We start from the raw sequence: 72,089 nt of genomic DNA on the forward strand, positions 1-72,089 counted from the left end.
TTCCAATAAATCTTTTACAGCCTAAAACAGTTATCCAAATAGTGGTTCTTAGATTTCGTCAAGCCATGATAGGCCAACGATGATCGATGAAGACCACTGAGGCATGATCAATGGTCCAAAAGAAGTTTTTCCTTACTTAGTCATTATGAGCCAAGAATTTATAAGGTTGTCGCCACCTAGGGTGGGCAGTCCTCTATTTTAGATATGATGGACATGGGTGATGTAATTTATATACTCGGATGTACGATCCTTAGGGATTGGTTTGGGAGAATTCATGTTTTGTCTTCGATGACTTACATAAGGAATATCCTAGAACGATTCTAGATGCAAAATTGCAAACCCATTGACTTACCTATCGGTAAAAGCCAGAGCCTTAGCTATTGAGTGAATCCTCGGATTGTCTTTGGGAGAAACAGATGACCTATATTCCTTGATCTTTTCTTTGTTGTGGGAGCCTAAAGTACGCTATGTGGGCGTATTCGGCATGATAAGTGTTATCTTTGGTAAATGGTCAACTGAGTTGTTTAGACATTGACCTTGCTCATTAGACTGTGGATAAAATGCTTTACTAGTAGTATATTAATTTGCTCCTTGTAAGATTCAATGTGCTAGTTGGGTGCATATGCGCTAGTTGGGCGTATCAAGAATGAACGCAAATTGGTCACCAAAATATCTTTAGAGAGGTTATTGTGCAAGAGGTAGTGATCTTAAATCACTTCATGTGAGGCGCACATGGTGGATTCCGTTGTATATACTTATCGCAAGAGGTGCTGATAAGGTCTATGTTTGGAATCTAGAATTGTGATCTTGAATCACTTCATGTGAGATGCACATAGTGGATTCCGTTGTATATACTTATCGCAAGAGGTGCTGATAAGGCTTATGTTTGGAATCTAGAATTGCGCAAGCTATGGTCAAATTTTTTTTTAATCGATCACTTATTTTGAGATGATTAGATGTTGACATTATTATGGCTTGTGTCAGAATGATTAGCAGATGATGATGTCAGCAGGCAAGATTGGCTGACTCACACGAGCAATCGCGCTTGAGAGCGAGCAAGGATGGGACTAGTGGTTTATTTTTATTTAGAGCCAAGAGAGGCTTAAATAATCCACTATATATGTCGCCTTGGTTACAACCAAGATAAGGTCGTGTTAAGGATCAAACATGGATATTAGTACGCACTTTCCATGTTGTGCCTGTTATGATTAGCCAGATGCGAGATCTTATTTGGCGCCTAGAAGGCGAGCAAATAGAGAATTCGGGTTAGGCGCTAGAAAGCGACTAGACTTATATCTGTACAGTGTATCGAGGATGACATCACTCTTTTGGAAGAGTTACTCCACCGTAACATGTATTCATACTATATGTGCTTGGCGACTGAGTAATGAGGTGAGAGAATGGATCCCTGTTTCCTCACCGTGTGAGTCTTACGTGTCATTATTGATATGACTTTCATTTATGTACCCTTTCGTGACTTTTGACTATGTCATAAGGTAAGGGGTTGATGTTCTGCTACTTTGGTATGTTGCCTGCGGTCATGTATGATTCGGCCTTAAGGGACATCACTGGGAAAGCGGTCAATCCTAAACTGAATGGCATGAGGGCAAAGGGAAGATTATCTAGTATTACACCACTGTTATATATTCACTACCGGCAACTCACATCGCTCTGTATGAGAAGCAGATTGAGTGTGAATATATTGCAAGAATTGAGAGGGTCAAACATGCTCTTTTGAGGGATTAGAGATGTTTTTTGGACCGGTGTAATTAGATGGGCCTAGGGTATATGAGCACTATTTATGTTCTTTTTGGGTTGATGTCTCTATGCTGGCTCATTTTGAGTTTCTAGTATAGAGCTCTCACATGCAAGTGTTCTCAGCAGTCGCACGGTGCAGTGGCTGGTATGAGATTGTTTATTTTTTGGGGAGATTGAGATAGAGATGTGGCAGTGTCATGCCAACTCATGTCCGAGTGGGAGATGTTAGAAATTGGGTGCCCATATGGCATGACCCTTAGAACCTTTTGAACCTGAACCTTTTGAACCTTATCCATGTAAGTTTGAATTTGAATTCAAAACTTATTTGGATAACCATTCAGGATATCTATATCTATCATATCAATAGATGTGGATAGATGGATATATCATATTATATGGTTAATCTAAAGATATACGTATATCAGATATACGTTATGTGGTTTTCACCCATAACCTTTTTTTTCCCAGACTCTCTCTCTCTGACTCTCTTCCAGAAAACAACGATCAAGCCATTTTTAATAAAAAGCACTTACTACACTATTTATTTTTAATATTTATTTTCATCAAACTCATTTTGTAGTATCACTTCACTGCTGGGTTCGTTGACTGATCAGATTTTGAAAGCACGTGATTTATCCACGAGGTTGTGTCATTAAGGTATGATCTGAATTATTTTTATCCGCTGCGTTAATTTATAATGCTTTATGATTTACACTGTGCAATATATTTTAAAATCTAAAACATAAAAAATAGAAAATTACCATGTTCTGCTTTAAACTAATAGTGTAGTAGAAAATTTTCCAAATAAAAAATGTTCCTAAACAATTCGATAGTTGAGTGATAATAATTTTTCAAAGAATAATATTACGAATTCCTAGAAATTATCCAAAATTTTTATTTTATGATTTAGATTTATTCTACATGTAAAGACACCCAATTATAGCGATCCCGGATTTACCCTTGTTGTATAGTGATCCGGACATGTGTCCGTGGATGTTGGTAGTTGTTCATTATCTTGTTTACATCCTTTCTTTCGTTGTATTTGAGTTATAGGATGTGTTGAGCGGGTTTGTTACAGGTTGGTTGAGTTTAGAAACCAAAACTAGTTGCCCAGATTTTTGGCCTGTACGCTCGAGCGGAGGTGTTGGCGCTCGAGCGTAGATTACGTCCATCCAGTATCTTGTTGTGCAGTGTTGTGAGCTCGAGCGTAGGGTTGGGAGCTCGAGCGGAGTCCTGGTTCTGCAAAAGTGCTGGGCGAGTGCATTCTGCGCTCGAGCGGGAGGTTGGCCGCTCGAGCGGACGTCTGTGAGTGGACGCTCGAGCGGGGTGTTTTACGCTCGAGCGGAAGACTGGGTTTAAGTCCCGAAATTGTGACTTTTCAAATCACTTTTTGCTTTCTCTTCTCTCTCTTACTTTTCCAAAATCACCATTGTTGAGCCTCTCACTCTAGATACTACCTTCTCTCTAGGTTTTGATCTAGTAGGAGTGATTTACTCACCTTTGGCCTTTACAAAAAGGTTGTTGATCGTCGAGGGCTTCTTTTTAATCTGAAAATCTCGGGTTTTGGAGCACGTTGGGTTTTGTCGTCTTCTCCTTTGGGACTCCGAATTTGAGGTAGGGATATCCTACTCCTCTCTATGGGTTTTGTCTTTAAATTTTGGTATTTTGAGATGTTGGGCTTGGTGTGGTAATTTTGTGAAAGTTTGGGGCTTTTGTGCAATTATCCAAAAGTTGGGGTTTCATTCATAATAAACCTAGATGCATGTTTGGCATAGAAAAATGGAATGATTGTTGAATCATTGATGAAAATGGGACCTAAGGGTTGAAATAGTAATTATGGAAAATGGCCTAATTACATTGTTTAATTAATTGGGATAATTAATTGGTGAGAAATGAGGAAATGAAATGTTGATTGAATATCCATTTGTGCATTTATTTTCTGTTTTAGAAATAACTGCTTTGGGCTATCGGTGGAGGATAGTCGTGATTGTTGTAGACAATGTATGTTGATTAGGCAAACTGAAACTAATCAATGGAATGTGTTATGGAACTTGACAGTTGCTAGAATACATTAATTGTTTGTATTGTGTGATTGTATATAGAACCAATGTGTTTATATACGTTATGTGTAGAGGAGGAGATAGGGGATGTACTCCGCGGTTTAGGGGAAGATAGGGGATGTACCTCTAAACCGGATAGGTATTTGGAGGAGATAGGGGATGTACTCCGTAGACAGAGCTCATATGCTTGTCTAGAGAAGTGAAGATAGAGCTCATATGCTTATCTTTGTGAAGTGAAGTGTGGATACAGCTTGTATGCTTATCTGTGGATATTGTTGATATACATATCTGTTGAGATTGTGGATATAGCTTTTATGCTTATCTGAATGTGAGATATAGTTTTTATACATATCTGTGGAAATGATGATAGAGCTAGCATGCTTATCTGTTGAAAAAGGGAAAATGAAGAGTAATTGGGACTTGTAAGTCGTTGACATAAATATGTAATTTATGTGATTGTATCAGTGTTGACCAACTATCAATTGCTAATGTTTTAGTCATTGTCCATGGTTGGTTTAGTGTATTTCTACTGGGCTGTGGCTCACCCTATATGGGAATATCATTTTCAGGTACAGGAAGCATGCCACCTCCAAGGACATAACTGGGAGGCTAGTGGCGGGCATAGTTTTGTCGTTTTACTTTTGATGTATTATATGTAATTTCAAGCCAAGGGCTTAATGTGTAACGAGTTAGAACTCTTTGTTGTAACCAAGTGTTAACTTGGAAAGCTGTAAGCCCGTAGGGCATTTTGTTATGATGTTAACATGTAATACTTATGTCTTGGAATTCTAATGAATGAAAGGAATGAGGTTAGTTTATATGAAGATGCGTGTCTTATCTGATGGGTTTAATGTTATTATTTTGAGGGCGTTACAACTTGGTATCAGAGCGTACCGGGTTCGAATACTTTGGGTACGTGGGAAGTGATTTAGTATCACAATGGGTTTGTCTCGCTTGGTAGAGACTTAGATGTAATATCATATGCTATGTGCTTAAATGCTAACATGCTTATGTGACTATGTGGGTATGGGATTTAATTTCTGGGATATTGATTGGATCCTTGAGTTTCTGGGAGTCTTGTTGGAAAAGAACTTGATCAACGCTGTTTCTAACCGGAACTCTAGTAACGTCTCGGGACTATTATTATCCGGAAATGAAGTTCGTAAGTGCTTATGTGTTTATGTGCTTATGTGGAGTGAATTACACTTGTCCATGCATTAGGACGTGAGTGTTTAGTTTCGGCACATTTATGAATGTGCTAACGTTCTGTGTTGCCTTTATTAGGATGTCAGGACGAGGAAGAGGTGCTAGGCGTGGTAGACCTGCGAGGCAGGAAGTACCGTTACAGGGTGAGATTCCGGCAGTGCAGGAGGGAGTTGGGCAGGCCAATGTGGCTGAGCCAGTAGGTCAGCAGGCTATGGGTGCCTTGGCCAGAGAGATAGCAGGAGCTTTAGGTATTCTTAGAGCTGGGAATCAGGCAGCTGAGACAGGGCCTTCCTTCTTGAAGAGGGAGTTCTTCCGGTGTAATCCGGACGAGTTTATCGGGGATCCTAAAGAGCCGCTTAAGGCAGATGAATGGCTCGAACAGACAACGAAGACGTTTGAGATGCTTGGCATCGAGGACGGAGCACTGAAAGTGACCTTGGCATCTTTCCAACTGAAGGGAGATGCGGGTCAATGGTGGAAATACGAGAAAGCTCGTGTTGGTGGTACTTGGGAGGCGTTTGTGAATGCTTTTCAGGAGAGGTTTTTATCAGCAGCAGCTAGGGAGAAGCTGAGGGATCAGTTTAGCCGGCTTAATCAGCAGGGCTTGTCAGTGGCCGAGTTTGAGGCTACTTTTACCAGTCTGTCCAGGTTTGCACCTGAACTGGTGGCGTCTGAGGAACGCCGTTGTTATGAGTTTGAGCGGAAGTTGAGGCGGGGCCTCAAGTTGAGAATTGGTGGGTCTTACATTCGAGAGTATAGACACCTAGTGGATGCTGCAGCTCATATGGAGCTTATGATGCAGGAGGAGGATGAGGGTCAGAGAGGCTCCAAGAGGAGCCAGGATAGTCAGAGTGATGGCAGGAGGCAGAGGGGTTATAACCCTCAGCAGTCTCAGGGTGCAGTCTCTAGATCGACCTTTCCAGTGCCTAGTGTAGGCTCGGGGAGAGGCAGTCAGGGAGAATTCACTTGTTACAAGTGTGGCCAGCTGGGTCACAAGGTTTCGGTTTGCCCGCAGAAGGGTGGGAGTCAGAAAGCTGCTTCTTCTTCAGCTAGACCGCCGAGTCAGAGTTTGGGCAGGGGGCAGCTCTTGACTTGTTATCAGTGTGGACAACCTGGGCACATGAAGAGGTTTTGCCCACAGTTGAGTGCCACTTCGGGAGCGTCTGGTTCTAGGCAGACGCAGGGTTTTCAGCCAGCTCAGTCTGTGCAGGCCTCGAGGGCCAATCCGGGAGCTTCGTCATCCCAGTCTGTGCAGCAGTCTTTTGCTCCGAGAGGTGAGCAGGTAGACCAGGGGCCTACGGGGCGCGTGTATGCTGTTACCGCGCAGGATTTAGTACCGGCTCCATCAGTAGTGAGAGGTACTTTTCTGTTTTGCAACTCAGTTGCTAATGTGTTGATAGACACGGGTGCATCTCATTCTTTTGTATCTGCTGCATTTGCATCTGTTTTGGAATTGGAGTTAGCACAGTTAGCATCTCCTATTTGTGTGGTATCACCTTTGGGTGGTGAGTTGATTCTGAAACAGGGTGTTAGAGGATGTGATATAGAGGTCGCCGACTATAGGCTTCCTTTTCCGTTTGTTGTCATGCCCATGAAGGGTTTTGATGTTATTTTGGGTATGGACTGGTTATCGTCATACCGGGCTGTTATTGATTGCTACCGCCAGAGGGTTACATTGTGTACCTTGAGCGGGGAGTGGTTCCATTTCTTGGGAGACCGGGTTGGTAGTGTTTTGCCACCGGGGTATGATTCGCGAGGGCGAAGTGAGCTTAGTAGTCTACTTGCTAGCTTTGAGAGTGGTGAGAGTGGTGAGACCCAGCATGTATTGCCGAGGGTGGTTTGTGAGTATTCGGATGTCTTTCCCGAAGATCTTGTTAGTTTGCCACCTCACCGAGAGATAGAGTTCTCTATTGATTTAGTGCCTGGTACGGCGCCGATTTCTATGGCACCTTACCGTTTTGCTCCAGCAGAGTTGGTTGAGTTGAAAGTTCAGCTCCAGGAATTGCTAGATAAGGGCTTTGTTCGCCCTAGTGTTTCACCGTGGGGAGCACCGGCCCTCTTTGTTAAAAAGAAAGATGGTGCCTTGAGATTGTGTATTGACTACCGGAAGTTGAATCGGGCTACGGTTAAGAATAAGTATCCTATGCCCCGTATAGATGATTTGTTTGACCAGTTGAAGGGTTCCCGTTGTTTCTCTAAGATAGACTTGAGATCGGGTTACCATCAGTTGAGGGTCAGGGAGGAAGATATTCCGAAGACGGCATTCCGTACGCGGTATGGCCATTATGAGTTTCTGGTGATGCCATTTGGGCTTACCAATGCACCGGCAGTCTTTATGGACTTGATGAACCGGATTTTCCGGGAGTTCTTAGACCGCTTTGTGGTTGTTTTTGTGGACGATATCCTTATCTATTCGTCATCTAAGGAGGAGCACGAGGAACACTTGAGAGTGGTGCTTGAGTTACTTAGAGCCCATAGGCTGTATGCCAAGTTTGGGAAGTGTGAGTTCTGGCTGGGGGAAGTCAAGTTCTTAGGCCATGTGGTATCCGGGGAAGGGGTGTCTGTTGATACATCCAAGGTTGAGGCAGTGCAAGATTGGGCACAGCCTAAGAGTGTGTTTGAGATCCGCAGTTTTCTGGGATTAGCTGGGTATTACCGTCGGTTTGTGAAGGATTTCTCCAGGTTAGCGTCACCGTTGACTAGGCTGACTCAGAAGGGAGTCAAGTTTGTGTGGAGTAAGACTTGTGAAAAGTCGTTCCAAGAGTTGAAAGTTAGATTGACCACCGCTCCGGTGTTGATTATTCCGGAGAGAGGGTTGGGTTATGCGGTTTATTGTGATGCCTCACGAGAGGGTTTGGGTTGTGTGTTGATGCAAGAGGGGAAAGTGGTAGCTTATGGCTCACGTCAGTTGAAAATACACGAGAAGAATTACCCCACACATGACCTAGAGTTAGCAGCTGTAATCTTTGCCTTGAAAATCTGGAGGCACTACCTTTATGGTGAGAGGTTCGAGGTATTCTCGGATCATAAGAGTTTGAAGTATCTGTTTACACAGAGAGACTTGAATCTGAGGCAGAGGAGGTGGATGGAGTTCATCGAGGATTATGATTTTGAGTTGCATTATCATCCGGGAAAGGCCAATGTTGTGGCCGATGCCCTTAGTAGGAAGACCATTAGTGATGTAGCTTGTATAGCCATCCGGGAATGGGTGATGTTGGGAGCACTTGGCGAGTTTGATTTGCTACTGGGCGAATCTGTCGAGGCTGCGGCCTTGTTTTCTGTTGTTGCGCAGCCTACACTTATGATTAGAGTGTTAGAGGCACAGAGAGGTGACCTTGAGGTAGAATCCCTCCGAGAGAAGATCTCCAGTGGGAAAGTTGAGAAGGGTCTGACGGTGTATCCCGACCTGAGTGTGAGATACCGAGACCGTTTGTTTGTACCGGAGGCTTGCCGTGAGGAAGTACTCCGAGAGTTTCACCATTCGCGCCTTGCGGTGCATCCGGGAGGTACTAAGATGTATCAGGATTTGGGTCGCCAGTTTTGGTGGCGGGGTATGAAAAGAGATGTGGCTGTTTTCGTATCGAAGTGCCTTACTTGCCAGCAAGTGAAGGCCGAGCATCAGAGGCCAGCGGGTTTGTTGCAACCCTTGCCTATTGCCGAGTGGAAGTGGGAGCATGTCACTATGGACTTCGCTGTAGATCTTCCGAGGACTCAGCGGGGTAGTGATGCTATTTGGGTGGTTGTAGACCGGTTGACTAAGTCGGCGCACTTTATTCCTATGCGCGTGAGAGATTCGGTAGATCATCTTGCTGATTTGTATATTCGGGACGTAGTGAGATTGCACGGGGTCCCAATGACGATTGTCTCAGATAGAGATCCTCGTTTTACTGCTAGGTTGTGGCAGAGTTTGCAGAGTGCCTTGGGCACTAAGTTGACCTTTAGTACGGCTTATCATCCTCAGACTGACGGGCAGTCCGAGCGTACTATTCAGATCCTCGAGGATATGCTTCGGGGTTGTGTCCTGGACTTCAGTGGGACGTGGGAGAGGCACTTACCCTTGGTAGAGTTTGCCTACAACAACAGTTTTCAGTCTAGCATCGGTTTGGCACCGTTTGAGGCCTTGTATGGCCGACCGTGTAGGTCTCCAGTTTGTTGGGCCGAGGTGGGTGATGCACCTTTGTGGGGTCCGGAGTTGGTTAGGGAGACGACGGAGAAAGTTGAGCTTATCCGTAGGAGACTTGTTACAGCCCAGAGTCGACAAAAGAGTTATGCCGACCGTAGGAGGAGGCCTTTGGCGTTTGAGGTAGGTGATCATGTCTTTCTGAAGATATCACCTAGGCGAGGCCTGATGAGGTTTGGGAAGAGTGGGAAGTTGTCCCCTCGGTTTATTGGTCCTTTTGAGATCCTTGAGAGGATAGGTGAGGTTGCTTATCGGTTAGCCTTACCGCCGCAGTTGTCCGGGGTGCATGACGTGTTTCATGTGAGTATGCTTCGGAAGTATGAGCCAGATCCATCACATGTGCTGGATTGGAGCGATTTAGAGGTAGATAAGGATGCCTCGTATGAGGAGAGACCGGTTCGGGTCTTGGATAGGCGGGATCAGGTCCTGCGTGGCAAGACCATTCCTTTGGTGAAAGTCTTGTGGAAACATCACGGAGTGGAGGAAGCCACTTGGGAACGTGAGTTGGAAGTCCGTGAGAAATATCCGGACTTGTTTATTGATATGTAATCTTGTATTTGAATTTTACATTTTGTTGAACTTAAGAGCTTTTATATATGTCTTAAGTTGTGAAACATTGAGAATGTTTGGTTTATTGAAAGTATGTTTTGGAACTTGCCTCATATGGAAGTTGAATGTAACATTATATCTGTTGAATATATTGTTGAAATTGGAAGGATAGTGCATAATGTTGATGCATGTTGAAAGTACATATGTTGTTTACATATTGTGATATGTCTCTTGTTAAAGGGATGGGATGACCGGTAATGGGTCGAATTGTTGAATGTTAAAATATAACATTGCTTAAAATGGAGGAAAACTTGTTTTTGAAAACTTGTGTTTAATTTCGGGGACGAAATTCTTTAAGGGGGGGAGGTTATAGCGATCCCGGATTTACCCTTGTTGTATAGTGATCCGGACATGTGTCCGTGGATGTTGGTAGTTGTTCATTATCTTGTTTACATCCTTTCTTTCGTTGTATTTGAGTTATAGGATGTGTTGAGCGGGTTTGTTACAGGTTGGTTGAGTTTAGAAACCAAAACTAGTTGCCCAGATTTTTGGCCTGTACGCTCGAGCGGAGGTGTTGGCGCTCGAGCGTAGATTACGTCCATCCAGTATCTTGTTGTGCAGTGTTGTGAGCTCGAGCGTAGGGTTGGGAGCTCGAGCGGAGTCCTGGTTCTGCAAAAGTGCTGGGCGAGTGCATTCTGCGCTCGAGCGGGAGGTTGGCCGCTCGAGCGGACGTCTGTGAGTGGACGCTCGAGCGGGGTGTTTTACGCTCGAGCGGAAGACTGGGTTTAAGTCCCGAAATTGTGACTTTTCAAATCACTTTTTGCTTTCTCTTCTCTCTCTTACTTTTCCAAAATCACCATTGTTGAGCCTCTCACTCTAGATACTACCTTCTCTCTAGGTTTTGATCTAGTAGGAGTGATTTACTCACCTTTGGCCTTTACAAAAAGGTTGTTGATCGTCGAGGGCTTCTTTTTAATCTGAAAATCTCGGGTTTTGGAGCACGTTGGGTTTTGTCGTCTTCTCCTTTGGGACTCCGAATTTGAGGTAGGGATATCCTACTCCTCTCTATGGGTTTTGTCTTTAAATTTTGGTATTTTGAGATGTTGGGCTTGGTGTGGTAATTTTGTGAAAGTTTGGGGCTTTTGTGCAATTATCCAAAAGTTGGGGTTTCATTCATAATAAACCTAGATGCATGTTTGGCATAGAAAAATGGAATGATTGTTGAATCATTGATGAAAATGGGACCTAAGGGTTGAAATAGTAATTATGGAAAATGGCCTAATTACATTGTTTAATTAATTGGGATAATTAATTGGTGAGAAATGAGGAAATGAAATGTTGATTGAATATCCATTTGTGCATTTATTTTCTGTTTTAGAAATAACTGCTTTGGGCTATCGGTGGAGGATAGTCGTGATTGTTGTAGACAATGTATGTTGATTAGGCAAACTGAAACTAATCAATGGAATGTGTTATGGAACTTGACAGTTGCTAGAATACATTAATTGTTTGTATTGTGTGATTGTATATAGAACCAATGTGTTTATATACGTTATGTGTAGAGGAGGAGATAGGGGATGTACTCCGCGGTTTAGGGGAAGATAGGGGATGTACCTCTAAACCGGATAGGTATTTGGAGGAGATAGGGGATGTACTCCGTAGACAGAGCTCATATGCTTGTCTAGAGAAGTGAAGATAGAGCTCATATGCTTATCTTTGTGAAGTGAAGTGTGGATACAGCTTGTATGCTTATCTGTGGATATTGTTGATATACATATCTGTTGAGATTGTGGATATAGCTTTTATGCTTATCTGAATGTGAGATATAGTTTTTATACATATCTGTGGAAATGATGATAGAGCTAGCATGCTTATCTGTTGAAAAAGGGAAAATGAAGAGTAATTGGGACTTGTAAGTCGTTGACATAAATATGTAATTTATGTGATTGTATCAGTGTTGACCAACTATCAATTGCTAATGTTTTAGTCATTGTCCATGGTTGGTTTAGTGTATTTCTACTGGGCTGTGGCTCACCCTATATGGGAATATCATTTTCAGGTACAGGAAGCATGCCACCTCCAAGGACATAACTGGGAGGCTAGTGGCGGGCATAGTTTTGTCGTTTTACTTTTGATGTATTATATGTAATTTCAAGCCAAGGGCTTAATGTGTAACGAGTTAGAACTCTTTGTTGTAACCAAGTGTTAACTTGGAAAGCTGTAAGCCCGTAGGGCATTTTGTTATGATGTTAACATGTAATACTTATGTCTTGGAATTCTAATGAATGAAAGGAATGAGGTTAGTTTATATGAAGATGCGTGTCTTATCTGATGGGTTTAATGTTATTATTTTGAGGGCGTTACACAATACTCCTATCTGATAATGTGGAAGTAAGTTTATGGGATGTATAAGTAACTTTGGGAAAATGGTATATAAGACTAACAACTAAGAGACGTATGGCATTAGGTATTCCATTACATAACACATCTGATTATTTATTTTTATTTATTTATTTATTTATTTTAAATTTAAATATTTCGATTACACGCATAATTGTCAATAAAAAGAAATGGAAAATATGGAAACAGATGAAGAGAGTCGAATATCCATCCTATCAAGAATGTGCAGTTCTATTGGCAACCATTAGTCACACATTCGATTAGGGATAGACTCAGTCTTAATTCCTGGTGATTTGGATATACCAAACAATAGATTTGATTCCTTTACCCTATCCTCTCTCCCTCTCTAATATTTCAAGTTACACTAGTGACAAATTAACCTAATAAATAATTGAATGTGAAGATTATTAGACAATTAACCTAATAATTGAATGTGAACAGTAGCAGAATCAGGAATTTAATATAGGGTACACCTTTTAATTATAATCTCAAAATTTTTCTTCTCCAATCAATAACAATAACATAATAATAATTTTTCGAACTAATATTAAATATTAAAAATTAATATTCATAAACAAAATGCTGCATGTTTTGCTATGCTATACTCTAACTAATTAGGAAATTCACTAAACCAAGTCTGATTAAATCGTTAAAGTTTTTGTCCAAATAATTTTTGTGAAAAATTATGATCACGAGATTGACAAGAATCCTTCTGTAGATTTACCTTACGAATTTGGTCTTGATAATTAGCATTATAGTCCATAATCCGAGGTTGTAGTCCTAGATCTACAGGAAGGTCTACTAAGTTGATTTCTATGCGACTTTGTTTTGCAAAAGAATAATTATCATCTTCTTCTTGAGGAAGAGATGATTCTAACTTTGATTTTCTTTCGAAATATTTCTCCATGACTGTTTGAAAAAACTAAAAGTCAAAATCAAAATTCATAATCAAAATCACAAACCCCCACAAATCAAAATCTCCAATTTTAATACAAATCAAAAAATTTAAATTTAACATAAATCACAACAAATCAAATTTTCTGATTTTAGCACAAATTATAACTAATCAAAATCCCTAATTTAAATATTAATCACTGAAAATTAATATTTTTAATTTTAGCACAAATCATATCCCTAATTTTAGCACAAACAATAACAAACCAAAATCCCTAATTTAATATAAATCAGTACCAATTAAGATTCATAATTTTAGCATATCAAAATCTCTTATTTTAACATAAATAAATAAAACAATTTTACAAATCAAAATTTAACAAGTAACTATAAATTAATACTCATAATTTTTATTTAAAAGTAAAAAAAATTAAATAAAGTTACCTCTAAACCACGAAGAGATGATACCAAGATTGTAGCATGGTCCCTGTTGAGTATACCTCCTTATTGGAGTGTGGGACCCAATTGATTTACTAAAAGAGTTTTAATTTGGTTTGATTTAGGTATAATATATTTTTATATATTATATCTAATTTTGTGGAGACCTAATCTAATTTAGAAACAACTAAAGTTTGATTAAAAACCCTAGATTCACAATACATATTTTAGCATTGTTTTCCCAAGAAAAAAAAGTAGAAGACAGCCGTTTGGCTTTGGTGAAAAAGCAACACATGTTTTTGATAATCTTTGGAGACAGTGCATTGATAATTCAATTTGTGGAATCATAGTGGCGGTGCGTATTCACTTTTTGGTGGCTAAGATTGGTTCGAGGTTCTTGACCGATTTGGATTCGTTATTTTGGATCCTCTTCAACTCTAGTTCTGAAGATTTTGATTCTTCTATTTGGTGAGGTCTTTCCTCTTTATTTATTTGTGATTATTTGGAATTCACCTAAGGGTGGTTTTGTGAGACCATTAGTGTCTCTTTTGTAATCGTTTGGAATTATTTGGTTGATAGTGGAATCGGATTTCGATCCCGTGGACGTACCTCACATTGAGGGAACCACGTAAAAATTCTTGTGTTGCCTTTGATTTAATTTTTCCGCATTAGTTTTTATTCCCATTGATTGATTTACTTGTGGGGAATCACATATTTTTCCCTAACAACTGGTATCAGAGCTTACGGTTTATTTGGGTTTATATATTTGTGTAAATCAATGGAGGGGAATGTGGGTCGTATGTCTACCTTTAATGGAAGTAATTGGGTAACTTGGAAAATTAAAATGGAGGACCTATTATTTTGTAAAGATTTGTATAGACCCATTGAGGGTGATAGTGGTAAACCCGAGGGTATGAAAGATGATGAATGGAATAGGCTTAATCGAAAAGCCGTTGGTGTTATCCGTCAATGGATTGATGACAGTGTGTTTCATCATGTTGCTACTGAAACTTCAGCACATGATTTATGGAAAAAATTAGAGAGCCTTTATGATAGAAAATCAGCCACAAATAAAGTCTTTCTGTTTCGTAAGTTGGTTAATTTAAAATATAAGGAGGGCAGCCCTATTCCGGAACATCTGAATGAAATAAAGAGTATTGTTAACCAACTTGCTTCTATGAAAATTATTTTTGATGATGAGTTGCAGCCTTTGATGCTACTTAGTTCTTTGCCCGAAAGTTGGGAGACTTTGGTTGTGACCGTCAGTAATTCAGCGCCCGATGGAGTTGTCATAATGGGCCAAGTCAGCAGTAGCCTGTTGAATGAAGAAACTAGAAGAAAATCAGCAGGTTCCTCTCATTCGGAAGCATTCGTTGTGAGAGGCCGAAGCAAAACAAAAGGGAGGAGTAAAACTCCTCATGGTCGTGATCAAAGCCGTGATAAATCAAAAGATGGTTCTTTTTCAAAGAAAGACATTGAGTGTTATTATTGCCATGAGAAAGGGCACATGAAGCGAGAATACCGAAAGCTCAAGAATAAGGAGAAAAGACGTGACAAAAGTGTGGACAAGAAGCAAGAAGACACAACAGCAATTACTACCAATGGTGATCTCATGGTCGTTTGTGAAGATGATTGTATCAATTTTGTGGGCCAAGAGAGCAATTGAGTGATTGATTCCGGTGCTTCTTTTAATGTGACTTCTCGAGTTGATTTCTTCACTACCTACACCGAAGGAGATTATGGTTCTATTCAAATAGGTAATGAAGGTTTGTCCAAGATTATTGGTATGGGTGATGTTTGCTTGGAAACAAATTTGGGCTGCAAGTTGTTGCTTAAAGATGTGAGGCATGTTCCCGACATTCGCCTCAATTTGATCTCTACTGGGAAGCTAGATGATGAAGGCTTCAACAACAAATTTGGTGATGGAATATGGAAGCTCACAAAGGGTTCTTTGGTGGTGGCTAAGTGTAAGAAGACTCATACACTTTATTCGATGCAAGAAAAAATTTGTAAAGGTGTTGTCAATGCACTTCAAGATGATACCTCTACCGAATTGTGGCACAAGCGGCTTGGCCACATGAGTGAAAAGGGGCTGCAAGTTTTGTTCAAGAAAGAGCTTCTACCCGGTTTGAAAGGTACACATCTTAAAACTTGTGTTCATTGTTTGGCGGGTGAACAACATAGAGTTTCTTTTCATAAAAATGTTGCTTCTAGAAAAGAAAATGTTTTGGAGTTGATTCACTCGGATGTTTGTGGTCCTTTAAAAGTTAGAACACATAGTGGTGCACTTTATTTTGTCACTTTTATTGATGATTATTCAAGGAAAGTTTGGGCTTTTCTATCAAAAACTAAAGATCAAGTTCTAGAAGTATTTAAGCATTTTTAAGCCATGGTTGAAAGAGAAACAGGGCAGAAATTGAAGTGCATCCGATCAGACAATGGTGGTGAATACATTTGGCCATTTGATGAGTATTGTCGCAGCCAAGGTATTCGGCATCAAAAGACAGTTAAGAAGACTCCTCAACAAAATGGAGTTGCCGAGAGGATGAACCGCACCATTGTGGAAAGAACAAGGTGTTTGCTTTCACAAGCTAAATTGCCAAGATCCTTTTGGGGTGAGGCATTGAAGATAGCGGTGGATGTGAACAATTTGTCTCCTTCCTATCCTTTGAATGGTGATGTTCCAGAAAGAGTTTGGACCGGAAAAGATGTGTCTTATGAGCACTTGAGAGTGTTTGGTTGCCGAGCTTTTGTTCACATTCCAAAAGATGAGAGGTCCAAGCTTGATAGCAAGTCAAGACAATGTATTTTTCTTGGCTATGGGCGTGATGAATTTGGTTATAGATTGTGGGATCCGGTCGACAAGAAAGTCATTCGAAGTCGTGATGTTGTGTTTCTTGAAGACCAAACAATTAAAGACTTTGGCAAAGGTGATCAACCGGAGCCAAAAACTAGTGATCTCATTGACATGGATCCATCTCCTTCATCTTCAGTTGATGATGAAAATAGGGGAGATGTACAGCCACTTATTGAAGATATAGAGGATGATGCTAATTCTAATGAAGTTAAGCCAGAAATTGAGAAAGAGCATCCAACTCAAGAACCACCACCACAACTTGAGTTGAGGAAATCTACAAGGGACCGACAACCTTCAAGAAAGTATCCTCCTAATGAATTTGTGTTGATTTCTGATCAAGGGGAGCCTGAGAGCTACCAAGAAGCAATTGAGCATGTAAAGAAAGGTGATTGGAAAAAGGCCATGAACGAGGAGATGAATTCCTTGCTTGAAAACCAGACTTATGATTTAGTGAAGTTGCCTAAAGGGAGGAAAATTTTGAAAAATAAGTGGGTTTTCAAATTGAAGAATGATGGCAAGAATCTGAGGTACAAGGCACATCTTGTTGTGAAAGGTTTTGGGCAAAAGAAAAGCATTGACTTTGACGAGATTTTCTCACCTGTTGTAAAGATGTCTTCTATTCGGGTTGTACTTGGCATGGCTGCAAGTATGAATCTTGAAGTTGAGCAACTTGATGTGAAGACTGCATTTCTTTATGGTGACCTTGAAGAAGAAATTTACATGGAGCAGCCGGAAGGTTTTGTAGAGAAAGGGAAAGAGAAATTTATTTGCAAATTGAAGAAAAGCTTGTATGGCCTCAAGCAAGCCCCGCGGCAGTGGTACAAAAAATTTGACTCTTTCATGATGAATAATGGTTTTTCTAAAACCACTTCGGACCATTGTGTGTTTGTGAAAAATTTTTCGGATGGCAAATTTATTATTCTTTTGCTTTATGTTGATGACATGTTAATTATGGGACAAGATTCTACCATGATAAACAGGTTGAAATTGGAGTTGAGCAAGTCTTTTGCTATGAAAGATTTGGGGCTGGCAAAGCAAATTCTTGGTATGAAAATTGTTCGTGATCGCAAAGAGAGGCTGATTTGGTTGTCTCAAGAAAGCTACATTGAGAAAGTTCTTGAGAGGTTCAACATAAATAAAGCAAAGCCGGTTGGTTGTCCACTTGCGGGTCACTTCAAACTTAGTTCGAATCAATGTCCTACAAGTGAGAAAGACAAAGAAGAGATGTTGAAAGTTCCTTATGCTTCAGCAGTTGGTTCTTTGATGTACGCCATGGTTTGTACAAGGCCGGATATTGCTCACGCCGTTGGTGTGGTGAGTCGTTTTCTCTCTAATCCGGGTAAAGAACATTGGGCAGCGGTAAAATAGATTCTAAGGTATCTTCGAGGGACTTCGAAGGTGTGTTTGTGTTTTGGGGATGGTAAACCGATGCTTGATGGGTTCACAGATTCTGACATGGCTGGTGATATTGATTCTAGGAAATCTACTTCGGGGTATTTGATGACTTTTGCAGGGGGAGCTGTGGCATGGCAATCTAAATTACAAAAATGTGTTGCTCTCTCAACTACCAAAGCTAAATTTATTGCCATTATGGAAGCTTGCAAAGAAGAGTTATGGTTGAAGAAATTTTTGCAAGAGTTGGGTTTGAAGTAAGAAAAGTATGTGCTTTATTGTGATAGTCAAAGTGCTATTCATTTGAGCAAAAATTTCACTTTTCATTCAAGATCGAAACACATTGATGTGAGATACCATTGGATTCGTGATGTGTTAGATTCGAAATTGTTACAACTCGAAAAGGTTCACACAGATGATAATATTTCGGATATGTTGACTAAGACTTTGTCGAGGGACAAACATTTGAAGTGTCGAACTTTGGCGGGTATGGTTGATTTCTCCACCTAAGTCGGTAGGGGGAGAATTGTTGAGTATACCTCCTTATTGGAGTGTGGGACCCAATTGATTTACTAAAAGAGTTTTAATTTGGTTTGATTTAGGTATAATATATTTTTATATATTATATCTAATTTTGTGGAGACCTAATCTAATTTGGAAACAATTAAGATTTGATTAAAAACCCTAGATTCACAATACATATTTTAGCATTGTTTTCCCAAGAAAAAAAAGTAGAAGACAGCCGTTTGGCTTTGGTGAAAAAGCAACACATGTTTTTGATAATCTTTGGAGACAGTGCATTGATAATTCAATTTGTGGAGTCATAGTGGCGGTGTGTATTCACTTTTTGGTGGCTAAGATTGGTCCGAGGTTCTTGACCGATTTGGATTCGTTATTTTGGGTCTTCTTCAACTCTAGTTCTGAAGATTTTGATTCTTCTATTTGGTGAGGTCTTTCCTCTTTGTTTATTTGTGATTATTTGGAATTCACCTAAGGGTGGTTTTGTGAGACCATTACACTACAGGAAATGTGTGATATAGTGGCATTTTTTTAACGGCGTTTTTTTAAACGCCACATTTTCTAATATTTAACGACGTTTTATAAACGTCGCAATTTAATTTAATAAAACGGTACCGTTTAACCCATTTAAAAACGCCTTTGAATGTATCTCACATATTAATTTAATAAAACGGTACCGTTTAACCCGTTTGGAAACGCCTTCGAATGTATCCCACTCTCACGCGCTCTCTTTCCCTATTCAAACCCTCATTCTAATCTGAGAAACCCTTCTTCTCACTTTCACTCTCTCAAATCTGAGAAACAACAGTGTATGAATCTCGCTCGCTCGCTCTCTTTAAACCCTTAAAGTGATTTCGATATCGAAGTTCAGTGACCCAATCTCAGAGTGATTTCGATTTCGTAGAGCAAAATAGATTTCGTAGAGCAGAATCGATTTCAATATCGATTTGGAAGATACAATTCAACCTTCTTCAGCTCGGTGATTTCGATTTCGAAGTTCTCTCTCTTTCTCTCTCTCTCTCGATTTCGAAGCTCCACCACCACCACCACCACCACCATCTGCATCGTCTACTAAGGTCAGCACTACTGTCTACAATCTCGATTTCGATGTCGAAGTTCTCTCTCTTTCTCTCAAAATCTTCATTCCGCTGATTCTTCTCCTAGGGTTTACAGTCTTGAATCTCCTCCTAGGGTTTGGATGTGAGGTCAGATTGTGTGTCATATCATCATTTCTATCGCAACTTTACTTTTTGTTGTGCTTAAATATCTCAATTGTTTAAATGTTGTTTTGATTACATTTCAGTCCCTTTGTTTGCGATTTGATAGGTTAACAGTGGCTTAATGCATTTCAGAGGCGCAAGTTAATAAGGTTTAAGGCTGATTTGCATCTGTTATTTGTCGAACAAATGGAACCTCCTCTTATCTGGAGATTTGGAATTTTCAAACTTTGCATAATTAAATGATAATGAGGTCTTAACAAGGAAGGAGGAATTTGGGTAGAAGTATCTATTCAATTCAAAGTAAAATTGGTAAATACCGCCAAATGTGAAATGGCTACCTGATAATCAAACCTACCTTTTTTTTTCAAGCAGCTTCCATGGAATAAAACCACCACTGGCCTATCTGTCAATCAAACCAACCTTGTTTTTGTTTTTGTTTTTGTTTATCAAATTCCTAAATAGGGACCCAATGCAAAGCAGAGCCACTAATTTTATTATACCCTTTGGATAATAGATATATAGGTTCTCTTCTCTTGTTCTAGTTTCAAAATTTTTGTATGTTCTTCAAAACAAGCCACCATAGACTCGTAGTTTCCAAAAACAGAACACATTTGGGAGTGTTTTTGAAATGGGTTTGATGGGTGAGAACCTAACACAGATTGTGATACCTGTGGCTGCTTTAGTGGGGATTGTGTTTGCTTTGTTTCAGTGGTTTTTGGTGTCAAAGGTGAGGGTAATTGGGTCTGGTTTGGATGGATATAAGGACAGGTTGATCGAAGAAGATGAACCAGAGGAGGGTATTGACTCTGAGGAGGCTGTTACCAAGTGTGCTGAGATTCAAAATGCCATTTCTGTTGGTCAGCTCTGTCTCTCTCCATAAGTTCTTGTGCCTTGTTGCATTGTGATTAATGGAATTCAGCATGATTGATTTTTGGTCCATTTGTGTTGTTGAAGTTGGGGCATTTAGTTTCAGTATGATTACTTCAATTTCTGTTTAAAAACTTTCAATTTGGTTCTTTATTATTCTGCTGTGATCATTTTACTTGTTTTTGTGTTTTAATCTTAGGGTATGCGTATTAAGTCTTTCAATCCTCCTTTCCATTGACAGATCAAGTATCCAAATTATGTCATTTTTTATTTTATTATTTTTTTTTTGTTTTGAAACAGAATTTGCTTCTTTTTTCAACAATGATTGTTTTCCTATATATGTTTTGTTTTAGTGTTCTTGGTTTTACATGTTTCCTTTCCCCCACCTTTTCAATTGCTATACAGATATGTGTTTGAACAACTAGATCTCCATATTCATAGATAAATTATATTCCTCTAGTAAGGTTAACATTGTAGTGTCTTTCTCCATTAGGCACAGAACTTTTAGATTAAAAGAACATAAAGTTTTGTGGCTTCAAAAATATTTCCAACAGTTTCTAAACTTCTAATTCAATCCTTAAATTTGTCAGAATGGTTTGTAAGGTCAAAAGTGGATTGGTGTCACAAATGTAGTACATTTTTCAGGTTATTACAGATAATGTGGGTGACAATGTAGGAGACATTGCTGGGATGGGTTCAGACCTTTTTGGCTCATATGCTGAATCATCATGTGTCGCGCTCTTCGTTGCATCAATATCATCGATCGGTATCAGTCATAATTACACGGCTATGTCTTATCCTCTGATTATAAGCTCGATGGGGATTGTGGTTTGCTTGATAACTACAATATTTGCAACTGACATTTTGAAAATTAAGAATGTGAGTGAGATCGAACCATCCTTGAAGCGACAACTTCTTATCTCAACGGTCCTGATGACTGCTGGAAATGCCATAGTTACCTTTATAGCTTTACCATTAGAGTTCACCCTCTATGACTTTGGAACCGAGAAGCTCTTAAAGAACTGGTATGCTCTTCCCTTGAGTAACACTATACAAACTAACAAATTTAAATTTTTTTTTTGTAAAATTTGTTAGTTGTATAGCATTTTGCTTCTCGATTTTTCCTTCTTTGAGTGTTTCTTTCCCCATGGAATTACATGATGTTGGCTTAAATATTACTCTAATGCATTTTCCTTCTCGGTTTTTCCTTCTTTCAGTCCTTTGTAGTTGCTGAAATCTTATCCATGATTTAGATTTACGCAAGATTGATTTGAATGAGATGATGGACTTGATCTCCAATCAAAAGATTTAGATCTACAGGACCTGAAGCTGATCTTCTGAAGCATCTCTGAAATTTGAAGCGGTTGACTTTGTTGATTACTCACGTTCACTAACAAGAAACAGAGGTGATGATTTATATATATATGCATACTCACGTTCACCAACGAGAAACTGAGATGATGATTTATATATATGCATTTATCAGTGTTCATATTTGTTTGTGTGCGAATATATATCAATTTATGTTACTAAAAATTGTAGATTTTATTATTTTCAAATGATTTGACTTAGGTACAGTGAATTCATTTCCTCCTTCTGTTGCCTTGGTTCCTCTCACTGTGAGTTGTTTTTTAACTCTTCGATCTTTTGAGAATTCTTCAAAGTCATTTTCGTAATTTTGAGAGAAATCCAACATCAAGCTTGAAATGGTCATTTGTGCAACAAGTGCTTTACGAGGGGGCACGGCAGTCATTTCACCTATTTGGCATATCAAAAAAAAACAAAAAAATTCACCTATTTGAAACTGTGTTCATTCCAATGCCCGCCATTTCGATTAAGTTATCAAGGATTTGGAGAGCCTCTGAGCTTTGCAGCGTTTGGTCCATTTGCTACGACTGCTTTTTACTTGCCACAGAGCAACACAAGGTTGTAGCTAATATTGATTTCTTGATAATCTTGGATTTCACTTCACATGCCTTATATGAGTATTGATTTTGGGTGGTTAATACAGTGAACTTCCTATAACTGGCACAATCATTTCCGCATTGCTCCTAGTTGGCTTCACAACAACTCTAATCCTCTTTTGTAGTCACTTCCATTAGGTAAAATTTTCTTCTCTTGTTTTCTCTCCCCTTGATATTTCCACATCTCCCTATTCAGGGTATCCCTGTATCAGGTAACATGAATAGTGTGCAACTCAGGTAAACGGAGATAGAGCTGTCGGAAAAATGTCCCCTCTGATAAGTACCCTAACATTAAAACTTCAAAATTCATGGAAAATTGAACAATCGATTCACGTGTATTTATTTATTTATTTATTTTGGGTTTGATATCTTTGTTTAGGCTAGGCTTGGCACGGAAACAGGGTCAAAGGTGGTGAAAATGGCTATATTCACACTATTCTAAATCTAATCATAGCTTTATTTCAGTTTCTCTGTGCCCTAACCTTGCCCGTTGGAAAACTAGTCGTCAACTACATTGAGCAGAACCACAAGGTGAGTAGTAACATTTTAAGCTTCAATTTTACTATAGAATTACAGATTGGATGGTTATGAACCCTAGTTGTTACTCTTTTTATTGCTGAATTGGATTAGTTCTCTATTGTGGTATTGAGACTTCATTCTTATAGGACAAAATGAAGATCTTTATGGCAAAGTATTATTATGTGAGATTGCATGCTTTATTCGGTGCTGCTTTGGCAGCTGGACTGGTAGCAACCAGAACTATCGCTGGAAAATATGTTGACATGATGGTTTTTCTCTGATTTTCCATTCCATAGATTTCAAAATTTGCCTGGTGAGCATACATTTTTGAATTCTTGCTATTATGAGTATTCTGTGAAAGCAATTTTGGATATACATCAAACACACATGTTAGTTTAGCATAATCACATTGGACTCTCTTAAGGTTTTAATTCACATAGCACTGAGCCTCATTTTCATAAGAAATTTGTTAGTCACGTAGATGGAAAAATGATGATGTCATATCTTTTACAATGAAATGTATATTTTTTCCTTATTTATCTTTGTGTCTTCACACCATCTTCATTTGTTCCGGTCCCTTTAACCTCTCTAAAAGGGAGGTCACTGTAATTTTTTCAAAGTTGTGGAGTTTGCTGGGAGATCAGTGTAATATACCCTAAATTAAATGACATGTTAGAATCTTGCTAAAGCTTGGATTCCCTCTGACATCTGTCCTCTTCCAGACAGTAGTTGATTTTGCTTGTGACTTGCTGGAAAGATTCAAAACTCTAGCAAGTTTTTTGTTCACTAATTTCTTATGCTAAGTTTAGATGTTCCACTTCTAGCTGGTGATCACTTAAATTTAGATAGTCATGTTTGGTTTAAATATGTACAATAATAACCATTATAGAATATTGACTTCCATTCTTGGCCATCGCAGGTGGGCAGTCGTCATTAGCTGACTATTGCACTTATTATGTAGCTTATTCTGATGGATCATGCAATCATGTACAGACATGAACAGTGCTCGAGCACCTGACAGAATGTTGGGTGAGGTAAGAGGACATAGCTCAAGGTGAGATATGCTTATGGAACTTTTTTCAGATTCTCACATTTGAATTCTGCATTGGCATAACTTCTGTTCATTCTTGTAGGTGTATGGCCTCATCATTAGTACGGACTGGGTTTGTAAGGGGTTCCATGACCCAAGGAAATGGTTGTTATCAGCACAGGTGTATGGCCTCATCACTCTGTTGCTAACCTCATGTTTAGTAAGGTGGATTCGGGTGGAATAGATCTCCTCACTGCAGTGTCATCCAAAGAGGAAGCTAAGGGAACAACCAAGCAGTGCAACTACAGCTTGAATCAGCCACAACAACCTCATTAGCATCACCACACAAGAAGTTCAACCAGTGATGCCGAAGTTCCAATCTTCGGTTAAATGAAGCCACACTTGCTGCTGCAGCAAATAGATCCATGCAAATTTCTCAAGCACTGTATTGTAAGCGCTATGTAGTCGGTACATGTTGTCTCAACTAAATAGAGATGCACATTTCAGATTTCATGGAGTACGTGGACCTCTTTAAATGTGTATGTATATATATATCAAAGTGGTTTGTATTTGTTAACAGGATGTGAATTCTATAATTGTACATGTATCACATCTTATTGCATTGTTTTTTATTTTTAATTTTGTTTTCAAACTTAGTTTATTTATTATTTTAATAAACATCAATTATTAGTTCTTAATAATTGTTTATGACAGTTATTTTTTTCAACCATATAAAATTAGCACAACTTCAAAAATAAAAAAGAATAAAAATAAAAATAAAGGCTATGGCGGCGTTTTTTGAACGTCACTATATCCCTATCCCAACGGTTAGATTTTTAAATGTATAAATGTCTTTGACGGCATTTTCAAAACGTCGCTAAATGTCATAGTGACGTCACAGTACAGTTAGGGTAGGACATTTGGCGGCGTTTTTAAAAACGCCGCCTATACTAATATACTGACGTTTTCCAAACGCCATGAAGCTATAGCGACGGCCGCGTCTTCGGCGTTTGGTACTAAACGTCGCAAAAAGAATTAGCGACATTTTCAATACCTATAGCGGCGTTTTTAAAACGCCGCTAAAAGTCAATTTTCCAGCAGTGTTAGTGTCTCTTTTGTAATCGTTTGAAATTATTTGGTTGATAGTGGAATCGGATTTCGATCCCGTGGACGTACCTCACATTGAGGGAACCACGTAAAAATTCTTGTGTTGCCTTTGATTTAATTTTTCCACATTAATTTTTATTCCCATTGATTGATTTACTTGTGGGGAATCACATATTTTTCCCAAACAGTCCCACATCCGTGTTGTGTTATCCTAATATGATAAATCGTGAGTCGGTAAATTACAAAGCAACAAAGGGAGATAATGAAGACAAAAAAAAAATATGAAGATACTTAACAAGTACTGTGAATAAATAAAAAAATAAAAAATCTCATACACTATTAAAATTTTAGCCTTGTCGTAATTGGAGTTACATGTACTCATCCAAAAAAAAAATTTGTGTGTCCGTGTTTGGTTGGGATTGAGATTAAAAAAAAAAAAAAAAAAAGGTCATGGGGCCGTGTGGTGTCAGTGTGTTTGGGATGCATTTGGAAGGACTGTGTAGCAGGCACACTCTAAACAAGACCAAACTCAAATCCAAACAAAAAATAAAATAAAATAAATTAAAAAATCATGGGACGCGTGACCCCCTCGCCCCCAACGTCCTTCCGCCACTGAATGTGAAGATTATTAGACAATTATTGAATGGAGAGATTATTAGACAAGTAACCAAATAATTGGACGTGAAGATTATTTTAAGATTACATGAAGATTTAGCCAGGCTGCTCGCGGGTCGGTTTTGGCCGGGTGCGGGTCAAACCCGACATGACCCGCACTTATGCGGTTGGGGAAAAATGGACCCGCAACCGCCTGCGATGCGGTTCGCGGTTTGTGCGGGCGGGTGCGGTTCGGTTTGCGGTTTAGTTTTTTTTTTTTTTTTTTTAACTTAAGCAAATTTGACATTTTTTGTTACTTTCTAAACACTTTTTTTTTTTTTTAGAAGAGTTATAAATTAAATTACAAGATATACAATTCATGATCATAATAAATAGTCCACATGTTTGATAAGATGATATGGAACCATGCTTGAGGATAGTAATTAATTTTCATCCTTAGCTTGCAAAAACAAACCCTTAAAAGTCAAACTAGTAACACTAATTTAAATATGCAAAAACAAACCTTTAAAAGTCAAACTAGTAACACTAATTTTAATAGTGGATTAATTTTCACTGTTTAGTTTTTAATATGCAATAATGTGATAATAGAATGACAATTCAAAATATCATATTTAACTGTGTCTACTAGACTAATGGAATATAATGATTTTTTTTATATATATAAATAAAAGTTAAACTAGTAACACTAATTTAAATATCATTAGATCATGATAATGTATATAGGTGCCCATATAATAAATTTTACTTTCATCCAAAATGTAAAAATAAAAATAATAACTAGTTATCTCCATCCATCCAAAATGCAAAAAATAATAATAATAACTAGTTGTTTTTTCTTTTTTTAAAAAAAAAAAAAAAGATGCGAGTTGCGGGCGGGTCGGGTTCGACCCGAACCCGATCTTTTGCCAATTTCTTGACCCGCACCCGCCCGCCTATCTACATGAAAACCGCCTAAAGCACTGCGGGTAGGATAGGATCGGGCGGTTTGTGCAGGCGGGTGGGTTTGTTGCCCAGCCCTAGATTTAGCAAATCTAAAGTCTATTGTTTGAAGAGTAAAGGACAAATTTCCGGTCTTTGCATATTGTTTGTGACATCAACATCAATGACAAGTAAGCGCAAAGTAACACAGGACTTTCTCGATGTAAAGTTTTGAAAAGTCACTTTTTAAGTTATTTTTTTATTAAAATATAAGATCAATAAAATTATATTGTTTGGAAATAATTTTTAAAATTTTTAAAAAAATATATATAGATAATAAAAATAATTTTTAACTTTTTTTATATAACTTCTGATTTTTTTTATTTTTTATTATCAAAACTCTCTCATCCCAAACAAACTCTAAAAGCATTAATCTTTATTTTACTTTTTATAGATAAGATTTCTTTGAATTATTGTTCATAATGTGACAAATATGCATTTTTACAACTAATGTATGAATATATCAGTTCCATCACAATTTACACACGCGATGTGGTAGAAACGTGCAATCGAAATGTGTAATAGATAAATTAAAGATAACACGACTTTCAGTCCTTCAATTTGAACTAATCCATTTGTTTGGGTTGAAAAATGGTTTTGTATTTGTTGGTGTATGGAAAACATTTTCTATGGTCAGAAAATAAGTTTAATATTTGAAAATATAGAAAATATTTTTTAAATTAAAATCTTAGTAATGGCACTATGCTATCACGATCACACACACCTCCACCACCACACCACCCTCACCATGGCCGCCTCCACCGCCCCACTATCATGCCACCATCACCATCACCATCACCATCACCAGCTCCATCTCCATCTTTATTCCATCACCACTACCACCACCACCACACCAAACATAGAAAAACATTTATTTTTTTAAAAAAAAATTCATAAAATATATATTTTCCTTAAAAAATATTTTTCACCTAAATAAATGTAGCCCAATGTCAAAAACAAAATTATTTTCTAAATTCGTGGATTCATAAAGAAGGTTGGAATAAAGGCTTAGTAGTGGTTTGATTGACAAAGAATATACAAAGTTTCAAAATGTTATTTACTCTGTTTGGTTGAGTTTCAAATTCTATTTCTTTTGTTTTCAAAAAATTTAAAATTGGTGAAAACAAAAAAGAAAAAAAAAGAAAGACTCATGATTTTATATGGGTTTTCTTTTCTTTTTTTTTTAAAGAAGAAAAAAATATTTAGTGCTTATTTTTGTTAAACTAGTTTAGTTTTTTTGAAAAAAAAATAAAAAATCCAAGAGTGTATTAATGAGAAAAAAAAAATCAAATATTAAACAAAATGGAAAGCTGCCAAACAATGCCTTAATCAAAGACATTGAGCATTGAAAAAGAACAAAATAAGAAAAGAAAATTCTATTGTAAAACAAAAACAAGCCAAAAACGTCATCAATGCGATTGATTTTGGCTAAAATTTGACAAGGTCAATAGTGTAAAACATGTTAGAATAAATCATATGTGGCAGATAAAACTTTGAACTAGATTTAGAAATTAATAAATAAATTGAAACTGAAAATAAATTTGGTGAATTTAGAAAATAATTCAGAAAAAACTTACAAATATAATGTATAATTCTAGAAATAAAAAATAATTTGATTAAGACTTGTGTTAGACACGACATTCTTAAAACAAATTTTGCCTCTCTCTTCGGTGCTCATGAGTTCAAATGGGCATCTGTCTTTCAAGATACAACGATTAAGAATCTTGGAACAATATTTCAATCTGCTGGTCTAACGAACGTTGTTGTTCATATATTTTCTCTTTTATACTAGACTTGACATAATGTATATGAAGGCTAAAACTCTTCTTACAAAAAAATGTCTTGGGGATGGTGTTTTAGTAGCATTGGTGACTATTTTGAAAATTTATAACTCGTTTTATGAAGGGCTATATTATTTCATGCGAACAGGTACCTTACAAGGTCGTACATTTTCAATTTCTATGGAGTTAATTTCCTTTTACAATAAAATTCCCAACAAATTATCCATTCTATAGATCTTGTCGTGCGATTTTGGGATAAGATTTTTGAAAATTTTCTAAGCTCAAAGTGCAAACAGTCTTGATGTTCATCGAGCCCTACGATGGTGTCGGGCCTTGATGTTCTCATTGTGTATGTGCATTCCATCAATAAGACTTCCTTCATTGCATAATTTGATAAAAGTACAGGGTTTAAATCATATATAGAATAAAATATAGGGAGATAAAGTGCACTTTGCTTTCTAAACAAATGACGAAAATTTAATGATATTTTAGTGGTTACTTCAATCCACAACCACAAGAGGGTTATGTAGTCATTTTCAAACGTTATAGAGATAGACCGCACATGGTTTAAACTACAAGAGGTAAAATGAAGCTTATCCTATAATTATTATTGACTAATTCCAATTAAAATGACAACTAATTATAACAACAAAAAAACAAAAACAATTTTGAAAAAACATATTTTCAAATTTCAAATTTCTATAAACTATTTTGAAACTATATATATATTTTTTGATCAATCAAAAAGAGACCTTTATTGATGAATAGAAAACAATACAACATTTGAGAAATATTACATCAATAAAAGACGGAGGGGAGGGAGGGGGAGATGGAGAGGGAGAGGAAGGGAGGGGGGGAGAGCAAAAGTCATTATATCTTAAAATCCAAATCCCAACTAGGTTAGCACCCAGAATAACAATCATATGACAGAACCCAATCCCAAGTTGGTGAGCAACCAACAGAGAACAAACAACAAATTCAATAAAAAACCAACCCCACACAAACCAACACTTACCCATACAACTAAACACCCTCAAATGCATAACCATACTTGATTCATATTCTTCACAATATCATGCATTGAATGAGGGATTGTGGGCAACCCAGACTTCATCCACAACCCAATCATTACCTTTACAATTTCACCAAGCTCCTTCATGTTTGGCTGACTCCCATTAAAAACACACTCATTTCTTAACCTCCATATTGACCACAATATTGCAATTGGTACAAGCCTCCAAATCTTCCTAACTACTTAAATTTTGTTCCCAGCCACCATAGCAGCACTCCATCAATAGTAGCAGGTGTGACCCAAGATAAGCCCCACTATTTTAGTAGAGATGACCAAACCTTTCAAACCTCAGAGCACTGTAACATAGTGTGATCCACTGACTCTGCTTCCAACTTACAAAATGGGCATAAATTCTCCACAGTGCTACTTAGGCCTTGTTTGTCATAACCTAAAAAAGTCAAAAAGCCAAAAAGTCACTATCTTATTTAAGTCGCATCACATTTTTACCACATCACTTCAAACACAACCCATATTTCATAAAAATTCAAAAAGTGCACTTATTTGGATCATCCCAAACCACCCCTTAATACCCCAAACCTCTGTAACAGACCAGTTGTTTTCACCATCCCCCTCCATGCCAACCAACTCAAGAACTAAGCTTTTGGTGGAGCTACACCTTTCCATAGCAGCCTAGGAACCTGCAATCTTGGACCTTGACTTAACTCATGCCATTCTCTAATTGCTGCCACACAGTAAACTGACCATCAAGGGATGCATCCCAGCTAACTGAGTCCTATAGGCCCCACATTAAGCCAGGGAGCATCTCTTATCAACACTTTTAGCCTACTAACCTCCTTTTCCTCCCAAGCAAGGAGTGGTCATTTGAACAGTAGCTTCCAAACCCCTGAGTTATCCTTCATTTGCATGAAAGAGCTCAATGTCCCTTCTTTTTCCATAGATAATATAAACAACTTGGGAAATTCCACTATTAATTGAAAGTTCCAAAGCCACCTATCATGCCAAAAATCAATCATACACCCATCGCTAATCAAATTTTACAAAAAAATAAAAATAAAAATAAAAATCAAATAGTCCAGAGTTAGTCCTTGACACACTTGGTATGTCACTCCATACAGTAGATTCATTTCCAACCCCTTCCATCACTAGTAACCATCTACCTCCTACTACCTCATACTTGCTGATAATTACTTTTTTCCACATCGAATCATCTTCTACCCCATACCTCTACCACCACTTAGCTATCATAAAATCATTTATATCCCTTACCCTTCTTATGTCTAACCCTCCTTGTTCTTTGCTTAGAGTTACTTCTTTCCAGTTCTCTAAATGAAATTTTCTTCTTGTCTCTGAGCTACCCCACAGAAATGCTTCCTTCAACTTATCAATTTCCTTTGCTACTCCTTTAGGTAATTGAAAATGGAAATGTAAACTCCAGGGAGGCTATCTAGGATAGATTTTTTTTTTATTAATGTTAACCTGCCAGCAAAGGACAACATCTTTTTCTTCCATAGAGCTAACTTGGCCTTTACTTTCTCCACCACAGGCTGCCAAATCTTCTTTCTTCTTGGATTTACCCCAACTGGTAGACCCAAGCACTTAAGGGGCAACTTCTAGCATAGGCACTGCAGTTTTGAGGCAAAGACTTGTTTAATTTCATCACTAATCCCAACTCCACACACCACAGTTTTGTGAAAATTTATCTTAAGTCTTGGCATAAGCTCAAAGCATGTGAGAATCCTTTTGACAGTCACAATCTCCTCCCACTCTACTTTGCAAAATAGGATAGTATCATCGGGCAAACTAGAGATGAGACAGTTTTAATCCTGCTTGCCTAATAGCAGCACCATTTATTAACCCCAAAGCTTTTGCCCTTTCCAACAATAGGTGAAGTCCCTCAAGTGCTCTATTAAACAAAAAGGGACATAAAGGATCATCTTGCCTTAATCCCTTTTGTGGACAAATCTCTTCGATTGGTGATCTATTAACAAGTACTGAAATCCTTGTCATAGTGACACAAGTTCTTATCCAACCCAACCATCTCTCCCCAAGCCCAATATTTTCCATCATAGAAAACAAATACTCCTAGTTGACCAAATCATAAGCTTTTTCAAAATCAAGTTTGAATATCACTCCCTTCATTTTGGACTTTTTCCACCAATCCACCACCTTATTGGCAATCATCATTACTTCATCAAAGATGTTCCTACCTCCCAAAAATGAAGTTTTCACTTCACTAATCACATATGGTAATACCATTTCAATCTTTTTGAAAGTACCTTAGCCAATAATTTATACACTACACCCACCAAACTTATAGGCCTGTAATCTGTCAAACCTGAGGGGCTGATCTTCTTCAGAATAAGGGTAACGAATGAGCTATTGAGCCCTTTGACCAGCTTACTATTATTGTAGAACTCCTGCATGAATTGGAATAGATCACTCCTCATGAACTTCCTGCATTTCTGGATGCATGCCATGTTAAACCCATCCGGTCTTGGCGCTTTATTCTCATCATAACCTTTTATTGCATCCTATACTTCTTCCATTGTGAATTCTTTTTCTAGAAGCTCCGCTACTTTAGTACCAGACAATTTTGGTCTAGATGGCCAATCGTTCGAAAATACCTTTGTAAAATGCCTTAACGCTTCTTCTTTCACCAGTTCTATATCTTTAATGCTAACAGGATCAATTACCACTGAGTCCACTAAGTTCCTTCTTTTCCTTTGGCTAGCAATTATGTAAAAGAACCCAGTATTTCTATCCCTATTTTGAGCCCAATTCAATCTAGACTTTCGGAACCAAATCCGATCCTTTTTCTTTTTTAATGACCATACCAAATTCCTCACCTCCTTTCTTCTTGCAATTTCCTGAGATTCTAATAGCCTTAATTCTACCAATAAATCAAACTCATGTAACTCATCTTCGACCTTTTTCAGTTGATCCTCCACACAACCAAATAGTTAAGTGTTCCACCTTTTCAACTCAGGTTTAAGACTGCACAATTTGATCTTTTCTCTATACCCAACCCATTCTTGCACCTGTGAATCCAACCATGATTTGTGCACAACAAATGTGAAGCTTGGGTGCAGGATCCAAGCATTTAGGAACCTGAATGGCCTAGGACCCCAATTTCTCTCGTCTTCTATTTTGAAAATATAAAACTCAAAACAACTTTGAAAATTTATAGTCAAATAAATTTTGAATTTTTAAAATTATTTTCACAAAATTATTTTTCAAAATTAATTTCAAAACTAAACCAGCGTACCATGTTTCTTTGAGAAACTAGTTTGCTACTAAATGGTGTGTTTGACTCAAAATTCTAACTGTTGTGCCTCTTGGTTGGCACACACTCCATGTATAAATGAAACAAGAGCCGACAGTGTAACAAAAATCAGTTATAGGTTATAAGGGTTGTATCCTCTTGTGCTTAGTACACGTGTCCATTTGTTCGCTGATGATTTTTTTAGCATTAGCCAATTTTTCAACAAGTTGCCAACGATGCAAGTGGTAATGAAAGGCGACGATGGGTAGCAATTGAGAAAGTAGAAATAGAAAAAAGAAAAAATAAATAAAAATAGGGCGCTTGGTTCAAAAGTCCAAGTTCGATTTTCTTTTGTTCAAAGGACAAACTTCTATAAGAACAAACTTCTACAGAATGACCAAATTACCCTTATGTATATGGTATCCACGGTGAAACACAAAACAAACCCTCTCATCTTTCTTTCTCTCTCTCTCTCTCTCTCTCTCTCATGTCTTTGTTTTGCAGCTCTGTCGCCGTCGCGATTTTATCGTCATCGTCGTAATCTCTATCTCGTACCAAATGCTCTCATTCTGTCTGTCTGTCTGTCTGTCTGTCTGTCTCTCTCTCTCTCTCTCTCTCTCTCTCTCTTTCCGCATTGTGTTTCTCTCTCTTCTCTCTCTTGAGTTCATGATTAACAACTAATACTGGCAGAGCGAGATGAAACCGAGCTGAGTGAGTCGAACTCCACTATGTGCTACCACCAAACAAGTTAATCATGAGGTAGGCGATACTCTCAGATTTCGGCACAGAGATAGTAATCCTAGTGTGCACCGTCATCAGAATTGTGTTCTCCTTATTCTAGTAGGTGCTCGTCTCCAAAGTCAAGCTCTTACTAGAAAAACCCTCTTTGGCAACCGCAGCAATAAAACAAGAATAGAGGCTCTACTGAGTCGTTGATTGAGAAAGATGAAGGTCTTAACAACCACAACGTCATTCAAAAATGCGCCAAAATTCATAACGCTATCTCTGATGGTGAGGTTTCTTACTCAACTTTGAGTAGATCTTGTAGATTTGGTTGTCTTTAGTTGTTATTTGGTGATTTTGGTGATTTGTTTGTCTTTAGGTTTCTCACACAATCTTCATTTTTCTACATAAAATATTTCATTTGCAAGGAAGATGGGGGATAGATGTAGTCGCCTTTATAGTCAGAGTCGCCGGTGGTTTCTAGGTCTAGATTGACTTATTCTTCTTCAATTTGTTCAAATCTAGTTGTTGTCGGTTTTTTTTTTTTTTTTTTTTTTTTTTTTTTTTTTTTTTTTGGTGTGTGTGGTTATCTGCTTAGATCTAGTGTTGAATTGAGCTTTGCACAGTTAATGTAGATGAGTTGTTTTTTGTAGTGGTTTGAACTAGGGGTGAGCATGGTCCGGATTGGACCGGATTGGAGTAAAACCAGAACCAATCCGTTATCTACGGATCCTGAAAAATTGGAACCAATCCAATCCGTTTAAATCAAGGAACCAATCCGAACCAATCCATTTAAATACGGATTGGATCGGTTTAGGACCACGGATTTATATAATTAAATAACAAAAATATATATAACACTTTATTTTCATAAAAATATAAATATAGCACCATATTAGTTTCACAATAGCAATATGTCTTTTCATAATAACGACAAACTGTTCTAGAATTTAAACAACCATAAAGAAACTAGTTCCACCATAAGTATTTAGACCATTACAAATTAACACTAAACACTAGCAAACAAAAGTAATAAAAGAAGATGCTATGCAAGTTTAGGTTTGGATTTAAATTTTATATGAAATAAGAGAAGATACTATGCAGGAGGGTGTATAATAAAAATATAGACTATTTGTATACGGTCCGGATCGGTTCCAATCTGGAACCGTGGGATTCAATCCGGAACCAATCCGTGAACTACGGATTTTTAATTTTTCAATCCGGAACCGAACCACGGATTCAAAAAACCAATCCAAACCTACTGGATTGGACTGGACTGGATCGGATTACGGATTTCACGGATTCCTTGCTCAGCCCTAGTTTGAACAGATATCAATTGATTGTGATTTTGGTTGTAGTTTGTTGTTGCAGCTAAAAATTATATAGATAAAACATACACAACATATTCTTTCTCTCACAAACATTTTTACCGTCGGTAGTTTTTACCAAGATCATTTCAAAAACAAGTTTATGGTCGAAGGTAGGGTATACCAATTGAACAGATAAAATATTTTGGAATAAAAAATTGAACAGATAAATTTTTTTAAAAAATTTGAACAGATTAAAAATATTAATATAAAAAAAATTGAACAGATAGATCAGATTTTTGTATTTTTTTTAAAAAATTGATAGAGAAACTCACAGATTTTAAACAAATAAAGAGAAACTCACAGAAAAATGGAACATATAGGAAAAAAAATTCAACAGATAGATATAAATTTGAACAGATAGTAAAAAAAATTAAACAGATAGATATAAATTTAAATAGATAGATATAAATTTGAACAAATAATTAAACAAAAGTCAAAAGATACAAAAAAAAAGTCAACAAATATATTAAGGGGTAAAATTGGAAACAAAATATCCTTCAAAACTACCAAAAGGACTTCTCACAAAACTATTTCACAAATGGTAAATCTATTACTAATAAAAAAATATCCACTGAACGTAATATCTTATACCCTCCTTCGATTGGATTTATCACCAATTTACTCAAAAAAATAAGGGTAAAAAAAATTATCTTCTAAACTAATAATTAGTATTTCTTTCCAATATATTTCATTAATCATACATCTTTATAAGCAAAACAAATCAATCATAAGACCATATGTCATATGCACGGATAAAAGTAGATTTTTCACTAATTAATCTTAATTAATTTTCCTAAAACATAAAAGAAAAAATAATTGTATTCTATTATACATTTGAAAGAGTACAACAGAAATTCTTGCCACATGATGATTGGAACTATAAGCATTGTAAATATAATGGTCAACTTAATGATGAATGGAACTGTCATCATTGTAATGTTGATTTCATCAATAAAAATTTTACTTGTTGATTAAAAAAAATAAGAACTATTATTCCCACATACTTAATAACAATACACAAAATTCCATTAATTGAACCATGGGGATGGTCCACCAAAAATACAAAATGAATCAATCAAATGTTGTGTATTTTTCAAGATAAACAAATTTGCACAACCATATAATATTGAACCTGGGAGTAAAAGTCAATTTTTATGTAGGAGTCTAATTCAATCAATGCATATTGAAAAGAACACATAAATCTTCTAATTATTAGATTCCAATTTACACTAGAGAGGATACATTAAACTAATAAAGAATTGGATCCCAATCAAATTGCATGCATTATTGGACAATTTTTTTAAAGATTAACAATATGTGAAGATTCAAAACAACTCTAAAAGTCTCATCATTTACAAGTGTAAAGCGTAGTTTTCCAAGCATAAGGTTGCCCAATTGTATTTTTATTTATTTGTTTATTGGCAAAGACAAACTTTATTGATAAAAATTGACAAAATAAGAAGATATTACATTAATAAAGAGAAAGAAGAGGTGAGTACAAAATACATCATAAAGAGACAAGATGATTCTGACAAGGTTGGTACCGAAAATTGCGATCAATTATATACAAGCGCAACTACTGAGAGTTGGTGAAAAACCAACCAAATAGACTGAAAAATAACCATCACAAATAACATAACAAAAACAACACTGTCAAAAGCCAACTGGAGCCAAACAAAAATAATTCCCCCCCAAAAAGAACAAAGATCAGCATGTTTGTTTATTAGGATATCAACAATCATGAATGACTTTTAAGATGGTACCACAACCCATTTTTCTCATTGCAAAGTGTGATCTTGTAGATAAGATTTCTCTCAAAAAATGTTCACTACTTGCCATGGTTCAACTCTCTAACGATTCTATGATGAGCATAAATTTTAAATTTTATATGTGAAGATGAACATCAATCAGGATAAAGAGCAGTGACACAAGATTTTTATCACTACAGAGTCTGTAGAGAGTCTAATGTTTATGTTTTTTTCTCCCAGTACATGAAAAACTGTTTATGATATTTGAATTCATAACACCTAAGTCATAATAAGCAATCCTACTCACCGTCACATGATTTTGAAAAAGCATGTGGCAATGAGTAAGATTGCTGCAAAAAAGGGTAAAGTTGGGCAAAATAAAATGGCTCAGAAGCAAGATTAAAATGTGTAGTTAGAGAGAGAGAGCAAAAATGTAACAAGAAAAATATTCAAAGTTTGAATGTACATTTAGTGTGGAACACGTCAGAGTCAAATTGAGACAAATATTTCAAATTTTGAGAATTTTTGTAGATAATTTTTCTGCATACTTAACATCACAAGAGATAATGTATATTTTTGTGACATAATACAATGGTTTCTTTTTTCTTTTTCTTTTTTTAAATAGACATAGGTGGTGGAATTTGACTAAGAAGATCAAACGAACTGTATTCTTACATCAATTATTGACTAATCTCTCAATTTATTAAGAGTAATTTTTGTATGTAGATAAAATATATGATGTAGTGCGAAATGCTAAATATTAATAATTTTAAAATCTGTTGATTCAAACAAGAATACCGGAAGTAACATTCCTCTCTAGACTCGTTGATTCACAAACAATATGGAGAATAAAGGGTCAACAATGGTTGATTCACAAAGAATATCCAAAGTTGGAACAAAAAAGTATAAACCTCGAGTATATTAATTCTCAAAAACTATCTCCCTTATCTTAAAGCTTATATCTTTATTCATAATGAACCCAATTTTTGTAAAATAAGAAACTAATAAAATAGAAATAAATTCAAAACTAATAATGTAAGAAAATTGCATCATATCAAATTAGGAAATTAAATAACTAAATAATTCTATAATATTCTGTACTGAATTAAAAAATTCCTAATCAACTATGAATTTCAAAATAATAAAATAAAAATATTTATTTTTTAAAATTCAGCTTGCATAATGATGCAACTGAATTTAAAAAAATATCATAATGATGCAAGCCGAAATTTAAAAAATAAATATTTTTATTTTATTATTTTGAAATTAATAGTTGATTATGAATTTTCTAATTTAGTATAGAATATTATAGAATTATTTAATTATTTAGTTTCCTGATTTGATATGATGCAATTTTCCTATTTTATTAGTTTCTTGTTTTACAAAAATTTGATTTATTATAAATAAAGATGTAAGCATTAGGGCAAGGGGATAGTTTTGAAAGTTCATATATTTCAAGTTTTGTACTCTATTGTTTCAACTTTGGATATACTTTGTGAATTAACTACTGTTGAGTTTTTATTTTCGGTATTCTTTATGAATCAATGAGTTTATAGAAGAATCTTACTTCCAATATCCTTTTTTAATCAACAGATTTTAAGATTGTTATTATTTCGCGTTTTGCCATATCAATATATGCGTAATTTTTGTAAGTAGATAAGGTATATGTTATGTGGTATCTTCTACTACTGTGATTGATTTTGACAATAAAGTCTACTACATTTATATCGAGTGTTTAGATAATAACAGGGAGCATATCTACATTTATGATTAGCAAAAAACAATGCCATGTGTTATCGCATTAACATACAAGAATTTCTCATTAAAAGGACAACAAATTTTTAACCTATTCTCATGGCACTATATATTTAAAGCCAAAACATGCAAGAGGTGAGAGGGTAACCAATATCAATTATGGGTTATATACTCTTGTCTCTCCTCCTTGTAATAGCTCAATCAAGAACAACAACAACAAATGGTAGTGAGGAAGCTTCAACACATAGTAGTTATGGCAGTGACTCTCTCAATCGCACCAGTTTTCCACCCGATTTTACCTTTGGCACAGCCTCTGCTGCTTATCAGGTTCCTTTATATCTACCTCAATTTGCCGTATATTGTGGTTCATATTTGTGCTACTAGTTATGTTGTTTGGTTGCCCATCAAGAAAAAGTTATGTTGTTTGGTTTGTGCTTTTGATTTTTGTTTTTATTTTTAGAAAACAAAAACAAAAAATAAAAAATAAAAAAGTTCGGTGAATTGTTTCCCAAAACTTTTGGGGGATTTTGTTTTGAAATAACAATCTTTTACAAAACACCAAAAAATTATTATTTTTTAATTTTGTAAACTGTTTTCGCACACATGACATGTTTCAAATAGACATGAGTTATTAATTTTTATGGAACCTAGGTAGGCCTCACACAAATGAACTACTTAGATGTGTCTGAAGCAATTTTTTTCTTTTTTTTTTTCTTTTTTCAGTACGAAGGTGCAGCAAATGAAGGTGGTAGAGGTCCTAGCATATGGGATACCTTCACGCATAGATATCCAGGTCTCATTTCTTCTTTAATTAATCTACTCATCAAATTATTTCCTTTATATACTCTTCTCTCTCCCCCCCTCTCTCTCTCTCTCTCTCTCTCTCTCTCATTTCATATCCCCTCTTACCTATAATTATCTATTACTTATAGATTATCACCTGACATTACTAATGTAATGCTTCAAAAATTAAAAAGTTTCATTTCAAGACCTTACTTCTTCCATTTATTTATTATTTTTTGTTTTTGAGTCTTTTAGGTGGGAGTTAAACAAATATTGAGAATGACTTGTTTAGGATTACTCAAGTGAATTTGGTTTGCAATATTTTAGATTCAACAAATGTTTACAACTCAATTTGACTAAAATAAGTTAACTGAGCTTTATTAAAAATATACATATATATATATATATATATATATTAACTTGACAGAAAACTCAATAATCAAGCTTTATATGATTCGTTTGGGATGTGAGTTGGCTTTTTGGTTTTTTAGTTATTTTAGATTGGCCTAAACAGTCTCGTTTAGGATGAGTTTTTTTGGTTTTTTGGTTTTGTTTTTTTACTTTTATGAGAAAAAAAAATGAAATAATTTTGGTTTGGATGTAACATTTTGTCTTATTTGGTTAAAAAATCTATTTTGTCTTTTTGTGACTATTTTAACCCCAACCACCCCAATCAAACTTCCCAAACGAGTGCTATGCATCGCAAGCTCATTAAGATATATATATATATATATATGTGTGCGCGCGCGTGCGCGCGCGCTTGCAATTCATAGGATTACATAATTCATGTAAACTTCACTTTTGTTAAACAGTAAAGACGACAAAATGAAAAAATTATAAATTATGCATTCTCTCCTTCAATTTTTTTATTTAATATATTTTCACTTCATACGAACAAATATAAAACTATAATATTTTAAGATATTGAAAATTTCTGGCTATCTTGTTTATTGTATATTATATCAGGTTTGATAATCAAAATTTAATTGATTGTTTTCATCGACTCAATGAGATAAAATTTTGAGTAAAGTTCAATTTTGAAATTTTGAAGCTTTGGTTTAGTTGTTTACGTAAGTTCAACGTAGGTCTCATTCATTTTGAATGTCAAAAATGAAAATTTTCAAGTTTTTGTTTGTTTGTTTTGGAGTTTAGATCTTGGATTTGTAAAATAAAATTATACAGGAAAAAGAAAAAAGGGAGAAAAAATGAAGAAAAAAAATTAACTTCAATTGTATTTACTGTTTTTTTTTTTCTTTTTATTTCATTAATTTCTCCACAAATTTAAAATTCAAACCCAATATTTGAGTTTTATCATGCCAAATATTCCTAAGATTTGAATAAGATTTAAAATTCCTAAGATTTCGTTTGAATTATAGATTTTGATATGAATTTATAAAGAAAAATGAAAAGGTGAATGAAATGTAAATGAATATATTGCACTTTTAATTTTTTTTGGATAAATTACAAATACACCCTATGAGATTTGATTAAAATACGAATCACGCCTGTGATTTTGAAAATTACATTCCACCCCCTGAGGTTTCTAATTTTATAACAAATTGCTTATTTTATTAATAAATCATCAAGTCAGTTAACCATTTTTAATGATGTTATAAATATGTTTCAATTAATAACTCAGGTAATTTTATTATTATATAGGAGAACAATTATGAATTTCATTTTTTAGTTAATTCTGTTAAATAAAAAATTCTAAAAATGGGATATTTGTAATTTTTCAAACCACAAGGGACAATTTTCCACTCAATTTTTCAGCAACTATTTTCGGCGTGTCCTTATCACCAAATAAAATTTTTCTTAGATTTAATTCTTTGTACCACTTTAGAATTGACTTTTCACCAATTTTCTCTGTATAGTAAAGGCCTAAATGATTACATAACCCTAAAATTAATATATTTGTTAAAAAATTGTAAGATATTATTAAATGAGCACATAATTACATGGATTCCTAAGTCATGTGATAATTTCTATATTCATAACGAAACCATCTCGGCTATTTGTCTCTGCTCTCTACTCTCAAGTTTATATTATGTAGTTTCGGTGTCCTGCTCCAATAGTGGTATTTGTTATAGATAAATTTTATGGTACCACTCATTTTGGGGTGTGTCATGTACTCTTGTTTATGATTTTTATCATTTTTAGTTATAACTTATTGAAATTTTAGTCATAATATATTTATATACATTGTGGTATTAATTATGATTTATTATGATATTATTTTAATTATGACCTAAGATATGTGATTTTTGGTTATAATTTTTTTTTTTAATTATGACTCGCATAGGATTGAGTTATGGCATTTGTGGTAATGAACCCCACAAATGTCATAACTTGAGAAGATGGTTAAAAACAGACTTTTTGATTTGGTTTGAAGTTTTTGACTTTTTTTTGTGAGAAATAAAGTGAATTAAAAGTTAGAAAGTGGCTTTTAATCCACTTTCTAAAATAGTACACACTTTTTTGCCCTTTGTTTTATTGGGGGTATTTGGAAAGAAAGTTGGGGCTAAAATAGCCCACTAGGCTTCGTTTGGCAACTACATGATTTAGTTAAAAAGGCACTATAAGTTGTTACATCATTCTATTTACTTTTCTATACATCTTTTCATAAAAAGTCAAAAAGTTACTAAAACAGCTTATTCCCAAACGAGGCCTTAGACAAAATAAGATAAAATAATTAATAAGACAAAATGTCACATTCAATCCGTAATCATTTCATTTTTTCTCTCACAATCATCAAATTAATTACAAAAAAAAGTCAATCCATTTCTCAAACACAACTTTTTTAACCAAATTAAAATAATAATAATAATAAAAAAACTAAATAGGCAACTTTTCAAATAAGACCATTATTAGATTATTTTTGTAAAGAGTTTAGTTGTTATGTTATTGTTGCTACTTATGATTTGTCCCCCCAAAAAAAAAAATGGTAATAAGACTCAACATTAAAAAATTAAACAGCATAGCTGGGAAAGAAAAAATGTAACTTATCTTAAATTTGTGAATAATATAGCCCAAGTTGGATTCATATAATTCAAGTATAGCTTAGGTAGACAACTCTCATGACAACTCGACTTGACATAAACAGCCCCTCATCTTCACCCAACCAACAGTCAACAATGCTGGGACCCCCAGTGGGGTGACCCCAGCACCCTCACCTCCACGTGGGAGTGAGAGTAAGACAAGGAAAAAATGAATAAATAAAAAATAATTTGAGTCAATCAAAAAACAGTGGAGGTACTGGGAGTTATTCCACTGGGGTCCAAGTCTTTTTTGGCCAATAATTGAATCTGATAGAAACCATTCATAATAGACCTTTGATGTGATGTGGCAGGTAAAATACAGGATGGTAGTAATGGAGATGTGGCTATTGATTCTTATCATCGTTACAAGGTATACATCCATCTAAGCGTTATCAAGTTGTTTCCATAATTTGTTTTCAACTTCACAAAAGCATTAAATTACATGTTGGTCCATTTAAATATATATCCTAGGCAATGCTATATTTTTTAGATAAGCTTGTTGTATTTAAATTTAGGCTTATTGTGAACGGGCGACAAAGAATATGGCAGCCTTTCAATTCCAAAACCCTCCTTCAATGTATTTAGGGATGCTTACAAGTCAATTTTATTGACCAAACTTATTTATTTGCAAGTCTTACTTCTTTTTTTTTTTTTTCCCTCATATATTAATATTCTCAAAATGCACTCCTCTCACCTTCTTGATATCCATTATCAACAATGTTAGAACTCCGTCCCTCCTCTAGCCAACAACCTCTGGCCACCCTCTCCGACCATCAGCCATCATCTTTGGTAGTTGTCTTCAACCACCAATGACCACCTCTGGTGTCTAGAGATATTTTTTCAATATTTCTCTAACAATTTTTATAGCAAAAACATCCATCTCCACCATGTCTAGGGGTGCACCTTGGGCGAGCTTAACTTAAGCAATCCGATCTTAGCCCTAATTGTTTTAGGGCTTAGGTACAATATTTTTGAATTCGGTATGGATTTGAACAAAAAATTAAAAGTTCAAATTAAATTTGAGTCAGTTTGGGCAAAGACATCCCGAGCAATCCGAAACTCGAATTATATATATAGATTATAAAAATATACATAAAATTATTAGCCATTACATGATATTAAAGTAATTTAGATCATTATATTATATTGAATATATATTATATACACAAGTAACACAATACAAAATCTTTTTTCTTTTTTTTTTCACTCATAAATTGTAAAAACTACGATAGTGGCATATCTCTTACATTATAAAAATTATTTGTTTTAATGTTATTAATGATTTTCTTAAAAAAAAATTGTAAATAGAGTTTAATTTTAATAAATTATTAATTTAGTTGCGCAAAAAAAAAAAAAAGAAAAAGGAACCCACTAAAATTTATGTGCAATTCATGCAACTCGGGTTTAACTCGGATTGGGCTTAGGAAAACAAACTCAAGTTATAATTTGAGCCTGTGCAGGCCTGGACAGATCTTAGCGCAATTTAGATTAGGCTTAGACAACCTCCTAATCTAATTGAACTTATCCGAGTTGTAACCCTAGCAATATCACTACTCTCACCATCTCCTTAGATCAGGTGGTGACAATAGAAATGGATTGAGAAAGGGAAGGGAGAATGAAAATTTGGTAGTGATAAATTTAGGGTGAATTACACCAACAATCTTTAATTTGGGGCTCGTGTCACTTTGGTCCTTCATTTTTTTATTGTAACAAATTTGACCATAAATTTTAAATATTGTTTCAAATAAGAACAATTGAAGATATCACTACTCAATTTCAAGGGCAAGTCTTCAATTTGATAAAATATAAACTAATTTGGATAAAAATAAATGTCAAAAAAATATTTTTGAATTTTTAAAAATTATTTCTACCCACCAAAGATAAAATTATGTAAAATTAATAAATCTTTTACGCATTTATTTATTTATTTTATCAAATTAATTTTTATTATATGTTTGGATGATGATCATGTAATGTGTGGTTGTTAAGCTTTTAATGTGTACTCAATATGTTTAATATATGAAATATTTTTAGTTTTGAATTTTTTGATTTGTTGGATTGATTTAATAATGATATCAAAGCAGTTGATATATTTGAGTTTTGAAAAAATAGAAACTAATTTAATGAAAATAAAAACAACCATCCATTACATAATCATCATCCAAACATATAATAAAAATCACCACTCTTGATTATTACAATTTTAATAAATACAACAAAAATAAGCCAAGAGTCTCAATACGTAACCAGTTATTTAATAGAAGTCCTAAAAGAACACTACTACCTAGTCTTGGTTTCAAATTGCAATGAAGTGAATTTTATATCATTGAAAATGTTTTTAAAAGTATGAATGAATGGTCTAGGTAAATTTAAAAGTATAGGAAATTTCCATGTAAAATTGCCTATGAAATCCAAATTCACCTTTGGGCTTAGAAGTTTCATATGAGGCTCAAATAAATTGTAAAGAGACTTACCATGGCTTTAGGTTCGAGCAGCCTGGACTGTTTCCAGCTTTTGACATTGGCCAATAATCCAATGATGGATTTCTAACTATTATAGCGCGTTAAAATGTAGTGTATACGCTTACATGAATACTGCTTACATAAATCTCACTGGCTTATGGTACTTGGAAATGTTGTAAATTTAACGGAAAAAATATAACATTTTTTCATAAATAAATTTTAGCTATACAATTGAATTGATTTATTGAAAAAAAAAATTATTAGTTTATTTTTTCTCTAATGATGTTACAGGGAGATGTAGAGATCATGAAAGAAATGGGTCTAGATGCTTACAGATTCTCTATCTCATGGTCTAGAGTATTGCCACGTAAGATGATCAATTATGCAGTTTCTCTAAATGTTGTCAAATATACATTATATATATACAAGGAAGAAGGGTCCTATCTAAGAACACAAGCAAATGAAACCACAATTGTAACAAAGAATATGTGAAAAATGGGCTCAAATGAAGATGTAAAAAGAAAGTGAGACCCAAAATGAGATTATAATCATTTGATTTGAGTAATACTAGGCATCAAACAAAAAAGGAGAAAAAATTGATAGAAGTTATGAACTAGGATGATCCAATCAGTGGTTACCATACTATTTTTTTTTTTTTTTATCTTTCTTACCTATATTTGCATAATTTTTGGATGATACTTGTAATATTTCTAGGTGGAAAGCTAAGTGGTGGAGTGAACAAGGAAGGAATCAAATATTACAACCACCTTATAGATGAGCTCTTGGGAAAAGGTTATGATTCAACTCAATCGTGTCATCATTAACTATCTTTTTTAATAGCCTCAAAATTATCTTATATTCTTATGCTGACATTTGTAGGTATAAAGCCATTTGTGACCCTTTTCCATTGGGATCTTCCCCAAGCATTGGAAGATGAGTATGGTGGTTTCTTAAGTCCAAAAGTTGTGTAAGTAATAATATATTCATCTAATGATTCAATTTTTTAGCTTAGTCAATTTGTGATATTTGTATATATTTAAACTAGATAGAAGCATATAAAAATTTCCTATTTTTGTTTTTAAATTAAATTGTTGGTTCATACTTAATATATATATATATATATATATATGAAGGGAATAAAGAAAATTGCTCTTTCTCTTATAGTTTTGAGATGGTTAATCTCTTCATTTAAAATCACAATATGCTCTTAATTGTTAAGTTTTTGTTTTTCTTCTTTGTTTTTGATGGTTGTCAAATGGTTTATTTAAGTCAAACTAGGGTGAACAGTTGAATCCTTTATTTTCATCGCAAAGGCTTGCAAATGAGACAGCTCAATTTATTTTTTAAGAATTAAAAATAAAAATCATAAAATTTGATGAAAAAATTAGAGTATTATACTTTCTAATAATATATATATATATATATTAAAAAACATTTCCATATGAAACGTGGACTTTAGCGGACATGGGATGCCTGCTGCACAACAGGGATTCTGTGATCCAAAAACAGCACCGTTTTGTTTTCACTTTTTTTTTTTCTTCTTTTAATTGTTTTATTTGCTCACTTTATGTATGGCAATTTTTCCACTTTTGACCTTTAATTTTATTTTTTTATTTTTTTTCACTTTGACTCTACATGTTTTAAGTTTTTGTTCAAAATTAAACAAAAAAAATGTTATGTTAATTGCCACATGATAAAAAAATATATTACTATATTGAAGTTTGGATTTATGTTAAATTTGTGAGTTATATATAATAAAATATATTTATGTCACATGACTGTTAATATATCATTTTATATTTAATTTTGAACGTAAGTTAGCTTTTAGAGTTTTTTTTTTTTTAAATGAAACATGAAGAGCTAAAGTGGGGGATAAAATTTAAGGAACAAAGTGTAAAAATGACCAAACTTAAAGGGACAAAGTGTATGTACCTTAATTGTCCACTACAAATTTAAATTATGGAAGTATTTCTTAGTACATAGTATTTTTTTTAAAAATACATTAAAAGATACGCATAATTAAAAATGTGCAAATCATATTATCTTGAATGTGGAACACTAAATTTAAATTTGCACCATACAATTTTTTTTTTATATTTAAATAGTACATATTCAAATTTTGAATAAATTTCAAATAGTTTTTTAAATATTATTTTAGTACACTACATTTCTTTAATCTATTTATAATCTTTCTTTATAATTTATTTTTCTTACTGTATTAAAAATTAGGGTCATATTAATGACAATTTAAGAAATTTTAATAAGAAAAAGAAAGCCTCAAGAAATTTAAAATCTCAATACAATTTTTACATATATCATTTTTTTTTTACATAATTTAAAACATTGTAACGTATTTGTGTCATATTCCAACATTGATGATCGACTTTATAGGGATGATTTCAAAGGCTTTGCAGAACTTTGCTTCAAAGAATTTGGTGATAGGGTGAAGCACTGGATCACCTTGAACGAGCCGTGGTCATATAGCATGAGTGGGTACGCAGTTGGTAGCTCTGCACCAGGTCGATGCTCTTCATGGCTACAATTAAACTGTACTGGTGGGGATTCAAGCACTGAGCCATATATTGTATCACACCACGAACTTCTCGCTCATGCAACTGCAGTAAATTTGTACAAGCGAAAGTATCAGGTCTCACTTGAAAACCCAAGGAAACTACATATATAATTCACATTATTATCAAAGAGTTCTAAAGTATATGCTAATTTTAATGCTACTTCCTAACCATAGTCGATGGAAACTAAAGTAATTTTATGTTTAAGAATAGATTTGCTACATATGATAAATTTTTGATACAAATATATTAGATAGTTTTGAGTTACTCAAATGATGGAAATGTAAACAGACATCACAAAAGGGAAAGATTGGAATTACACTCGTATCACATTGGATGGTACCTTACTCAGAAGAAAGACAAGACCGCACTGCTGCACTAAGGGCCCTTGATTTTATGTTAGGATGGTGAGTGTTTTATAATTGTCCTTTTTGTGATAATGCATATATGGTACTGAACAATATTGTCATAAGTAGGGTCATCAATTTATAATATGTCCTAACTATGTTTTTCCTTGTGTATTGGAGGTTTATGGACCCTCTAACAACTGGCGACTATCCACATACAATGCGGACTCTTGTGGGAAAAAGACTTCCTAAGTTCTCCAAAGAACAGTCCAAGATGTTAAAAGGATCATTTGATTTTCTCGGACTGAACTATTACACCGCTAATTATGCAGCATATGCACCAAACTCCAATAGTGTAAATGCCAGTTTTTTAACAGATTCTCAGGTTAACCTTACAAGTAAGTTCAAAGTTTTGTACCATTAATTAAAAACATTATTATAACTTAATATGTGCTAACTAGACATGATTCTTTTGTTATGCTAGCTAAGCGGAATGGGGTTCCTATCGGTGCTATGGTAAGAAGTAGAAATTTAAGCAATTCTTCTTGTGGAGCTTGTTTAAATTTAATATATTTACCAACTTGCATATGAATAGAAAATTTTCATAATCAACTCTATAACTTTACGTGATCTTACAGGCTGCTTCAACTTGGCTTTTTGTTTATCCAAGAGGCATTTATGATATTCTTCTCTACGTGAAGAAAAAATATAATAATCCTCTTATTTATATCACGGAGAATGGTAATCAATTCATTAATAATTTTGCATTAACATAAAATTGTTTCATTTAGTAACATATAAATCTAATAAATTTGTAATTACAAATTAAGTTTACACTAAACATTCTTAGCCCATTCATTTCAGGGATTGATGAGGCAAATAATGCTACATTATCACTTGAAGAAGCCCTTGCCGACAACATGAGGATACATTACTATTATCACCATCTTTCTTTCCTTCTACAAGCAATCAAGTAAGTTCTGAAGGTGACTAATAAATAATGTTGCATTTACAAAATATATGAGTGCGAAAGTTACACTTCAAGAAATTTAAAAAAAAAAAAAAAAAAATTATTACATATGAAGTTTGTTGTTGATTTTGTTTTTCATATAGGGATGGTGCTAATGTGAAAGGATATTTTGCATGGTCACTGTTGGATAATTTTGAATGGAGCTCGGGTTACACAGTTCGTTTTGGCATCAACTATGTAGATTACAAAAATGGTTTGAAAAGATATTCCAAACTTTCAGCCAAATGGTTCAAGAATCTTCTAAAAAATGGAGACATATGATTGAAAATGTAATTCTCCAATAATTTTACATCCTACAAATGTATTAGTAAAATAAGTTAGATTCTTCTCTACACTTTGTAATGATCTCTAGCAACATTGTTTATGCTTTTAAACATAATTTAATGGTGATGCAAGAAAGAGATGTAACCGAAATAAATCAATAACAGTTATCAAAAAATCTTTTACATTTCACAAACCAAAATTATCAAGAATAGACCAACTATTATTATTAGAATGCATATAGTGATCACGATCACAAATTTAGCTAATACTAAACAAATTTGCCTTCAAATAAAGAATATTCTCCAGTCTAGATAGACCAAGAGAAACCATTGTTCACTTTTTCAAGGATTCGTGCACGATTGCCATTTTCAAAGGTCACATTCTCATGACTTTCCTTGAAAAAGCCAAACAACTAAGGAGCACTAACAGGTCAGTTTGGCATTCTTAGGTATTTTGGTTTTGCCTATTAGTTAGTTTATGATTTTCTAAGTTTGAAATTTTCTTATGATCCAAAAAAATTTATTTAAGAAGAAAATTTAGTGTATTGAATAATTACATGAACGAAGATGATGCAATAATAAAATAATTCAATATTTCATGTGTGACATTATCTGTCAAGTGATGCTAAGGTTTTACTTATTGTATTATCGATTACTTCTAAAAAATTGGGAATAGATTAAAAGAGTGTTGGGCTTAGATTACAAATTTTTAGAGTTAAAAGTTATTGGGATAATTTTTTTACAAATTTGAGCAACCTTGCTGTAGACTTGCCTTTCTTCGCGCCCCCTTTCGGAAGGTTTGAAAAGAAGGCCTCACAGTTCGGACTTCTGCGGTTATGAATCTAATCTCACAAGTGCAATGTGAAACTGATAAACAGTAAAAGAGTCTAAATTCGACAAATCTTTTTGGAAAATCTATTTTAAATCAAATAATGCCAAAATTGGACAGATTTGCCAGATACAGAGTCACCACCTAAATAGTTTTTAATTTGGAAAAATTTAGAAAATCCTGACTTGTGCCAAAGGCTACGTGTCCGTTATCACCAAAGTTGTTTTGACTCGAGAACTTAGGCACGAAGGGGAAAAGTCACGAATTGAGCACCCTTTCTCGTCCGATCAAAAGATCATCCTCTACTAATTATGATATGATTTTTATGTACATTACGTGCTCTTGTTCCGATTATTAGACTAGCTTTACTATGTGATATGCACAAGCAAGTATAGACTAGTTTGCTCAATTTGGAATAATTCAACTCATGTTTGTTTGTGAAAATAGTTTGAATTTGTCACTTTAAGTGGGCTTAAAAGTTGCAGATTTGCCACCAAACATAATGGACTTAAAACATGATTTACTACTCAACAAAGTAGGCTTAAAACGCACATTTATTGAATCGTTCCAATTCAAACAACAAGCTTTCATCCACAGGCATTCATGCAGTTTAGCATTTAAGCACATAGCCTCATGGTAAGCATGCTAATCATCGCAACATTGACATTCATGCGAGTATGCTAAAGCGTAAAACTCACATAGTACTCCAAGCTAGGAAAATATGAGTTAGTGAAATATGCATGATTCATAACTATACAGATGCCTAATGCAACATATGCAATATGCAATTAATAGACTCGGCTACTAATATGACATATGGCTTGATTTGAACAACATGTGATCGAACATGTATTCAAATAAGTATATTGAAATGACAATACAGTTTGAATGATGCACCGAGCATCAGTGCATGCAATACAAATGAATGGATGCAAGCATAAGGCATAAGGTATGTTAATCGAAATATATCCATAATCTAACTATCGAAAACGATTAAATAAAAGAGAGAAAGATGTGGGGTTGGAAAACATATGCACACGCACGCACACTTATTACAACATTATGCCCTCGCGAATGAGGGTCCGAATAAATAAGAGCTAAGCTAATTAGACTAATTATTACAAATCAAATGAATAACTAGTTAAGCTAATCATTAATTATTACAACACTTTAACTAACTAGCAAACTAACTACTCCCTCTACTCCAAAATAATGGTCCATTTTGGGGAATGTAACTTTTTTTGATAGTATAATTATTGCACTTTAAAAAAGTTGATTTTTTAAAATTACCCTTTTGATAGTACATTTTTTGGGAATATCAATGTCATAATTGTACTTTTCATATTGTTTATTAATTTAAAAGAAGGGCAAAATAGGAAATTTATATTATTTTTGTATTTGATTTTTGAAGAGGGACTAATATTTTGGGATAATAAAAAATGGAATAAGGGACTAATATTTTGGGACAGAGGGAGTGATTAATTTACAACACAAATACGAGTAAACTAAGCAACTAACATTCCTAACTATGCTGCCACTACTCCGCCTCGGGAAGTGAAAGATGCACATGCTCGGTTTTGGCCCGAAAAGACCTCCGTTTTGCTCTTGAAAGTTTCTGTTTGTAGGGTTGAGCATTTCTAGAAAGTTTCTTCTTCACCTTACCAAATCTTTGCTGAGATTTACATCAGTGGCCTACCGGCTATGGAGGGAAGCTGCCGGCCATTTGCCGGCCAAGGAGGTGTCCTGCCGGCCAGAAATGATGCACTGCCAGACATAATGGTAGTCTGCTGGCCACTGATGCATTGGATCACCATGCTACAACAGGGCACAAATAGAGCAAAAAGAAGGTTTTTCCAAGGCTTTGTTTGTACTGTATCCCTCCTTATTATCTCAATATCTCAAAGAAGTGACATATTTAGATCCAAAAACCACCAATCAAACAAGTTCATTGCATGATGGCCAAAGATCCAAGTTGTACAATTTCGATAAATGCACAAATATGACCGACAAGATCACCACCCTATCATGCATGATCAAGGGCAATGGAGACCTAGGAAAGTGGTACATTTCATCACTTTTGAGTATGAAATGTCCCATTTTCTTTGTGTTGAAATTAATGTCCGATTTGAACACATACAATGCAACAGAAAGACATGCTTATCTTGTCACTTTTACTTGTCAATTTTGTTTACACATTTTAATTACCAAATCATTCTTTAATCAATTTGTCCATTGGTGAGTATCCTCTAAGATGAAGGAAATATCAACCAAGGGATAATGTAAGGCAAGAGAGAGATCATGCCTTTGATAATGAACCCTAAAAAAGGATTAAACCATTGAGCATGACCTCAATCTCAATCTCAAGCTTAAAGGATCCCAAGTTTGAAACAATCCTAAAAAATAAGTGAAAGAATGAAGTAAATGGGGAGGTTGTAGAGATTTAGGTGCTGAAATTGAGTGATAAAAACACTAAAAACATGTAGCCAAGTCACACCAATGATGTTTAAAGCCTTAAAACAACAAGCTAGTGCAAGGATTTACACTACAACTACACAAAACAAAGTTCAAATGAACCAAACAGTCCAAAATAGAACTAAAACAAGCTATTTCAGAGGCTAAAAGATGCTAGACTTAAGCTAAGTTAAGCTAGAAAAATATGCTAACATGTAAGACTAACTAAGCATGCAAACAAGACACAAGGGGGGGAGGTTAACCCCTCCAATTTTGGACTTCAAAATGAGATTTTTGCCACTAAAAAACCTCTGAAATTCAGTGGTTAAAAGGCCTAAAAAGGTTGGTTTGAAAATGATGGATAAAGACACAAAAGCTTTATAAACTAAGAAACAAGAAGGGTGAACCACCCACTAACTAAAAAAGGGCTCAAACCACCATTTTTAAGCCACAAAAACAGAGCTTTTTACAGTTCAAAACCAGCCACAAAAACAATTGAAAAAGATAGAAAAACAAGTATTGAAAACAAGATAACAAGACTAGTATTCTACCTCTTGAAGAAAAGAACACTTTAGGCACAAGTTCAAGCCAAAACCACCTTCAAGAGCTCCAAGAAGGCCCTAAGGAACCTCAGCTCAAAGGTGAGAGAATTTGGTTAGGATAAGTAGGCAAAAGTGTAGAAAAACTAGGCAAACACACACAATTTTGCAAGAGAGAGAGAGAGAGAGAGAAATCTAGAGAGAGAGAAAATTTATGTCTCAAATTTTTTTAACCCCCACACATGAGAGAGATGGGTTCTATATATAGAAAACATAAATTTCCCTCACAAACATCCAGCCACACACGTGTAAGAAGATGTATGAATCTATGCAAATAGTTTGCACAAAATATCACAAAATATATGCAGCATACAATGGTGGCCGGCCGGCCATCAGTGGTGGCTGGCAAGGCGTCATTAATGGCAAGCAATGCACATCAATGGCCGGCAAAGGAGAAGTGGTGGCCAGCAGGCTCCATGGATGGTCGGCAGGCCATTAGAAACTTCAAGCTTAAAAGACCCAGGCCTGGTCCAAAGATGAGACAAAATGGATATAGGGTTTGAAATGCTCAAAGCTATGGCATTTTGCTAGAGACTTCGAGCGTTTAGCAATCAAACAAACTCATCATCAGATGTACTTGCAAGAACATCCAAGTCTTAAAGGGCCGTAAAAAATGGGGTGCTTACAGTCACTAGATTGTAGAAGTTGTCGCTTTTTGGCCGAACCCTGTCGAGTATAGCGGCCATTTGGTATGCCAAGCTTGAAAACTCTGTGAAGAGAAATTGAGAGGAAATGGCCGAGGCCTTCATAGCACAGTACTCCTATAATACTCAGATCGAGGTCACTACTCGTGATCTCGAAGCAACTCGCCAGGAGCCGAAGGAGGGCTTCTTAGATTTTGTGACCCGATGGAGGGCCAAGGCCTCTATGATGACTATTAGGCCATCTGAGAAGGATCAGATCCGAATAGTGCTCTGTAATTTGTAATGGAGACTATTACAAAAGATGATAGTCTTGCCTTTGCCTACATTTGTTGAGTTCCACGAAATAGGGGTCCAAATTGAGGATGCGATGAAGCAGGGGCTGATAGACCATGAGAAAGAATAGCCCAAAAAGCCCTTTACACGCAGCTCCATGTTGTCTTTAGAGGAGTGCGAGTGCTTAGTCGCTTTATTAAAAGATTTCAAAGATGTTTTCGTGTGGTCCTACGAAGACATGCCTGGAATCGATCCTAAGATTATACAACATCAGATCCCTCTTGACCCCGAGACCCGACCCGTCAAGCAGAAGCTTCGGAGAATACACCCAGATTGGGCTTTGAAGATTAAAGAGGAGCTCACCAAGCAGATAGACGCAGGGTTTTTGCTAGTATCTGAGTATCTAACTTGGTTGGCTAACATCGTTCTAGTGCCAAAGAAAGATGGCAGAATTCGAGTGTATGTGGATTTCAGAGATCTGAATAGAGCCAGTCCGAAGGACGACGTTTCTTTACCGTACATCGACGAATTGGTGGACTTCACCGCAGGCCATGCGTTGCTCTCCTTCATGGATGGATTTTCTGGGTATAACCAGATTCTAATGGCACCCGAAAATAGAGAGAAAACCATTTTCACTACGCCGTGGGGAACCTACTGCTATAGGGTGATGCCGTTTGGGCTGAAGAATGTCGGGGCTACCTATCAATGGGTTGCAACCACAATTCTGCATGACCTGATCCATAAAGAGGTTGAGGTATACGTGAACGGCATAATTGTCAAGTCCAAGGAAAGAGAGGGCCACTATACTGCCATGAAGAAATTCTTTCAACGGATCAGAGAGTACAAATTGAGGTTAAATCCACAGAAGTGTACTTTTGGCGTAACAGCAGGGAAAATGCTAGGTGTCTTGATCACATAGAGGGGCATCGAGGCAAATCCTTGCAAAATCAAGGCCATCCTAGAAATGGCACCACCAAGGACTGAAAAGGAGGTGCGAGGCTTTCTGGGTAAAGTGCAATTCATAAGACGGTTTATTTCCACTAAGACGGTTTATTTCCTCACACCCTCTTGACTGAAAATGCTCTCTCTCTCTCTCTCTCTCTCTCTCTCTCTCTCTAGGTGCTTTCCCTCTTTAGATCTGAGCCTTTTACGCGTTTTCCAACGCCCCACATAAACTTTATTCGCTAAATCCTTCTAGTTCTCTTCACTTTGAACCGATTGGAATTTGATTTTGACGATTCTTTCCTCATTTCCACCATTCTACGCTCATTCCCCGTGAGTTTCTCTCGAGTTCTGTGCACTTTTCCCGGCTTTGACTTTTTCCTTCATTTTCTCTCTCTTAGGGTTGACTTTTTCCAAGTTTACCTCTTTTTCTTCACTTTTCGCCTATCTCGCACCTATTTTCAGATGGCAGACGATTTTTCTCAAGATGGGGCTTCTCCCGAGCTTTCCCAGTAAACTTTGAGGTGGACATCAAGGCCGAGCCAGACGTCGAGCCAGAGTCGTTCCGCTAAGTGTACGACTTTTTGATCCAGCGAGGTATCATCCTCAAACACACATATTGCCCACTACCGAAGGCATCAGATGCTTTACTAATTTCGTTGATGACGCGCCAGAGGACCTCCTGTTGTGGGAGCCAAAGTCTCATTTATTGGCCATTGCCATTGAGGTACGAACTCTGTTTTTATGCATTTCTGTCCTTAATTGTTCGCATTTCTTGCATTGCTTTCATTTGACTGTGTCTTATACACTGCCTTGATCTGATTACATCTCATGCACTGCCATAGGGTGAGTCTCGCGCCTTTAGGGGCTGTGGTGTGACGACTGCTCGAGATTGGTATGACGAGCTCTCAACTAGAGTTCGTGACATTGTTGACGAGGCAGGCTTCGGTCTCTTCTACTCCATCTTGACTCGGGTTACTTCGAGCTGTCCCCTTTTAGGAGCACTGGTGGAGAGGTGGTGGGACACCACCAACTCCTTCCACTTTTGTACCACATGGGAGATGACGATGATTCCTTATGACTTGGCCATGATCACCGGCTTAGGCGTAAGGGGTGATCCGATCCCTCTTGACCCAGATATGGAGGAGTGAGAGGTAGTCTGGCTCAAGCTGCTTGGGGCACATCCACTAATATACCAGACAAGCATGGTACGATACACTTGGTTCGAGGAGCAGTTCAGGGGATCGAGCCTAAGACAATAGAGGAGATAGAGCAGTATGCCAGGGGCTTCCTGATGTTCATCTTCGGTACCACCCTGTAGACACCCCATTTTTGACCGACCTTAAGGCTCAGATGTTACCTTTTGAGCGCTCGGTGATGATGCATATTGTGCTCGTTCTGAGGTTTCAGAGTCTCGGCTGCGAACCTTGCCTCTGGACTTCGGGGCTCTTTTGTGCTTTGCCTCAGTTTGCGAACCAGGTCCTGTTTTCTCTATTTTTTTTTCCCGAAGGGAAAGAGAGGTCTCGTAGACTATCTCTCAGTGGCCGTAGGCTATGTTTCATAGTCGTAGGCCATTTTTTCCGTTTGGAGACTAGTTATCGATTTTCGAAGCCGTCGGCCGTGTGCCTTGGTTTGGGACCGCTTAACTACCTCCGTTTGCTCCAGTTTTTGGCACACACCTTGTTTCCTCTCCCTAGAGGGACACTGTGGCCCGAGAGACCACCTTCGTGGTCGCGCGCCACCTCCAGTGCCTAACAGCCTGTTTTTGGGGCTCCGGGCCGCGTGTTTTGGCCCCCGAACCCTCGTTTTGCATCGGTTAGGGTTCATTTTTGGTATGAACCCTATTTTCATTGTTTGGAAGGTGGTAGGATGGTGGGAGACCAACAATTCTTTTGAAAACCATTTTCTCTCTCATCCAGCCGATTTTCTTGATAGAAAGCTGGTTTTTCTCACTTTTGGACCTTAATTTCTGGTCTCCCATACCATCATTGTGTTGTACTCATCTGGGAGGCCACCAATATGGGTAAGCCGACCAGCTTTTCTTCCTAACCCTTTTGAACCTTGATAGAAAGCTGGTTTTCCTCTCTCCTGGGCCACAATTTCTGGTTTCCCACCATATAGCTGTGTTGTACTCATCTGGGAGGCCACCTTTCTGGTATGGCCGACCAGCATTTCACGTTGACCCTTTTGAACCCTGGTCGGCCGACCAGGGTAAGTGGTCAGCCGACCACTTGAATTGGTCGGCCTACCTTCTGCTTTTTGGCCCTCCTGAGTGCAACACAGCTGTGCCAGCTGTGAAGCACTTGACCCTTCCTCTGAGATTTTGAGCCTTTTGTTTGTCTTCTTAAGGAAGATTTGATCCTTTTGCTTAGCTTCAAGGAGAAGCTTGACCCTTTTGTCAAGCTTCTTGAGGAAGCTTGACCCCTTTGGTCTAGCTTCCTCAAGAAGCTTGACCTTTTTGGTTAAGCTTCTTTGAGAAGCTTTGACCCTCTCTTGAGGCTTCTCCAAGAAGCCTTGTCTCTCTTCCTCTATAAAACAAACCTTCCCTCTCCATTTGCAAGGGTTAGAAACATTTGGCTAAGATAGATACACCTCACCCTCCATAGCTCTCTTCTTCAAGCTCTAAACCCTAATATTCTTGGCCATTTACACTACACCTCATAGCCTACCACCTCCACCATCCATTCAATCACCCCGGAGCTGTTTTTCAGAGGTTGAAGGATCACCTTCTTGGTCTAGAACTTGCTGCTTTGCTGTGCTACAAGGGTAAGTCATCATTTCTCCCATTTTTGCATTATCTTGCTTCATTACTTAGCCCTATTTAAAAGAATTTCTGGGTTTCGTCTTAAACTAAAAAGTGTCTTATTTTGAGCTCCTCTTGAAGTTTGATTGAGGACACTTTTCTGTTTGAGGTCCTCTACCTCCTTGTATGCTCCATCCCTCTTTGTAGGCTTATTTTGCTTTGTATCTTAGCCCTATTGGAAAGCATTTTTGGGTTTCGACATAAACTGAAAATTTTTTTATTTTGAGCTTATAAACATGTTTTTATTAAGGTCACGTTTCTTTTTGGGGTCACCTTCACCTTTGTATGCTTCATTTCCCCATGTTTAGGGCTATGCATTAGCGTATTTGTGTTGGCCTTGATTTGGCCTTTTAGCCACTGAAATCCAGTGGATTTTTAGTGACTTAGATGTGTTTTTGAGCCCTAAAATTGGAGAGGGGTGACCCTCTCACCCCTTGTTCTCATTACTAGCTTTGTTGGCCTTCCAAAGGACCCCCATTTTGCATGCTTTGAAGTCTCATTTCAGGCCCCATTTGGTGAGTTTTAAGGTCTGCCTTGACTCTGTCCAGAGCCCTTTTGGTCATATTTTGTGTCCCTCATGCATGTGTAGAGCAATCCTCCTCAAGGCCTTTCAAATGGACCTTTCATTGCATGCTTCATTGACCCATTTCAGGCTCTTTTCAGTGAGTTTTAGGGTTGTCATAACTGATTTCCAGAGGTGGTTTTGCCATGTTGCATGTCTATCTTGTATGTGTTGAACAACCCTCTTGTTGGCCTCTCAAAGGAGCACCTCATTCTAGCATGTGTTGACTGAGTTTACATGGGTTTTGGGGGTTTATTTGTCATGCCATATTTCTATTTTTGGCTGGTTTGGTGACCTCTCTTGTGCTTCATGTACATGTAGTGAAAACCATGCTTACTAGCCTATGTTGCTTGTTGTTTTGGCCCTTCATGTTAGCACCTTTTGGCCATGTCTTAAACTGATCTTAGGCATATTTTGAACTGATTTAGCTCTATTTTTGAGTCTCATGGTCGAATGGTGTTTGTTTTGCATGCTTGTGGTTCAATACACTTGCTTAGCTTTAAGTTTCGGGGCCCAATACATGCATATACTGAGGTATTTCCTTGTTTTGGGGCCATTATACATCATATTTCAGAGCTTTTTTGAATGCCATATTGTCATGTTTTATACTCTTTAAATGCGTTTGAGAGTTGGACTTGTATGCCTCATTTACCGACCATTGAATAAGCTCCATTTCGTTGCATTCCGAGCCATCATTTTAGGCCATTTTCCCACTATTTCAGACCTGCCTAGGGTCTGTTTGGGGTTGGTTTTTCCATTAGTGCATTGCTTTGGGTACCTCTAGTTTAACGCACTTCACTAGTTTCGGTACCCGGGCCCCCTGGCTTGCATTGTGTGCCATGTTTGCATGATTCGGAACCATTGCGCATCATGTTTCAGAGCTGGAAATTGCATGTCTGTAGGCCATCTTTCATCCCTTGCCATGTTTCGGTAGAGTGGCATTTGATGCCTTAGGGTTGATCCTTTGCATCCATGCATGTTTGCATGTATTTCGGTTGTCTCATTTTCATCACATGGCCACTGATGTGAGTGTGGCTGAGGTCCACTCATATTGGTGTAAGTCCATCTTGCATTGTGTATGCCATTTCAGTCCGTAGCATTGCGTATGCTAGGTTGCATGTTAGAGCATTGTGCATGCCATGTTACATCACCCGCATTGTGTATGCCATTTTAGTCCATAGCATTGCGTATGCCATCTCATTTGCATTGTGTTTGGGATATGAGTTAGCCCAAACACGGGAAACAAGGGACGTTTCGTACTCAAAGTGACGAAACGTGTCCCGGTTACCGACACTCCAGATTAACCACGATGGAGTCTAAGCCTTGTTGTGTTTATACTTGCATTCATTCCATTGAGTCGTGCAATTCGACTTCTCGGCTATCATGCATCGAGATGCGTGATTGGTGGCACAAGGATCGAGGTCTACACTCCCTTGAGCTTGTGCAAGGACGGTGAGAGTGGTCTTGCACACATATGTTGAAAATACCTTGCTTTCTCTCCCTCTTGCCTTTGTTGCAGAAAAACCAGGATCCAGGGACAGAAAATGGTCGGCCGACCAGGTTTTTTGGCAGGCCGACCACCTTTTTTGCTTTCCACCACAAAGGGTGGTCGGCAGGTGTCTCCCAAGCCAATACCTGGTCGGCAGCCTTCCCAAGGTAGAGTTTCAGCCTTCTGGAGCTTTGTGCAAGTTTCTAAAATCAGTTGCAAACAAAGGCGAGACGAGGCATCGCGATGGAATTTCCCGACGAGGCGACTCGAGCATGCATGCATCTTTCATCATTCGGAACAGAACTGAGGCGGTCCATGAATTTGAATGCTAGTTTATTTTCTTTCCTAGTTAATTTGTTAATTAATTAGGGTTTTGTAATATTTAATCATTCATTCGGACTGTAATTATTTATTTGGACTGTATTATTTATTCGGACCCTCCGAGCGAGGGCAATGTTGTAATAAGTGTGCGTGAGTGTGATGTATGTCTTCCAACCCCACTTCTTTCTCCCTTTTATTACCAGCTTATGATGGTTAGTTTAGAGCATGTTTTAATTAGCATACTTATGATAGCATGTTTGCATTGATTCATCTGTCTTGTATGCACCGGGCTCGGCGCATCATACTAACTGTATTGTATTTCAATTCCGAGTTGAATACTTATTAGTTGTAGCATTTCACATGCCATCTTTAGAATAGCCGAGCCTATTGTAGTTGCATTCCTGCATGTGTTGCATTAGGCATTTCATCATAGTTAGGATCATGCATAGATTTCTAACATAGCTTCTGTTTTGGTTTGGAGTACTCGGTAAGTGTTTATGCTTTAGCATCCTTGCATGCGTGTGAGTGACGACCATGATAGCATGCTTACCATGAGGCTATGTGCTTATGTGGTATAACTGCCTGAATACCTGTGGGTGAAGGTTGGATTATCTGAATTGGAATAATGCATTGACTGTGAGTTTTAAGCCCACTAGATAGTGGCAAAACCATCTTTTCTAAGCCCACCCGAGGGTGGCAAAATCTGTATTTTTAGCCTACTTGCGAGTAGCAAACCGTTTCAAAAGCAAACATGAGGTGTTTTGTTCCAATTCAGGCGATCCAATTTATACTTGTATGCTGTGTGCATCACGTAGTAAATTTAGGCTAATAACCGGAATAAGAACACATAATGTTTTCAAAACTCGATATCATGGTTAGTAGAGGTCGATCTTTGATTGGGCGAGCGGGGGTGCTCATAGCTGACCTTCCCCAATCGTACCCAAGTTCCCGTGCCGAGGCAACTTTGGTGATGACGGACACGTGGCCTTAGGCAAACGAGTCAGGGTTTTCTAAATTCCCCAATATAAAATATTTAGGTGGCGACTCAGTATCTGGCAAAGCAGTCCATGTTTAGCACTTCTTTCAAAAAAATCTGTTTTCAAAAACGATTTGCCGGATTTGGACTCTTTGATGATTCATCGGTCTTGCATTGCACTCTGCGAGATTAGATACAGGACCGTGACATTTGAGTCCTGAATTGTAGTGAGCCCAAATGAACAGAATGGGATTTCCCTCCCGAGACGTTCGGGGACATCTATAGTTTCTGGCGACTCTGCTGGGGAGTTAGAGAACTTGACTCAAGCTCGTGATATCTGGTTTTGACTACACTTGTGTGTTTCTTTGCATTACATTTGCATTGGTGCGCTTAGGACACCGTGTTTGCCGTATGCTATTCCTGAACGGTTTGCCGGAGGCTCGCTTCGAGAAGCGTGCCATAAGGCTGATCGGTTACGGGCTCTGCCACGACAGGAACACAAACCCCAGTTTTACCGGGGCACCCTTTTTGACCATTTGACCTAGTGCATATCGGAATTCATAGTGACCATTCCAAAGCTAGGACAAGTTGCTTGTCCGATTATAAGTTGTTTGAAACCGCTGTGTGCGTAGTAAAACCTTAGCTCCTGACAAAATAGGACATGGAAACCCTACCCCAATATAGGGGTGTTTTGGCTCTCACTTGCTTGTTATGTCCTTTTAGAGTGCGTCTCTACAGGAATGCATGTTTCAGTTTGCGAGTTTGGGACATCAGGCCTGCGGGCACCAGTTCAGTATTTTGGGAATCAGTTATCTGTGGGTATCAGGTTCAGTTTTGGGGGCAGTGATTTGGGGATAATGATCAGTGTTTGAGAACAATATTTTCAGCTTATCGACTGTGTATTGTGATACCCGACTATGTGTCGTGTATTTATTTTAAGCCGTTATGATGTCCATTTGTCTGGTTGTTTATTTCCTTATTATTGCTTTATTTATCTTTTTGCTAGCTAGTTTAGCACAATTGCTTCAGACCAAGCAGATATTTCCCAAGCACTCTAGACAAGAGGTCGCCGACTCAATCGATCTGAGGATCTGGTCGACGGACAACTAGTGTTCCACTCTCTACCCCCAGTTATCAGATGGAGGTCGAGGAAACGCAGTGTATCCGAGCAAAGATTGCCAGATCAGTGGACTTTGAACAGTCAGGTTGAGCTTCCTGAGGTTACTCCAGAGTTAGACCTACTAGTAGTTCAGATAGATCAGGGTAGTATGGCAGGAATGACAGGAGTTGAGGAAATAATGCGTCAGATGTAGGACACCATGAGAGCCATGCAGTAGGACGCTGTTCGTCGAGATGAATTTGCCAAACAACAGGCCGAGATCATGGCCTAGCAGGCAAAGTTAATTGCCAGGCCGCAACAACAAACCGGAGCATCTGCTTCACATCAAGCCCCTCCACCACCAGGGGTTCAGACACCCGAGGAAACACCCAATGTCCAGGAAGGTACGGACATTCTGGTAGGGCCGACTCCGCCCCCAATTTTACCCCAGCTATCCAAAACACCAACCAATCTATCGAACTCTCCCTTCGAGTTCGAGGTCGACCCTACCGTGTTGAAATTGAGCAAGCTTGAGAAGTTATTCAAGAAATCCCAAGGAGTGAAGTCTATCCCGGACATTGAGGATGGGTACACCGACGTGGCTGTGACGCTACCAGATAAATTCAAAATGCCACAAACCAACTGCTTTGACGGATCTGGGGATCCCATGGTGCATCTTCGGTTGTTCTCAGATATACTACGGCCGATGGGCTTCACTAGACCGCAGAAGCTTTCATTATTCGGCCGGACCCTGTTTGGTGTGGCCGCTATCTGGTATGCAAAATTAGAAGACGATGTTATGCAAAACTGGGATGAGATGGCCGAGGCTTTCATTGCGCAGTACTCCTATAACACACAAATCGAGATTATAACCCGTGATCTTGAGACAACAAGGCAGGAGCCTAAGGAGAGCTTCTCTGAATTCGTAGCCCGGTGGAGGGCAAAGGCCTCAATGATGACCCTAAGGCCCACCGATAAAGACCAAATCTGCATGATTGTGCGCAATCTCCTGCCTAAGCTGATGTAGAAAATGATCGTGCTCCCCTTCCCTACCTTTTCAGATCTGCATGAGATGGGAGTATAGATTGAGGATGCCTTGAAATAGGGCTTGATTGATAATGACAGAGAGCAACCCAGAAGTACCTTCAACCGCAACAACAATACAGGCACCAGTAATGCCGCAAATGCTAGAGCTTCAGAAGTAAGCATGGTCACCACCATTCCCCCTCCACGACCCATGGCAGCTACACCTTTGTTCGGCGCGTCCGGAAGCAACACACAAACCACCAAATACCAACCTCGAGGCCAAAGGACCTTCACCCCATTATATATGCCCCTGTCCAAGGCTCTGGGGGTATTAATCAGGAAAGGGCACTTAAAGCCCCTGGAGCCGAGGCCATTGCCAAATCCATTCCCTCCCTCTCATAACCCAGCAACATGGTCACAACACTGACCAATGTTTTAGACTGCGTCACGAGATCCAGGATCTCGTTGACAAGCAGGTGATTGTGCCTCTCGAAAAACCCAATGTCACAACAAACCCTCTCCCACCGCACAACCAAGCTCCACCCCCCAAACGTATCAACTTTATCCAAACTGGGGTCGTATCTTACGATCTTAGTATATATATCACCCCGTCCCACCTACCCAAGCCGGAGGTGCTCCTTCCGGACTGCACTGACGTGTGCATGTTGGACATCTCTAGAACCCAACCCGGACCAATGGTGGTGACTATCGAAGACAGAACATGGGAGATTTCAGGGTAGAATGGGATTGTTGAGTCAGAATCTGAGGAATCTAGGAGTTTTGCTGAGGAGGTATACAGTCCGAGTGACTATATTCTATCAATAGGCTAGGTTGGGCCAAATGTGGAATTGCCGGCAGGGGTAGAGCTTTGTGTGATACAGGGGGTGAATCTGGTCAGAGGATAGATGACTTGACAACTGTGGAAGGAGACTTTGCTAACCTCCAATTTTTCAATGAACAAGATCCAGAGGGCATGGTAGTCAACTGGTCTGATTTTGAGGAGTCAGCAGAGGTCACCGGGTGGCTTGATGACCTACCAGATGTTGTCGACGAAACTCAGTTGGAATGGGGCTCGACAGGGGCAAGAACATTAGTTATGGCCGGAAGGGCCGAAAATCAGAATGCATCGCCGAAAAGCGCCAGTACTAAGAATTTCGCTCAGGATCTAGGCATTTGGAATGCAGGAATTATAGAGCAGCCAGCTGTACTGACGCAGTTGGAGCAAAAAGGAATCGAGGATTTTGAGAGAATCAGAAAAACCAAGGCCTCCGTGGGGACTGAAAGTACTATGTGTACGAGGATAGAGAATGCTGCGAGCATGTGGACGGAAAGTACTGCGAGTACAATTGTACCGGAGGTGGACAGGTGTCTGTTGGCTGTCGACGGAATGTGGTGGGAAGACGATGATTTATGTCTTGCCCACACGGATGAAGATTGGGGGAGTAACCAGCCAGACGATACTTGGTACATCGACGAAGTCGATCATATGGCTAGAAGCGAGTGGTATTTCAAGCCCCTACATCTAGATCAGCTAGAGGTGTCTGGGAAAGATAAGGAGGCGGAGAAACAGAAAGAGAAGCAACTCGAAGAAGAGGCTGTACTGAAGCAGTTAAAAAAGATACAAACAGACATCTCCATCTGGGGACTGCTTTTTGCATCGCGAGTGCATCGACAAGCTGTCTTATCGGCCATGGACAAGGCCAAGCTCTTGATAGACACCACGCCCGAACAGCTGGTGGGCTTAGTTTTTCCGGGAGGGGCTACCCCGATGTTGACTTTCTCTGACAAAGAACTACCACCTGAGAATGCGAACAATAACAAGCCACTCTACATCTCTGTGGAGTGTAGAAACAGATGGATACCCGTGGTGCTTGTCGATACAGGGTCCGCCATCAATGTGTGCCCGGCAAGAATTGCATATGCCATCGGTTTAAAGACCGCGGACTTTGTGCCGACAGCCCAGGTGATTCGGGCATATGATAACACAAGCCGAGAAGTAATGGGGATAGTAAAAATTCAGACCAAGGTTGGGCCGGGACAGCATGAGGTACACTTTCACGTCTTAGAAGTTCCTGCGACCTTCAATCTACTCTTGGGGCGGCCGTGGCTGCACCAGGTGATGGCAGTTCCGTCCACCTTACATCAGATGGTGAAATACCCCCATGGAAAGGGAGCAGCCATTGTTTTTGGGAATTCATCGATCCATCCACCGCCAGAGGTGTCTACACCAGTCCTGGAAATTGAGCACGGTATGAAGGATGTGTTCTTATCCGGTTTCACTTTGGCTGAGGCCCGGGTCGTGCAGAACATTTTGGCTGTTAATGAGGGGGTGTATGTCGGCGCTCAATCAGTGTACCTCATGAACAAGCTTCAACACATCCCCGGGATGGGATTGGGAAAGAGTGGCCAGAAGGGCGTTACAGCGTTGGCCGAAGTGCCACACAACCCACATACCTTTGGTTTGGGTTATCTGCCCACCAAAGAGGATTGGGTGAGAAAAGGTAAGGAGATGGCTGGGAGAGCCAGAGCAAAGAAGGCAGGGAAGCCATATGAGTTAATGCACCAACCCATCCAGGGTACCCTAAACGGATGCTTTGTCCGGGAGGGGGAGGGCTTTCCATTTTGTGGCTTCCCGGAACCATGGTTGAACGCGGAAAGGAAGCGCATGCCGAGGTTTGAGATCTTCTTTGACCTGCAGTTATCCGGGGATGACATTGTCGAAGAGTAGACAGACCCATTAGTTGAGGCTGAACAGAGTAAGAAAGTGGAGTCTGAGGACGCCAGAAGCGAAATAGGGGTAGCGTTGGCGTGTCTACTTTTAGATCCTCCGATCGAACAGAAGTGCTTGGGGGATAACTTCTCGGTATGCGTCATCGGGAATGAAACGGCTGCGGGCCTACCAGCAAACATTTTGGATGCATCTATTGCACCCTCTCTCATTTGGCAGTATGAAGAGGGATTTTTGTCAAGCAGCACCGGGTCAGGTAGTGAGGTGGAATCTGATTCCACCGAGTCTGTTGAGTCGGAATCAAGTTCCAACTCGACTGAGTCTGAGTCCGACATTCCAGGGGTGATAACCCGGATACCACAGTCCTGTCCAGGTCATCTTTTTCTTTCTCTTTTGAGTCTGTTGTAACCGAAGAATCGGACGATTTGGATGCGCTTAATGAGAATGATGTGGCTGTGGTTTCTGAGTACTTTTCTGTGCCCTTGATTTATTGCATTAACTCAGACTTTCAAAATTTTGATGAAAACGACGAGGAAGAAATTCCTTTGGTTTTGCAACGCTTAATTGAACAAGAGCAGGAAAGATTTGTTAGACCCTTAATGGATGAAATCACTACTGTGAACATTGGTACTGAGGAGGACCCGCGGCTGGTCCAGATCGGGTCCACGTTGTCTTCGGAGGAATGTGAGCGCTTAGTCACTTTATTAAAAGATTTCAAAGATGTTTTCGTGTGGTCCTACGAAGACATGCCTGGAATCGATCCTGAGATTGTACAGCATCAGATCCCTTTTGACCTTGAGGCCCGACCCGTTAAACAAAAACTCAGAAGGATCCGCCCGGACTGGGCTCTCAAGATTAAGGAAGAGGTCACCAAGCAAATTGACGCAGGTTTCCTGCTGGTATCCGAATACCTAACTTGGTTGGCCAACATCGTTCTGGTGCCGAAGAAGGATGGTAGGATCCGGGTATGTGTGGATTTCAGGGACATGAATAGAGCTAGTCCGAAGGACGACTTCCCCTTGACGCATATCGATGAGTTAGTGGACTTCACAACGGGGCATGCTTTGCTTTCGTTCATGGATGGCTTTTCGGGCTACAACCAGATAGTGATGGCACCTGAAGACTGAGAAAAGACTGCATTCACCACCCCGTGGGGGACTTATTGCTACAGGGTAATGCCATTTGTGCGGAAGAACGCTAGAGCTACATATCAACGGGCCACGACCACAATATTGCACGACATGATCCACAAAGAGGTTGGGGTGTATATGGACGACATGATTATCAAGTCCAAAGAAAGAGAGGGCCACTACACCGCCTTGCAAAAGTTCTTTCAAAGGATCAGAGAATTTCGGTTGCAGCTGAATCTTCAGAAGTGTACGTTCGGTGTTACAGCAGGGAAAATGTTGGGGTTTCTGATTACACAGAGAGGTATCGAAGTTGACCCTTCCAAAATCAAGGCCATCCTAGAAATGCCACCACCAAGGATTGAAAAGGAGGTGCGAGGCTTTCTGGGTAAAGTACAATTCGTAAGACGGTTTATCTCAAAATTAACCTTGACTAGTGAACCACTTTTTGGCCTCCTGAAGAAAGGAAAGAAATTCCAATGGGACGGCCGATGCCAAGCTGCTTTTGAACTGATCAAGGAATACTTACAGAACCCACCCGTGTTGTCGCCACCAGAGCCGGGGAGACCGTTGATTTTATATCTTTCAGTGACTGAGACTACAATGGGCTGCATGCTTGCGCAAGAATCAGAGGACAAAGTGGAGAGAGCCATCTACTATCTGAGTAAGAAGATACTAGATTATGAGACTCCCTACACACCGTTGGAAAAGGCTTGTTTAGCTTTGGTATGGGCTACCAGGAAGTTGCGGCATTACCTGTTAGCTCACTCCGTAATGTTGGTTTCGCGACTAGATCCCATCAAATATCTCTTCTAGAAACTGGCACTTACGGGTAGGCTAGCTCGTTGGTTGCTGTTGCTTTCCGAATTCGATCTGAAATATGTGATGCGCAAGTCAGTCAAGGGAAGAGCAGTAGCAGAATTCTTAGCCGATTATCCAGTGGAAGGGGGTGAAGCAGTTGAGTACTTATTCCCAGATGAGGCCATTTTGCATATCGAAGACGAAACTTGGACGATGTACTTTGACAGAGCGTCAAACCAGTACGGGTATGGGATAGGGGTGTTACTGATAGCACCTGACAATTTCCGTATCCTTCTAGCATTCAAACTCCGATTCAAAGTCTCGAACAACGAAGCAGAATATGAGGCATACATTGCCGGTCTAGAAGCAGCCCTGGAACTAGGGGCAAAACGGTTGGACGTCATCGGGGACTCGAACCTTGTTGTATCCCAAGCTAAAGGGGATTGGAAGGTCAAAGAGGAAAAGATGATAATGTACCACCAGACCTTGGACCTGCTGATTCCTCGGTTTGAGAAGCTAAACTTCACTCATCTACTAAGAGAAAACAACAGGTTCGCAGATTCACTAGCAACTCTATCTTCCATGATAGACATCCCGTTTGGAGTCCGGATGCATCCAGTCATCATAGACCAGAAATTTGCGCCGGCTTACGAGTCGATTGCCGCTATAGATGAGGTTCAAGATGAGAACCCTTGGTGTTACGATATTTGGAATTTCTTGGAGAATGAAGCATATCCACTAGGGGTAAATGCCAAGGATAAAAGGGCAATCAGAAGAATGGATGTTCAGTTCATCATCTGCAGAGGTAAATTGTATAAAAGAGGTTATCTGGGAATGCATAAGTTGTGCGTTGAAGCGGAAGAATCAACACGCCTGATGGAGGCCTTCCATGGAGGGGAATGCGATGCGCATATGAACAGGGTCATGCTAGCGCGAAAGATCCTTAGACAAGGTTATTATTGGTCCACCATGGAGGAGGATTCTATAGGCTTTGTTCGGCGATGCCACAAGTGTCAGATCCATGCAAACCGCATGAACATTCCGCCGTCAAAGCTGTACAATATGACTTCGCCATGACCATTTTCAGTTTGGGGAATCGATGTGATCGGGGCTGTTACTTCAAAGGGGTCGAATGGGCATGAGTTCATCCTAGTCGCAATAGATTTTTTCACGAAGTGGGTTGAGGCCCAATCTTATGCGGTGTTGAAGGCGTCGCACGTTGCAAAGTTTATCAAAAACAACATCATCTGTCGTTATGGGGTCCCAAACGAGGTCATTTTAGATAATGGTTCCCACTTCAAGAAGGAAGTGATTGACTTGTTGGAGAAATACAACGTGGCTTTTCATAAGTCATCCACATACCGGCCGCAAACTAATGGAGCGGTTGAGGCCGCCAACAAGAACATCAAGCACATACTGCAAAAGATGATGGAAACCTATCGAGATTGGCCAGATAAGCTGTCGTTTGCTCTGTGGGGTTACTGGACGTCAATTCGAACTTCTACTAGGGCGACTCCGTATTCATTAGTTTATGGGATGGAGGCCGTTCTGCCTATTGAAATTGAGGTTCCGTCTTTGCGAGTACTGGCTGAGTGTCAGATAGCCGAAGCAGATTGGCAGCAGAGCAGATTTGAGGAACTCATGCTCTTTGATGAAAGAAGACTGAAAGCACTGTACTATGTTCAAGGTTATCAGCGCCGAATTGCCGGGCTTTCAATAAGAAGGTTAAGTCCATGAATCTAAAAGAAGGAGATTTGGTGCTCAAGGACAACCGAGCTCCCATTCATGACCCTAGGGGCAAGTTCAGACCCAATTGGACTGGTCCCTACATCATTAAGTCTATCTGGTCAGGTGGAGCTGTGGTTCTCATAGAACTAGATGGCCTAGAGTTCTCACAGCCGATCAACGTGGATAAGTTGAAGAAATATTACCCCTGAGAGGCTCGCTAGGCCGAAAACCCGAAAGGGCGACCTAGGCAAAAGTCAGAGGACAAAAAAATTGAAATTATAAAAATTGAGCTCGCAAGGTTGAAAATCCGCAAAGGGCGGCCTTGGCAAAAGTTAGAGCGTAAAAAGAGAGTGAAAATACTCGAGTGAACCCGAGCCTGAACTACGTAAGGCTTGATTCCCGTCTTTGGGATGCGTAGGCAATTTCATCCTGAAGTTCAGCCATAAAGTTTTCCCCGATCAACTTCGTCCATTCGATTATCTCTGCCATCTTTGTCTATTCAGCATTCAAGAGTTCGGTTATGATCTCCGGTACAGTGCTTTTCAGACTAGGGGCAACTTTCCGTTGCCTTGCAGTGTCGCCGTACTATTCAGACTAGGGGCAACTTTCTAGTTGCTAGGATCCGAGGTTGTGCATCTCAGTGACAGATTTCAGGCGTGTCCAGTTCTGATCCATATCGAAAATGGTTTTGAAAAGTTTTAATAAAAGTGGACTTTGTTCAAAATTAATCTTTTTACAACTTAGACCATATTTGGACCAAAGCGAAAATTTTTTAGTACCCACAGCCTTCAATTTCATTGATTTCAATGCAGAGTTCGCCTGCTCTTGCATACAAATTGAAGTTGCTTTTTATTACATTCATAAAGAAAACTTGAAAGTACTAATAAAGCAATAAATCCGGGGCATAGATAAGTCAGGTGTTTCTGCGCCCCTCCCAGAGCTAGTCAAAGCCTCTGATGCCAAAGTGGGCCCTTCCTGTGCCTCCTCATTGAGCCAATCCAAGCACTCATCGGACAAAGTGCAACTGAAAGTGGGAGTGGGGGCCAGGAGTTCTCTAGTCCCCCATGCTGTGGCATACCGGGCAATCTGTGCACCTCGGAGTGGGAATGCAGCAGGGTACTCTATCCCCTCTGGCGGGCAAGTCTGATCATGCCCGAACTGGCGTTGGAACCGGAACGGAAAGTAGAACACATAGTGTGTCATGCCAATCAATTGAATCCCAGGTTGACGGGTCATGTTGTAACTCATTGCCGGCAGATTGAGCCAAGGGCAGCGCCAAGCGATGCGGTTTGCAGACAAACTACACATGCAGTTATACCACCACCCCTCATCCAAGGCATCGACTAGGCGTTGTCGAAAAAAATAGTCGCGAGCTGAGTATGCTGGGCAAGACTCCACAATCTGTAACTTGTCCATCAACCACACCTGGGGAGGGATGAAAAATGAGAGAATAAAGAATAGAGAAATATACGATGAGAGAAAAGAAAGAAAAGGGTTTTGTGAGAAAAACCGAGCCTAAGGGCCGAGTGATGTGAGCTATACATATGTGAGATTGGGTGGGAAACATTACCTACAATAGTAGTGGGCTCCCCGCAAGCCTAGCCGTCTCCCGGCAATGAAAAGCGTCTAAGCCCATGAATGTCTCAGCCAATGTCATGGCGATGCAGCTCTTGCCATTTTTCAAACTTTGGGCAACCTCGATCAACCGGACATTGAACCCACCGGAACCTGGGGCAAGCGAGAAATGAGATAGCAAGCATAGGCAAAGCGCATGTCGCCGATAGCCCTGCCAATGATGGTCGCCGCGGTCACCAGCATCAGAAAACCAGCGAACCAAGCTTGGGATGTCCAGCTCCCCATCGTGAACCAATGATCGAGCATCATGCAAAGTGAGGCCGCACATTCGTCCTAGGGCTTGGACGTGGCCAAATCAGAGTTGAGGTAAGATCTCCTCATTGTGCTCGGATTCCATCAAAGCTTGGAAATCTTCGAAAGTAGGACACATCTCTTGCCCGCTAAAGCTAAAGACGTGTGTTACCAGGTTCCAAAACCTTGCCGCGGCATGGAGGAAAGGAAGATGCAGCGGAGTACGGCCCAGCGTGAATAGTGCATTCAAGCCGAAGCCCCAGAAGTTCAACTTTTTCGAGCCATCAAGAGAAGCAATCCAAGCTGTGAGATTTTGGAAGAGGAACGCCTCCATTTTGGTGCAAAACTGAGATGAAATGGATGAACCACAAAGTTGGGACTTTTATAGAGGATAAGGCACTGTTCAGGGGACACGTGTCAATAATTTGGTGGTTGCCAAGCTAGGTGGTTGGCCGACCACCTTTTCTGGTAAGCCGACCACCCCTTTGGTTTCTAATAAAAAAGCTGGTCGGCCAGCTCCCTCTGATGGTCGGCCATGAAGAGAAGTGGGGCTTTGGTCTTGTCCTAGCCTCTAGAAGAAAGTTCCTAGCATTTCCATGCATCGGGAGTGTTGAAGGTGCGAGTTTTCCTCTGTTTTGGATGCGTTCCGTCACTCCGATCGTCCGAAATGCATTTTGTTTATCGAGTTGTTGTTTGAGTTTTGCTTATCGAGTTGTTGCTTTGATCATCGAGTTGTTTTGTTTATTGAGTTTTGTTTATCGAGTCATCGAATTTCGTATATTGAGTTGTTACTCTTTGTTTACTCAATGTTGTTGTGTCTTGCTTATCGAGTTGTAAACTTGCTAAGGTTTTGTTATTTCTTAGTAAGTTAAGTTGTTTAGTTTGTTGAGTCGTTTCACTACCTGACTTGGCAATTTTCAGTGCACAATTCTATTCAATCTCATTTTCGTGCAAAATGATGCGATGCAATGCTAAGAACATAAAATGCAACACTTTTTCAAAAAGCTGTTTCATCCCATCATGTTTCCTTTGTTACAACATTTTACAACAAGGGTACAAGTTTTACAGAAAATAAAAACTGCCTAATAATGTACAAATGTGCTACAG

General features: G+C 38.1%; 2 protein-coding genes and 1 pseudogene across 4 annotated transcripts; 2 read left to right on the forward strand and 1 right to left on the reverse strand.

Annotated features, from left to right (window-relative positions):
- The first annotated feature begins 16,951 nt into the window (after positions 1–16,951).
- LOC145806855 (2-carboxy-1,4-naphthoquinone phytyltransferase, chloroplastic-like) lies at positions 16,952–24,040 on the forward strand (annotated as a pseudogene). Its single transcript, XR_014350263.1, has 8 exons — positions 16,952–16,994; positions 22,146–22,266; positions 22,352–22,442; positions 22,542–22,582; positions 22,686–22,835; positions 22,970–23,136; positions 23,743–23,877; positions 23,957–24,040. The product of XR_014350263.1 is annotated as a 2-carboxy-1,4-naphthoquinone phytyltransferase, chloroplastic-like (transcript).
- Positions 24,041–31,167: 7,127 nt separating this feature from the next.
- Positions 31,168–32,421, reverse strand: LOC145806856 (uncharacterized). Its single transcript, XM_082904689.1, has 4 exons — positions 32,389–32,421; positions 31,905–32,294; positions 31,644–31,784; positions 31,168–31,449 (listed from the first exon to the last, which is right to left on the reverse strand). Exons 1-4 carry the CDS (start codon positions 32,419–32,421, stop codon positions 31,168–31,170), a joined length of 846 nt encoding a protein of 281 aa, XP_082760815.1.
- Positions 32,422–37,903: 5,482 nt separating this feature from the next.
- On the forward strand, positions 37,904–48,912 carry LOC145789403 (beta-glucosidase 12-like). 2 transcript variants are annotated; one of them, XM_082906434.1, is made up of 13 exons: positions 37,904–38,552; positions 38,949–39,018; positions 42,358–42,416; positions 44,800–44,875; positions 45,223–45,300; positions 45,388–45,475; positions 46,900–47,155; positions 47,370–47,485; positions 47,606–47,823; positions 47,910–47,941; positions 48,064–48,166; positions 48,290–48,398; positions 48,539–48,912. In XM_082906434.1, the coding sequence occupies exons 1-13, from the start codon at positions 38,385–38,387 to the stop codon at positions 48,714–48,716; spliced, it is 1,551 nt and encodes a 516-aa protein (XP_082762560.1). In that variant the 5' UTR covers positions 37,904–38,384; the 3' UTR covers positions 48,717–48,912. The 2 variants fall into 2 exon arrangements, with proteins under 2 accessions (XP_082762560.1, XP_082762561.1); XM_082906435.1 differs by lacking the exon at positions 48,064–48,166.
- The last annotated feature ends 23,177 nt before the right edge of the window (positions 48,913–72,089 follow it).

This window comes from Camellia sinensis, chromosome 14, assembly GCF_055761805.1.
Source record: "Camellia sinensis isolate YWXY chromosome 14, ASM5576180v1, whole genome shotgun sequence".
Lineage (NCBI taxonomy): Eukaryota > Viridiplantae > Streptophyta > Magnoliopsida > Ericales > Theaceae > Camellia > Camellia sinensis.

What these genes read in the sequence shown, in the direction of transcription:
- LOC145789403 (XM_082906434.1), top strand. Translation starts at nt 38,385, where the DNA reads ATGGGTTATATACTCTTGTCTCTCCTCCTTGTAATAGCTCAATCAAGA. An exon ending in CAGCCTCTGCTGCTTATCAG is followed by an intron (nt 38,553 to 38,948) that starts GTTCCTTTATAT and finishes TTCTTTTTTCAG; the next exon opens with TACGAAGGTGCAGCAAATGA. An exon ending in GGGTTCCTATCGGTGCTATG is followed by an intron (nt 47,942 to 48,063) that starts GTAAGAAGTAGA and finishes GTGATCTTACAG; the next exon opens with GCTGCTTCAACTTGGCTTTT.
- LOC145806856 (XM_082904689.1), bottom strand. Translation starts at nt 32,421, where the DNA reads ATGGTTGGATTCACAGGTGCAAGAATGGGTTGG. An exon ending in AAGAATTCACAATGGAAGAA is followed by an intron (nt 31,785 to 31,904) that starts GTATAGGATGCA and finishes CAATTCATGCAG; the next exon opens with GAGTTCTACAATAATAGTAA. An exon ending in TGTATAAATTATTGGCTAAG is followed by an intron (nt 31,450 to 31,643) that starts GTACTTTCAAAA and finishes TTGGTCAACTAG; the next exon opens with GAGTATTTGTTTTCTATGAT.